This window comes from Papaver somniferum, chromosome 6 (genome assembly GCF_003573695.1).
Source record: "Papaver somniferum cultivar HN1 chromosome 6, ASM357369v1, whole genome shotgun sequence".
In the NCBI taxonomy this organism is placed as follows: Eukaryota; Viridiplantae; Streptophyta; class Magnoliopsida; order Ranunculales; family Papaveraceae; genus Papaver; species Papaver somniferum.
Window position 1 is genome coordinate 128,978,936 of NC_039363.1, and position 72,089 is coordinate 129,051,024.

A 72,089-nucleotide genomic window follows, 5' to 3' on the forward strand; every position below is an offset into this window, starting at 1 on the left:
ATCATTTGGAGAATACTAGGTTTTATCTCGAAATTAGCCGTAGTGGCTGGCAATTTAATGCACGAAGCTCGGTTTGTCCTAGTTGGGAACATGTAATCTTTCAAAGTTGCCATCGCTGGCACAACAGAAGTACTAGGGGTTATGAGATTTTCACGAAGAGACAGATTCTCAAAACTGAAGTTTCCAAAAACAGGGCTCTCAAAAGAACAATCTTCGAGCTCCCTGCTTAAATCAGAAGAACTACTAGGTTTTTCGCTAATCAATCGACCTAGAGTGTCTCTTTTCCAAGCCCTATTAACAAAATCGGGCATACACTAAAAAAAAAAAAATCAAAAAGAAATAAAAATCCTAACAGGAAGGTTCTAGCAATCACACAGCAGGCTGACTCGACTTTACCACAGCAAACCTAGAGAGTTCTAGCAAACAACAAGCATGATGGCTCACTTAGATTGTTTCTAGACCAGCTTCTATCTCTCGAAGGGGAATTCGTTACAATTTAAGCAAACCCCTCTGGAATCAATCCAAGTCAAAGTAAGTTGAATCGAGGCGAGGGAAGCTTAGTGGAGCTTTGATACCCAAGGCCTCACCGCAGTACAAGGCGGCGCAGTCACGCATTCAACTCACAGAAACCGTCATGAACTTCGAAGTATGCTAAAAGAATAACCAATATCCTTCGAAAATTTTTCCTAACAAGCTCGATACCCTATAGGTCCTTTCTAATCAGATTTTAAAGCTTGGGTTCGCGTTAGGTTTTGTTCTCCTAAAGCGGGCAAGAAGGGAGCGGTGATGAAATCCGAACCCTTATCTTGTTTAGGCCAGGCCTTGCCCTTTACTAGGAAAATAAAGACAGTCCAAATTCGTCCTCAATCAATGATCACCTTAAGGAATACAGTAACTCGCTTACAGGAGATTCGCGAGTGTTTCGATTGGACTTACCTCCCGTACCAGACGGGGGATGAACCGTTGTCGTCGACTCGGGCCACGACTCCTATGCCGTGTGCGAACCCGAGGGGCCGAGGTGATATTGTAATCACCGTCCTTCCCTGCACACAGTTGTATTTAACTACCCTTCCGTAGGGTTTAAAAAAAATAATAATAAAGTCCAAGAGTCCAGTCCAAGTCCAAATAAAGTAAAGTGCAAAAGAAAAAGAAAAATAACCTAAAAAAAATATTAAAAAAAATCTCTCTCTTTTTTTTTCTCTTCTATATATAAAACAAAAAAAAATTCCTCTTTCGCTCCTTCCGCTTTAAGCTTTCCTTCCAAGGTCCTTAGTACTCCACTTCGAACCTGCAAATTAAAGACACAAAGAACCAGTAAAAAGGAAAAAAAATAAACCTAAAAAAAAAAAAAAAAAAAAATCTACCTAAGCACAGGTCCGCGTCGGCAGCGCCAAAAACTTGATGTATTTTCAAATGTTGTTGTAGATAGTGGTAAAAACTGGGTTCTTTTCGAACTTGTGAAGGTAACCCTTTTTTTTTTTAGATTTAAACAAATAAATAAATGAAGGAAATTAATAGCAATGTCAAGATTTAGAAGGATTAAGGCTCAGGATTCACTACCACTCCAAGTTGATTGGTTATAAATAATATTTCATAAATTATTATTAAGCTCTTTTTCTTATTAAATCACTTTTTAATTTAAAAGGTGTCCAAATATTAAGTTGTAATCCTTAAGCATGATTTATCAAAGAATTATTCTAAGCATAAAACATCAAACTGATTCACAACTAATTAAGAAAACCATTTTATCCTCTTTTTTATATTTATCCAAGTGAATTAAATAAAGTAAATAATTAAAGAAATTATAAATAAAAATATTACCAATCAAACATGAGTGAATAGATCCTCCATTGCCTCAATCACCAAGAATTTAGCCGCTCATCATGTTGGAAAAACTCTCAAAATATTTCATTGATGCTCAAAAGTGTTTTACAATGAGAGAAAGACAAGAAAATGATGTAAAACAGGATTCTGCGACCCAAAGAAAGCGTCCAGAATCAACGACAGAGATAAAGTGTTGTTGTCGCTGAAGAACTACGACCCACAAGTGACAGTCGATATTACTGTTGATAAACGACTGTCCTTTAGAGTCTGTTCTTCACGTTCTTCCTCCTCGCAGCAGCAGCAGCAGCAGCAGAACCAGACTCTCTGTAACTTGGATTTTCTTGCTCTGTAGTGCTCTAAACCTCTCCCAATTCTTCCTAAACTTGACTAGCCCCTTCTTCTCGACACTAGGGACCTATTTATACACAACAGGTCACTCCAATCCTTGTAATAACTCCAAGAATATCCGGCCATAAAAGAATATTTTCCGATATTTTTTTTTCTTTATTTCTCTGATTCGTTACGGATTGTTTCCTGGTTTATCTCTTTCACGCATCATCTCTGAGTTGTAGGAGAAGTTTCCAGCCAATAGAGTTAACCCATGCACGTCTCTTCCATCCAACAATTCCAAAAATAGGATATCTTCCCTATTTGAAAATATCTTCCCTGTTTTGATTCCCACCGATTATCTAACCAAATTGGACCGAATCCAACACCCATACCATCTCTGTCTAGGCCCTAGTAACAAACCCATTTAATTTGGGCCATTGAATCTCACTGGAACACCTTCGAATCATCAACCCTAGTCACGGCAGTTCAAGACAATTTTTTCCCGCCAAAACGGTTCTTGATGTTTTCATCACCTGGTGATTATCCAGCCAAATCCGATCGAATTCGATGCCCAAAATGTGTTTCTTAAGCTATATCACATCTTCCTACCAATTTTGATCCATTGAATCGCACCACAATACCTTCATTTCTTCGATCGAAAATTCTCCTGTGTGTGAACATTTTTCCCGCCATCTTTGAGAATTTGAATTGTTGAAGAAGGTTCCCCTTATCCTGGACTGGGGTGCGAATAGCAGATGCCTTGGGGGTGACCTGGGGGTGCCAAAATCAACTTTTCGAGCCGAATTTTCCAAAAATGTTTATTTCCTAAAAATACATAAAAACACAATATTAGTACAAAAATAGAGTTCCAACAATACTGACATTGAGGACAAATTAGTCACAAAAATGTGTCTATCAGACAGCAGCCCAACTCTCTTTTTACCCCAATAAAAAATTTCATCCATTGTCGGGTAACCCGTAAACGAGCTCAGCAGGGCCGCGAGGAAACATCTACAGTGGGTCGGGCATGTGGTCCCCTTTGTTCTTCTTTGGACCATCATTCTTACCATCTTTCTTACCTTGTTCTTGAGCGTCTCCTCCTTTGGATGGTTCTTGAACTTCTCCTCCTTAGACTTGATCTTGAACTTATTCTATATCTTTATCAACTTCATTCTCACTTTCTTCTGCATCACTTTCATTCTCAATTTCTTCTTCTTTATTCTCACTTTCTTCTTTATCAACTTCCTTGCCACCACTTTCTTATTCATTAACTTCCTTTTCACTTTCTTCTTCAGCAACTTCTCAATCACCACCTCCTTCTTCATTGGTGTAGCAGAATCATATTCTTCTTGTGTTGGTTGCTCCGCTTGAGGTTGTGGGTCATTGATGCGGATCTCTTTGGATCTACTCCCCGATCCCCTTAGATGATAAGCATTCAAATTTTTACCACCCTCCAGACGAGGTCCCAAACTCTTTGGAAAATCAAAGTCATTTTTCCTCTTATATTTATTTTTGGCTTGCTTTTGTTGCTTGCCCTTGTTGTCCTTGGATAATACAGAGATAAGCGGCAAACAACAATGAAATTCAGTGCATATTTTTGAATTATAGGTAGCAATCGGTTTATTCGATACACATATAAAGTCTGATTCCTAACATAACACATCAACAATCAGTTTACTTAAGTGCTCATGTATTTTGATTCTAACAACAACAACAACAACAACAACAAAACACAGAAAAGGTAGGCATTTTTTGTTACAACAATCGGTTTACCCAATACACATATAAAGTCTGATTCCTAACATAACACATCAACAATCGGTTTTTATAAGTGCTCATGTAACCCGATTATGGGCTTAACAGTTAACATATAAAAGGCTACACAATTGGTTTTTGTGGACACACATGTAATCCGATTCTAACAATTTTTTTTTTTACAAACTGAATCGGGCTATGTGGAAATTAACATTGACCGATTCTGGATCAAATTTCTTAAACCAGAAAACACATGTAGGATAATCGGTCTTTGTGGGCATGAACATAAACTGTTTCCATATGCATCGGTTCACAAGTACATTGACATAATATGATTCTGGTAAACCCGGAAAAATTTGATTTCAAATTTTTCGATTTTTGAGCGATTCCATGTTATTAAAACCTAGTTTAGAGTATTGGGTTGATAGAAAAGTACCTGGTTCGAGTCATTTCCTCCTCTTGTTGTACGATCAAAGATGGTTCTTCCTCATCAACTGTTGTGTTCTTCGGTTTGTTTCGAATTGCATGAAAAATTCCAGGATTGCTTTCACTAAGAAATCTCCTGTTAGTAGCATGCTTCACTCTTGTTTGTTTCGATATTTTATAGGGAAAAAAACGATTATCGTTTTTGGATCGACGATGTTTTGGTTTCAAAAAAAAAAGGAAAAATGGAGAAGAAGATAAGAAGAATTGGTTTATGAGGGAGGGGATGGAAATGAATTTGATTTTAGTTTTAGGTTTTATTATTAAGAGTTAATGGGGGTAAATTGGTAGTATTAATATTTAATAAAGCATAAATTTATAGTTTTAGCAAATTTAAACATTCATTAATATTTTCTATTGGGTATATGAAGTAATCTATAGACCCAAAATAATTTTCCTAGGCCCCAAACTAGGAAGGCATATTAGAACATCAATTATATGCTTTTAAAATCTTATCAATTTGTTAAACAATAAATTTTGGTATTATATGGATTTTTTGATAGAAATAAGTCAATATTACAAAATAAGATAGTCAAAAGTTACAAGAGTAAAGGCTTTTTTGTGAACTATATATGCAATATGGCGTATTTGTATTGCGCCATGCTTTATGCATGTTATGTTATGACGTGCTCTCTTAGCATGTTGTAAAATGTCGTGCTTCGTGCTTATCAGTATCACATGATGTAATGTGCCGATGTACCATTTTTTATAAAAATAAGTCAACATAAAAAAATAAAATGTCAAAAATGGTTCAAATTATGATTTTTTTTTCTTTTTTTTGTGGACATATATAAATACATATGAAATATGATGCAGTATAACATGCTTAATGCATACTATGATGCAATGACGAATCCAAAATGAATATTTAATGGGGGAATATTTTATTCTCGAAGGTCACAACTAAGAATGTAACAAAAAAACCTTATATATCACTATGTAACTAAATTAAAATACTGCAAACTTCACTCAAATTTGAAAATAATTCTAATACTGCAAGGTTCATTCATATTGAAAATATATAAAACTTAATTAAAAAAGTGTCTAATCTAAACCAATGCAAGTTCATCCATATTAAGAAATAAATAAATCAGTAACAAATTAAACAAAGTCTGGAAAAGAAAAAAATCCCATATTTAAGAAAATGATTTCTTTTGATCGAAATATTTAGGGTCAAATGTATTAAAGTTCCTCAATGTTTGGATTAATGTAGTCAATCTCAGGTCTCAGTCTATCTCGGTTAGGACCGAAACACTAAGACAATCTTATACCGGGGGAGATTCTCAGTGAAATCTCGGAGTTTTTCTTTTCAAATTTTATACCCGCAATAATATATAGATCAAGCGTTTGCACACTTTACATATGTTAAACTTGTACACATAAAAAGAAATAATATTAATTTTCAAGAAAAGTATTTCTTTTGTTGAGTTTTTAAGGTTGTATTTGATTTTTATACATAAAACACTCTAAGCGAGATCTCTGCCGCATCTCGGTGGAATCTCGGCAGTCTCAGGCGAGTTTCTCGATCAGTTCTTGTCTCAGTGAGATTAAGAGACTCATCCCACCATGGATCGAAATAGAGATTCTCGATGACAACTCGGCAGTCTCGACTAAGACTGACCACATTGGTTACAATGCCCGCTTTCACGTGTTTTCCCAACATGCTATGTGTTATGTTGTGATATCTTCCGTTCTTATTTATATCGCAGATTATATTGTAGCTCTCTGTCGATTTATCTATTTTGGATGCTGTGATATGTCATAGACGTTGCTGTAACATTATACTTACATGAAAAGGGATATGCGGTGACTTTTTCCCACTGGGAAATAAAAAACCCTCTTTTCCTGTGTTTAGGAAAATGGGAGTTGATTGTTTAGAAAAAGAATAACATGCAATCCCAAACGCCTAGTGTATAGAGCCCAAGCCTTACTTTACATTCCTGGAACCGCATGCGAGCGTGACAACGATTCCTTAGAACCAGAGTGGCATTTCCAAAATCCAAATCAAGACTGGTGTTGATAAGGTTTCCAATTATTTTGCATTAGATGTGGCAGTACTGTCAATAGTTTATCTAGATGTGCCAATAGTTAATTGTTAAGATAAAAGTCAGCAGTTCTTTAGAAATCTATTATAGGGTGTAGATGGTGGATTTTCAACAAAGGTCAAAACCGTAAAATCATGATATTGCATGTTTCTGGCACGGCTTCAGGGATCCATGTGACCATTCGTGTTTTACGAAGTATGATGCATATGTCGCTCGAAAGGCCTCTCCGGAGCGTTCGACACCGGGCATTTCATCATAGCCTCTATGTAGAATAACGTAATTGGGCGGTTCTCCGTAAGATTGAGAGCTTAACGCCTTCAGGATGCCGGTGACACTCATTGTTCCATGACTACATAGAGGAATTCGCCTCTACATAGAAGAAAAATTGGGCGGTTCTCCGTAAGATTGAGAGCAATAACGTCTTCAGGACGGTGATACTCATTGTTCCTGACTATGTAGAGACACCCGTGTATAGACTCAGGCGGTCCTCCATACATGAAATGTTGAGAGGGCAAAACGTCTTCGGGACATTAACAACACTCGCTGATTTACTGACTATACGCAAGAGATTAAATTATAGGTCATATTCACCACTGAATTCCTAGAAGATAATCTATCTTATCTCATTATTCCTATTATATGATCGAAATGGTAATAGATAAATGTATTACTCCGATTTCATGATCGAATCCACGGCTGATCTCATGAAATGGTAATAGATGTTACTCCGATTTCATGGTCGAATCCACGACTGATCTCATGAAATGGTAATATCACCACTTATTTTATTACTCTGATTTCATGATTGAATCCACGACTGATCTCATGAAATGGTAATAGATATTACTTCGATTTCATGGTCGAATCACCACGGTCCCATGGAATGGTAATATCACCGCTCATTTCATTACTCCAATTTTATGGTCAAATATGCGATTCCATGAGATGGTGATGAAATTATCATTTTATTATTCTGAATCCATAGTCCAATCCGCTGCTGATTTTATGGATTGATAATAAAATAACTACTCATCTTATTACTCGGTTTCATGAATTATTCTCCACTGAATTTCATAGATCAGTAATAAATACCCAACAATCGGGCATCTGGACCATCACTGACTAAGCCCCACAAAAATGGCGCGAGTGTACTCGAAAATTATGCACGACTGAGCACCCGGATGCACGAACGAGTGTCCAAAAAATGAAATAATGAGGAATCCTTCGCAAAACAAAAGAAAACAATGAATATTAATAAAATAATAAGAGGCGCCCAAGGCCGGGCCTACCAGCCGATCGGCCGGCCGTGCCCCAGCCATGATCGGTCCGTGCCTCTCTCATTATTTTCCTTATTTTTTGTTATTTCGTGAACTCACGAAAACTCCTTGGGTTTAGCAACTTTCCTTGTTTTTGCAAAACTCGTGAATTCTCCATAACTTGGTGGATTCACGAAATAATATTATAAAATAAGGAGAGGTGTGCGGGACCGGGCAACCTAACCGGCTGGCCGTGCTAAGCCGGGGCCGGTCCCATACCTCACAATCCTTAGCCTTTTATAATTATTATTCCCTAATCTCACGAAATTCCTCCGTTTCAACAAAAACTCGTGGATTCTCCATAACTTCAAGGATTCATGAAAAATAATAAAATAGGGAAAGGTGTGCGGGACCGGGAAACCTAGCAGGCCGGCCATGTCCTAGCCATGGTCGGTCCCAAACCTTGCAATACCTAATCTTGCATAATTATTATTTTCCTCAATTCATGAAACTCCTGGGTTTGAGCAAAATTCATGATTTCTCCATATTTTCTCAAATATTGCTCAAAACACGAAAAACCAAAAGCCAACATAGTCGCACGACTAGCTAGCCTCTCAAGGAAATTTTAAATATTAAAACACTTTTATTTTAATATTTTCAAAATATTGATGAATTGAGCATACATGCTCATTCCAACAAAAATCGAGAATTCTCAGTCAAGATTAAACTCTTCTGAAAATTCACTATGTTGCTCGAACGCGCATTAGAAAATAGTGAAACTCTCGGTATGGAAACACGGACATCACGGCAACACGTGCATGCCTCCATGACCGACCAGAGTCATTCCTAGGGCTTGCACAAATCCGGTCCCACATGTTTTCATAATTCTGACCTAATTTGTTAAATTTCTCATACTGGGCCCGAACTCTCTCCAACCAACTGAAGAATCCTTCAAATGACAAACAACTGGTCCCGTGACCACCGAGAGCCAGTCCCATGCTCTCTTGGTCGGTCCTCATCTCTCATACCTAGGTTTGTCACCTAACGCTGAATCCAGCAATATTTCAATAAATGATGAAACCTGTATTTAATCATCGTTCTTTCACCAACTCTCAAACTGAGAACCCTGGTGCGTGCTCACTCGAGCACTGGGTATCACATGGATGCTCATCATCCCATGTGGTCGGTCCCTCTTCACTCATGACCAATTTTTAGCAATTCACCAATTGTTGAAGGATTGATCAAAAAATTAGGGTTTCGAATAAATGCTCCACGAATCACCATTCTGAGCAAGTTCAAACACAAAATTATGTTGATTCAGCAATCAATATCCAAATTAATAATATTCGGTAATTCACCAATATTTTTGATTAATATTTTATTGGGTCACAGCACCAGTAAATAATTCTTTGAATTGAGCAATACTTGCTCAGTTGCTCGAATATTGATCCAACCATCAATATTCGGCAATTCTTCAGTAGTTTGTCGAATTGAGCAACACTTGCTCAATTGCACGTCAAATTATCAATATTCAGTGTTTTGGTGAATTGAGCAACACTTGCTCAGTTGCACACCAAAATTATCACATTCGTCGAATTGAGCAATATTTTCTCAATTGCTCGACAAACTCTCAATATTCGACAAATGGTCGAGTTGAGCAATACTTGATCAGTCTCTAGTCAGTAATTATTTGACATCTCAGAGAACTACATGTTCAATCCATGAATCGCTGAGCATTCACCACTTATGCTCGATTCAACAAAATTAGACTCATAGTCTAAATCAGTCAATAACTGACCAACTAATACACGCCTCCTTGCAGACTCCACGATTCGTGAAATCTCAATCACGTCACAAATGGGGGATATCACTTAGGGTTTTGGTCTGGCGGTCTACGGCACGTGGATTCTTCCACAATGAGAAATGTATGTAAGTCGGGTAAACGGTTGAAGGAGTTAGCAACGTAGTGGGGTGCACGATCAGTCAAGTCTTCGCACGACATGGAACTGACTGTACCACGATCTCCCACTTTCCCACTCTTTCACTCAAGAAACCGTCACACTTACAGGGATCAGTGGTACATCATTCTTGCAATATAAATAATTCTAAATCGAGGACATCAGGATATCATCAATCGAATATCATCAATCATCGATTATCATCATTATCCGTCAACAACTCGATATAAACTTATTCACAGAACTCAACTTTAGAAGTTCAGCAATATTGATGAAACCTTCAAGACACCCACAATCCTTGATCATCACTGATCCCACACAACTCTCAGCTTCCCTCCTACAGATCAACCCATCTCCCTCTTTGCGACCGCATTGACTCTGGAACGGCCATTGTCTTGGTTTAGGCCGGAGTCATACAGATTGATTTTCCGAATCTAAGCACCCCCTTTGCAACGGTGTATCTGTGTGAGGATTAACATTTTTCCCGGGTGAGGAGTCTCGACAGCACGCTCGACTCTCCACTTTCCTAGAAAACCGGCAGCTCGTTTTTCCCCATCTACATAGGGGATCCAAGATTTTGGTTTGGAGGACTCACAAGATGACAAAAGATCGGGTCATAAAATAGTAATCTCCAAAACCCCTTATCATAATGATTAATTAATGTTAATGATTAATTAATGCTAATGATTAATTTAACTAAATTAAGTAAGATTAGCAATAAAATTAGACTAATCATTTGATTTATAGTTAAAAATTACAATCAAAAACTCAGGTAATTTTTTTTTTTTTTGAAAATTAAACGTACGGTGAGAAAACCTAACCGTATGTAAATATATGGTTGGTAGTTCATATTTTCCTAACCGTAGACAAAATCTGGGTAAAATTACAGTTAGGTTTTCCAACCGTAGAAAACATCAGGACAACTTACAGTTGGAAAAGTTATGAATTTTTTTTACGGTTGAGTTTCCTTACCGTAGAATATATTTATGGTTGGGAAAATATTGATTCCCTTACCATAATCACTACTGAAACCAATTTCTAAATCCCTAGTTTTAACCAAATCTGATATATTCTTGCAAAAAAAAGAGGTGGGTTTTTGGATTCTTACCTAATTAAATTCGTTATTGGCTTAGAATCGATGATTATTATCATTAAAGAAAAAAAGAAGAGGTGGTTGAGGAGGAGAAGAGAGGAAGAAGAGGCGGAGAGGAAGAGAGGAAGAGGAGGCGGTGTTTCTTTTTCTTTAGTTTAGGTTTAATTTTAATTAAAGGGATTGAAAAATTAGGGTTGGGGTCCCTATATTAATTAGATTTAGGTTTGGGATACCTATATTAATTAGATTTAAGTTTGGAGCCCATGTATTAGGTCTCCCCTCATCCACATTTAGGATAGTTGAATCCATAGGAGCCCTCAAAACCAAATCCTTGGAGACCCTATAGTAGGTTTCGTTCTTTAACCATAAGACAAATATTAAAACCCACAAAAATACCAACAAGATCATACAATAAAGATATAATCACGTCATGCAATTATATGGAACAACTTGCAAAGACATTTATCATTTACGGTGATGAAAACGAATTGTTGTTATAGGATACCAAATCTCATATAGGTGTGAACACGAAAATAACGATGGTATCCACGTATTCATATCACTCAGAAAATCATTGAGGAGAACGAAATACGTGTAAAACTGTATAAGTGCAATGCTTATTAGACTCAAAGCCTTCGGGCTTATCCTTGTCTAGCCATAAGAGAATAACTGGACAGACTATCGATGCACAATATATAACATAACACAGCATATAAGTAAAATAAAAGAGCGAGAGTGCAGAATGGAAACGAGACAATGATTTACGTGGTTCAGCACTAAGGCCTACGTCCACGGGGGTAGTTATTTCACTATGCATTTGGGGATTACAAAGATAGTCGAATGAATTTGGAGTGAATAACGAAGGTAGGAAGAAGATAAATCTACTACTTACTCTTACTATTTCTCTCTCTCCTGCTCTTTTCTCTCACTCTACCTAGAATTGGTCGACCCCCGTTTTCTTAGTGTTCAAGGGGTATTTATAGGCATCTTTGGTGGGGCATTTTTCTATAGACAACTGTGTCCTTATCGTCTTGATTTGTGTACCGAACCCGATGTTATCTTCGTTATGATCCATCCTCTCTGAACGACATTGTGTAGAAAAGAATATGGGCTTCCTTCTTCTCCATAGGATCTTCGACACGCGTCCTATACCTAGGGTGTTTAATGCGGGTGGTTGGAGAAATCTGCACGCGTCAGGCGGCTGTCTGATGCCCCTGTCACATCCCCGTCGGCGTGATTTCTCCCCACCCTTGATCTTGGTTCTTTCTTGGGATGGAGTAAAGTTGATATCTTGGTCTACTACGCTACTTCGTGGTAGCTCGGTCCTTTGGTGCTCCTTGATCATCCATCTTTGGATTGATCTGATGATGGGAACACGTGGATGTCAGATGCTCCTTGAGTGTTGGGACGTGGCATCATATATCGATGTTCAGGGGCTGCATGTCTTCCACGTATGGCCTCTTCGACACGTGGATGATGATGAATTATGTGTATACAATTTTCCCCTTTTCTTAAAGTTTGAAGTTGGTCAAAGTTTGGAGAATAACTGTCTTCAAAGTCTTCCCCACTCATCTCATTAACTCCTCCTTATTCTTAGGGAACGTTTCCCACTATTGACATTAACTTCCTCTCGATTCTCGAGGTGGTTTTCCCACTTATTATGGTAATAGATACAAGAGGTTGGTGCGGCCTCATAACTTTCATTCTCCTGTCAGTTCCAATATTTATATCTTCTTCTTCTAAATCTCTTTCTTCTAATTCTTTCTTTTGTTCTTTTGTTCTTTTTCTCTTACCTCCTGCTGTTGCTGTTGGATTGTTCTGACAAGATCTTCTTGGTTGTCGTCGTGCGCCGATTTATCTGCCGACCATCTTCTCTTGTTTCTTCTTCAGGTGTGATGTTCTTCTAACCGTTATTCATTTTTGATGGATTTTTCTTTTTCTGCTGCTGTATCTAGGTTTTGTGATGAAGAACAAAATATACGAAAGAATATATACTTGCCCCTGTTCTTTATCACGAAACCTATGGCTCCTTTATTGATAGTTGGAGTCTATTTTTAACAGTCATCACCGAATTAGGGTTTTTAGTTTTCGTGGAGTTTATCAAAACTACTTATTTCTGTGGTCTTTTCTCATGTCCTGATGATGTTGATTATGAACTGTGATAATTGTAAATTATGTTTTCTGATCTTCGTTTTTCTCTCCGCCCCTTGCAGACATGGGATATCGTCCTCGTATTCCTTATAGTACTCCGCCGTCGAGCCCTTACAGATCTCCTCCATCTAGAAGTCTTGATATATCTCCACCGAAGGGTGGTCCATCTAGGTCGTCTCAAACGGATCTTTGTACTAATAAGACTTCGTCTTCGTCAGGTCCCAGGGTTACATCTACGAAGAGGGGGGGATCCACCGAAGGGTTCTCGATACGCATTTAACCGTCCTTCCGTTAATCTTTCTTCTCATCGCGCTGAACCGTTGAATGTGCATCCCCTTTGTTCTGTTGTCCCAGTTACAATGCCTTCTCATAAGCCTAAGGTTCCTCAGCCTACCGTTCCCGTGAAATAATGTTCTGCTAAAGGCGCTGCACCAAAGGTGGACCTGTCGAGGAATCCGCCAACTAAGAGAAAAGCTTCGGATATGAGTCCTCTGAAGAAACCGTCATCTGTCAAAGCTGCTAGTTCTGACGTTACCCCGGTTATACGAAGCGTTTCGGTTTCCAAGAAGAATGTTACTTTTAAGCATGTTGATCTCGAAGCATTCAAGATAAAGCATGGCCTCGAGGCTTTTGAAGTTAAGTTTTATGCGCCAGATGATGATCTTACTTATGATATGATTGTGAACTATAAGTACGATGACTTCCATTTGCTGACAACCGTGGGGGCCTTCGAAGCTGGCTTGATGTTGCCTCTGTATAACTCGGGGGATTATTTTTATTATGACGTTATGGCCCATCGTGAGGGTTCCACTCCTCGTACTCACTGTCGTTTGGTGGTACAACTGAGTGGAAATTATCTTAGTACGTTGAAAGAGTGTTATCTTTGGAGTAAAGGAGAGACGACGATGCCGTGCTACGTTCCCAACCCTGCTGAGAAATATTGGTATACTCCTGAGAATTTCAACGCTTCTTTCGGGGATTACGTCAATGGTGGCAATCGTAAGCCATAGAGTGTAGGTCTGCTTACGATTGCGGCTTCCCAAGGTGAGGTTCGTCTTCTAAGCGAAGTGAATGACTCAAATATTCATTATGTCCCTGGTACCGAAGGGACTCCTTCTCAAAGGTTTTTCCCCAAGAATGAGCGGCTCAAGCGTGATCATGATTATGAGTGGCATGCCACAGTTATTGAAGTTATTGGTCCTTGGGCCTATGGTTGGGTACCTGGTCAACATGGGTGGCGCCATGTCTCTGGTAGTCATCCTCGTGCTAGTGCCCCATCCCGCTATGGTGACTTCTTCCCTTGGCAACTAAATTTCACAGGCATGAACTTTGAATATGTTGTTGGCGTTGCTGATGAAGAGGAAAGTTCCGACGCGGTTCTTCTTTCGAATAATACTACCACTGTCAAGGTATGATTCTATTACTTATAAAAGTATGTTGTTTTATGTATGTTTTTCCCTAGAATCAGAGGTTGATCAGGTGTTTTGTCACAGTCTTCAAAGAAGAAGAGGATCGGACCCGTTCAATCTTCCGCTGCTGGTGAAGAAGAGAAACTGATCCCCGAGGTGAACAACCCGGTGAATCAAGAAGAGGGATTTGATGAAGAGAATACCGATGGTGAGGAGCGCTCAGGTACTTCACCTCCTGGTCACGGAAGTGCTGAATATGTTGGTGATGGAACTGGTGGAGAGAAGATTATGTCTGATGCTCAGGTGAACGATCCTCCCGTTGAGTCTATGCAAGTTCAAGGGAACGAGGACGCTGATCGTCAGTCAAAAAATCCTAACCAAGAATTTTCTTTTGGTAAGATTTATTCCGCTGGGGATCCGGTCGATATTAGTGCTGCTATAGGAATGGATTCGTATTTTTCTATACTCTCACCAAACGATGAATGGGATGTTCTTGCGGGGGGAGGGGGATGGGTGGGGAGGGGAAGGGTGAAAAGGTAGCTGAGGAAGGTGAAAAGATAGCTGAGGAAGATTATAGCTCTGATGGTGAGGACGCCGAAGCTCTTGCTACTAGGGATGCTGAGGCCGAGAAGAACTTTGTTGGCCAAGGAGTCGCTGCTGGTGATGGAGCCCCCGCTGGTGCATCTTATGATAGTTTTGAGAAAGTTATGATGCACGATGGAGATGATGCGACCATTGATTGGTTGATGAAGAGAGGGTTGATGTGTGTACCCAATCCTGCCCCCGTAATGCCTGGTGAAAAAAATTCCGAAGCCTTCACCCGTCAGAGGATGCAGCTGGCGTCCCCTGACGAGGTTGCTGAAGCCTGGGAGAAAGATTTGGGAGCTACCTCGTCTAGTCTTCTGGTTGATCATCCTTCCTCCATTGCTCATATGATGACCTTAGCTGATGGGTATCAGTATGGTTATCCCCAACAACGTGTTCTCGAGGTAGGCGATCGTAGATATTAAGTTTAGGGATCTGATGTCTTTTTCTTAATGATTTTCATGTGGTCGTTTCTTATGCAGCTAGTGAGGAGCGAGCACTGCAATCATACCTTGTACCAGTTTTTCAAGGCGAAGTCTCTTAAGATGGAGGGAAAGTTGCGCCACAGGGAGGAGGAATTGAATTATGCTGAGGCACTCATCGCTTCTAAGGATAAGGAGATATTGGAGTTAAAGAATCGTCTGAAGGGGAAAGAGAAGCTTGGTGCTTCCGAAGAGAAACTTCGTCTTGAACTCTCTCTTGTTCGCAGTAAGTTGGAGAAGGCTCGTAGCGAAACTTCGTCTTCTAATGGTTCGTCTTTTTTCCTTACACTCCTCTTCGTATCTCCCTTTCGTCTTCTTAGTGTGTTGTCTGAGTCTTCCGGCCCTATCTTCAGCGGTCGATATCAGAGAGTTAACATGACTTCAGAATGAGAGGACTAGCCAAGCTTCTCGGATTAGGGAACTGGATGAGAAGATTAAAGATGAGGCTGATAAGTGGAATGCCCGGGCATATGATCATAATGATTTGATGGCTCAGTACCGACAAAGACGGGAGAAGATGGTTGATATGCAGAATCGTTATAACGCCGGTCGCCGCCAGTTTGACGGTGTTATACTGTAGACTCGTGAGAATATGCGTGAGGCTCGTGAGGGTATTTCCCGTTTAGAAACTAAAGTAGCAAACTTGGAAGAGGAGCTGCGTCAAGCTCGTTCATCCCATGACCCTGGAGTTTGGGATTATATACAGCGGCTCATTCGAGAGAGGGACGATGCCAGAGCTGAGGCCCATGCCCTTAGTAATGCTTTAGCTGCTTCTCGGGCCGATGTTGCTCGTTTAGTAGACTCTGAGAAAGATCTTGAAGTTAATATGTACAGGCTTACTAAAGGGATAGAAGAGATGAGTAACGAAGTCAATCGCCTTCGTCATTTAGACTCCATGAAGCAGGTAGAGTTGGATGAGTGTCAGTTTGCTCTCACAAATCTTCGATTGGACTATAACAAATTGTTGACGAGTATGATTTTCTTGACGATGCTCGGGACGCTATAGTTAATGAATATGAGATAGCTTCGTCTAGTGTCGAAGGTATACATTTGTTTGGTCGTGAGCAGTTTCGTAATTCTAATTTTGTAACCCATTTGTGCCTTCTTTTTCAGAGCTCGAGGGACAACTTAGCATTGCAAATAAAAAGATTAAAGAGGCTCAATCTTCCTTAGTGCACCAGCAGGGTCAGACAAATTACTATGAAGGGTTGGCTGGATCTCGGGACGAAGCGGCGAAGGAGGAAGCCAAGGAAGTATCCCGATTGAAATCTTCGTTGTCGCAGTTTGAACTCAAGGCCGCCGTTATCGCGCACAAGGCTCGTTACCAGCTTGCCGAAGACGTTAACAATACAATGAACAAGATCGAGCAGAGCCTTCTGAAGGATCATGGCATTGTTAAGAAGCACTCTCGTCGTCCTATGCCTGAGCCCGTAACCTACACCTCCAATCCTTCTTCGGGAGGAAGTGTCCCTTCGTCTCAGAAGAAGAATCCAGCTGATCACGTCGAGTCTTCCAAGGGGAAGTAGGTTTCTATGTTTGTTTTGAGAAAGTTTATCTCTGTTGATTACTTGGCTTTGGGCCATTTTTTGTGTATCTTCTGTGTTTTTTGTCTATCTCCCCAAGCTTGTAATCAACTTTCGTGGAATGGATCATCGTTTGTTTTGAGTATGTACATCTTTAATTCATCTGCATAGTTAGTTCACATAACCTTTTAGATAGTGAGCATATCTAAATGTTGAAAAATGGATAAGCGATAGAAAGTGTTTGACAGCAATAACGAACGGAGGTACATTCGTCATTGACTTTGGACCTGTCACCCCACCGACCAACCCTGGGCCAGAGGATTACCAGACGGTGGGGGATAATTCAGAATTCTCAGACATGCGGTGCATTATTGGATTATTTACATGCACCCATTCTGCCGAGCCGCTGCTTTATTAATTGGTTGGGTATCTCTTTCTACTGGAATCCTTCCCCATGGTCCTATACTTATAGACGCTGATAGGGGAGTCCTGAGAGATCGTGTATAGTTACTTTCCCCAATAGATTCTTTGCCAAAAATTTGTTTGACTGATACGATGAGGTCTGCTACTCCTCGTCCAGAGATAGAAACATATCAAGCAGGTGCGCCAGCTTCTTCTTCTTCTAGTACTCTTCATGCTGGTGCAGAACTGCATTGCTTTATGGGTAGTATGGATTGAGGTATTTTGCATTCCAAGGGTGCCTGAGAACTTCTCCTTTCAGATTACGCAGGTAGTAGGATCCGTTCCCTGCGATGTCATGTATGATAAATGGCCCTCCCCATATTGGTGCTAATTTGCCCCACTTTCTATCTCTTTGATATTGCGGTATAGTTCTTAGCACATACTGTCCTTCTACAAAATTCCTAAGATTAAATTTCTTGTTGTAATCTCTATCCAATCTTCGTTGGTAGTTCTCCATTCTTTGTAGCGCTGTCTCCCTTCGTTCTTCTAGGTCATCGAGCCTTTCCAACATCATATCCGCTGTTAGGTTCTTCTCCCAAGCTTCGATCTTCGTGGCTGACATGATGATTTCCGTTGGAATGACAGCTTCGGATCCATAAGTGAGGAGGAACGGATATTCACTGGTGGCGGATCTTCATGTGGTTCGGTACGCCCATATCACATTATGCAGCTTCTCACACCATCGCCCATATTCACCAGAGTCTTGTTCGTGGCTTTGGCCTGGCCATTACTTTGGGGGTAGATGGGAGTCGATTTGTTCTTTCTGATCTTGAAGGTATCAAGGAGCATATCTATATTCTTTCCTTGTAGCTGCTTACCATTGTCGGAGACAATTTCTGCGAGAATTCCAAACCTGCAAATGATGTTTGAAAAATGAATGTGAATACGTCTACGTCTCTGATTCTGGCCAGAGCTTTGGCCTCCACCCACTTTCTAAAGTAATCCATGGCTACGATAAAGAATCGTCTTTTCCTTGACCCTTCGATCAGGGGCCCGACGATATCTACTCCCCATTTTGAAAATGGCTATGGAATATCTATCGAATTTAGCTTCGTTGCTGGGGTATGGATTCTCTTAGCAAAACGCTGACATTCTTCACATCTTCTAGACATCCTGGATGCATTCTGCATCATCTGTGCCCAGTAATACCCTTGCATCTTAGCTTTGTCGTCTAGTGACCTCATTCCACTGTGGTTGCCTACGTCCCCATAGTGGATGTCCTTCAGGATATAATGGCCTTTTTTCCTGGATAAACAACTCAATAATGGACCGAGGAAAGACTTCTTATAAAAAATTCCGTCACGAAGATCATATCTTCCTGCCTTTGATTGTATCTTTGGAGCTTTCTTCAGGTCTGCAGGCAGCGTTCATTCTTCAAGGAACAGGTGGATTTTGGTTCTCCAGTCCTCTTCGTTGCTGAAGTCTTCGTCTTCATTTTCTCTTGATAAGATATCGTATTCGACGAAATCATCGTGGATATCTTCCCCTACATCATTATCGACGATATCCTCCCCTAAATCGTCTTCACGATGGGTAGCGAAGGATTGTTGTGGAGTAATCGAAGGCTCATATACTCTTGTTATCTTGATGGCCTCGACGCTTTCATACCTTAGCATAGATAATATGTATGCTAAGGCATCGGCATGCCTAAGGTCTCTTCTACATAGATGTCGGAACTTAATGCTGGGTATCTGTGATTCTAGGGTATGGACCAGAGCCATGTATGCTGAGAGGGTCTCATCATAAACATTTTATTCCAGCTCCACTTGTCGAATGACTATTTGAGAATCACTTGTCAGACGTACGTCCGCTATTCCCATTTCTATTATCAACCGAAGGGCATGTACCACGGCTTCGTATTCTACGGTGTTGTTGGTATGCCCCTTGAATTCCAATATTAGTGCATGCACGATCCTATCTCCAGTTGGGGTGGTAATCACGATGCCTATTCCCGCTCCTTCTATGTTCCTTGATCCATCAACGAAGACCTCCCATCGTCTTTGGCTTGATGGCTCGAGTACATCGATCGGATATTTATTATCCTCTGCTGCTTCTTGATGTCCTTCACCTCTTCGTCATTTTCCAGGGGTAAATCTGCTAAAAAATCCGCCAAGACTTGTGATTTTTGTGTAGTCTGGACCTCGTGGATGATATTGAATTGATCAAGGTGTGTATTCCATTTCGCTATTCTACCCACTTTCCCGGTGTTTTTGAGAATAGCTTCTAGCGGCGCCTTGCAAGGGACACGAACATAATGGGTTAGGAAATAGGTTCACAGCTTCTGGGTTTCCCATACTAATGCTAGTATGAGTTGCTCAATCTTCGTGTAGTTTCTTTCTGCCGGGTTGAGATTCTTGCTGACGTAATAGATTGGTTGTTCGACCTTTGTGTTGGTCTTGACCAGTATTGCACTAACTGCATCTTCGGTGGAAGATATGTAAAGGGACAGTACCTCATCGGGATCGGGCTTCTGGAGGATCGTGATTGTGGCCAGGTATTCCTTAATCTTCTGGACGGCTTCTTCACATTCAGCTGTCCATGTAAATTTGCTTCATTTTTTGAGGATGTTGAAGAAGTGCTTTCATTTGTCCGACGATCTGGCGATGAATCTCCCTAGTGCTTCCAGTGATCCGTTGAGCTTTTGGACTTCTTTCAGGTTCTTCGGGGATGGAATTTCCACAATGGCCAGGATCTTAGCAGGATCGACTTCGATCCCCCTCTTCGTCACTAGATATCCAAGGAACTTTCCGGATGTGACGCCGAACGTACATTTTTCTAGATTCACCTTTATGTTATACTTCCTCATGGCATCGAAGATATCTCTCAAATTCTCATGGTGGTCTTTGCGCAGCTTACTTTTGACAAGCATGTCATCAACATAAACTTTTAAAGTGTTCCCAATGCACGGCTTGAAGATAGCATCAACCATCCTCTGGTATGTTTCCCCCGCGTTCCTCATCCCGAAGGGCATTCGTGTGTAACAATAGAGTCCGTGCGGGGTGTAGAACGCCGTATGTTGTTGATCTTCTTCTGCCAGGGCTACCTGATTGTAACCGGAATATCCATCCATAAACGATAGTTCTTCGTATCCTTCGACGGCTTCTACCAATTGGTCAATGCTCGGGAGTGGTTAACTGTGTTTGGGCATGCTTTATTGAGGTTGGTGAAGTCGGTGCATATTCTTACTCCTCCATTCTTCTTCGGTACGATGACCATATTCGAAATCCAGGTTGGGTACTTCACTTCCTTAATGAATCCTGCCTCTAACATCTTGCGGAGCTCTTTCTCGATCGCCTGATGGTACTTCGGTGCGACTTTTCGTACCTTCTGTCTAAAAGGGGTCGTGCCTGGCTTTATGCGAAGCTCGTGTTGGATTATCTTCTAATTGATACATGTCATGTCTCCTAGTTTCCATATAAATATGTCCGCATACTCCGTAAGTAGCTTGATTAGGGCTGCGTCTCTTTCCTTGTCCATTAGAGTGCTTATCTTGATCATCTTCGGGTTTTCTTCGGTCCCTATATTGATCTCCTTCGTGGGTTCTACAGGTGTGAACGTGGGCTTTGGTTCCCCTATGAGAGGGACGTTCTTTAATTGCTATTTGGCAGTCTCTTCAGCCTCTTTAGCCATTGAAGTAGAAGCTTCGGTAGTTAAGGTGACATTCTCCTTTGTACAGATTTTTCCCGAAATTTCTTCAAGATATAGTTCGATTTCCTTGTCCTTGGCTGCTGCCTTGTTTTTGCTCCTGCGGGGCTTCCGCTGCTCATCTTGTTCATTGTTGAGTTGGTTTTGCAGAGATTGGCATTCTCGGGCGGTGATCTGATCCCCCTTAATTTCCATTACCTCTTCGAGCGTTGGGAATCTAAGGTACTGGTGATATGTTGCTGCTACTACTTTGAGTTTGTGTACCCATCTACGACCGATGATGGCGTTGTAGGGAGAAGGAGCATCGACCACACTGAACCATGTTTCTATATTCATTGGTCTTGTCCTTACTTCTAATACGATGTCTCTTAGGGGATTCGTTGGGGCGCCATTGAATCCATAGATGGTATAATAAGAAGACATCAGTTGCTCATCATTCAGTTCCATTCGTTTGAACGTATCATAGAACAAAACGTCGACTGAACTCCCACCGTCAATCAATATCTTCTTGACGTTACATACTGCTACCGGTAAGGTGAGAACTAGAGAATCGTTGTGGTCCTCCATGTCTTCTTCGATATCTTCAGCGTCGAATATCATTGGTGCGTTCATCCATTCTTCGTGCTCATCAACTTCGACCCCGTCGATCTTGTATAACTCATAGTAGTCCTAGAATTGTTTTCTCAATATTTTTCCTATCTGGGCGGTCAGATAAGGTCCGTTGGATTCAGAGCATGAAATGGTATTCGAGCATTCGGTTACCTCAGGTAGTTGGACTTGCTTCGTTTTTCCCTATCATCGGTTTCTGCCTTATGAACATACTGCTTGAGGTCACCCGCGTCAATCAGTTTTTGGATCATTATTTTGAGGTTCTTGCACTTTTCGGTCTGATGCCCGTTGAAGCTGTGGTACTCACAGTAGTCTCTATATTTCTCGGACCGAGGTGGCTGCTTTCCTTTGGACCAAGGCCACTCTAAGTTCTCTCGATCCTTAATCTCCATTAGGATGCGAGCGTGGTTGGTGTTGAGCTTCGTATACACTTGATCCTCGAATTTCCGATCATCATCATGTCGACGATCATCCCTTCGTCCTCTACTATCTTCGTTGGGACGTTCAGCTGAGTTATCCCTCTTGGATCCGCTAGCTTGCTCCATGGAATTAGTCTGATGAGATCCCTGCGTTTGGGCCCTCGGATTTTCTCGTTGGATTTCTTCCAATCTGGCGTGCTTTTCGATGATAACTCGAAGGTCTCCTTCGGTCGTGGGTACAATTTCATGGATCTCGACAAACAGCGGGCTCATCATATCAAATCCCCATTTGTAGCAATTGATAGTGACCACCGGATCTACGTTCCCTATTGCTTGACAGATTCTGTGCCACCTATTGGTATATTCTCTGATGGTTTCTTTGTACGACTGCCAGCGAGAAAAGCTTGTCCATCCCGGTGTTGACAGCTTTGTTGTACATGTAGGTTCTCAAGAATTTCTCCGTGAGATGGCTGTAGGAGTCGCTAGAGTTGGGTGGTAAGTTATCGAACCAATATAGGGTTGATCCTTTCAAGCTTGAAGGAAAATATCTGCATAGGACTGCATCGTCCTGGTCCCATCGAGCCAAAATACGATTGTAATATCGAAGGTGGGCCATGGGGTCGCTGGATCCATTGTAGCATTCAAACGCTGGTATGGGAAACTTCTGTGGAATGAGAGATTTCTCCAAGTGTGGGGTCAGTGGTGTGGTGCTGGCTTCCCTCATTACTTCTTCTAGCCTTCCTCCTCCTTGTCTTGATTTCAGTTGTTTGATTTCAGCCATCATTTCGGCACGAAGGTCCTCCATTTCACGCTGGTGATCATGTTATATTGAGGATCGTCCTGATCTTCGGTTCTCACTATCGAAATAATCTGAGTCTTCGGGAACGTAGTCTGGATCAGACGATCTGTTTCCTATGGCTTCTCTTCGGTTTAATGGCTCGAGATTGTTGGCATTTGTCACGACGATCCTTCGGTCATGATTCGGCTCTGGTGCTTTAGAATTTGCTTCATCATGCGGGTGTGCCGCTCCTATGCTTTGGGCGATCCTATCCTTGAGCTCTTGATTTTCTTGAGCCAGCAGTGCTACTGCATCTGCGTATACCCGCTGGTTCTTCTTTAATTCCCCGAGCTCTGCCATCAGTTGAGGGGAATGGTTCGATCCTTGGTTTGGGGTCCCGGTTCGCACCTGCCCTCCAATGGCCACAATACGGCCTTCGTCTGCTGTATGGATTAAAGGAGGGGGCGGATCGGTAGCAACTACTGGCAGTTCCACGTGTGGGGGCGCGGGTTGGTTCATTGTTAATAAGGGTTGAGTAGTTGGCAGAGCTTGGTTATGGTCATTCATTGGTGGCATTCCAAAGACCGGTTGTTGCATCGTCGATTCAACAAATCGTTCTCGTTGTTCATGGGCTCCGGTAGCTGCTATCGTCTTTGCTGCGTTGGCTTTGGCTGCTATAACTTTGAGGGCCGCTGCCGCTACGGTATTGGCATCCAGTGGTGAGGTGATCTCTGCGGCATCTTGCTTCTGATTTGCTGCCTTCGACTTCTCACCCTTCTGCTTGCTGCGTGTTACAACTGGGGTTGTCCTCGGTGTTTGTTTTGACGACGCCTTGGTTTTTCCCATGTCTTTCATTTTCTCCATCTTCGATTTTCTGCAAAAACGAAACGTTGTCGAAGAACAAGATCCACAGTGGCTTTGTTAGCAAAGTTAATCCAAAGAAAGAGGTAAATACCACAACGTATAATTAAAGATTTTTAAGGAAAACATCTCGGGAAACACGGCGAGGGATAACGTAGATCCAACAATCGTAAACATAGATCTACCCATAGGTTTAAAAATGCTTTGTGAAAATTGACAAGCCCGAGGGTTTTATGTATGAAAGTCTAGGTTCAGCGTATGTTTGCTAGAAACTACATGAGGATGACAAAAACTTAAATGAAAGGATTTCAAAAAGATCTAAAAGGTTTTGTCACAAAAAACATAGATTTAGAAGGTTCTTGCGAAAGTAAACGCCGATCTAAAGGAAAACAGGTTCTTGTGAAAGTAAACGCCGATCTAAAGGAAAACATAGATCCAAAAGGTTTTTTCAAAGAAAACATAGATCTTGAATTCCCTTGCAAAAGTAAACGCTGATCTAGAGGAAAACATAGATCTAACAGGTTTTTTCAAAGAAAATGATGATAGGCTGCTCTAACACTATTATCCGGGGAATAGCGCTAGGAGGCAAAAAGGGAAATCACATGGAAATATAAATCTTTTACCAGGACAAGAGTCCCTGTTTCTAGCGCCAGATTGTGAACACGGAAATAACGATGGTATCCACGTATTCACAAACAATATTCGCATCACTCACAAAATCATTGAGGAGAACGAAATACGTGTAAAACTATACAAATCTGATGCTTATTAGACTCAGAGCCTTCGGGCTCGTCCTTGTCTAGCCATAAGAGAATAACTGGACAGACTATCGATGCACAATATATAACATAACACAACATATAAGTAAAATAAAAGAGCGAGGGTTCAGAATGTAAACGAGACAATGATTTACGTGGTTCAGCACTAAGGCCTACGTCCACGGGTGTAGTTGTTTCACTATGCATTTGGGGATTACAAAGATAGTCGAATGACTTTGGAGTGAATAACGAATCTAGGAAGAAGATAAATCTATTACTTACTCTTACTATTTCTCTCTCTCCTGCTCTTTTCTCTCACTCTACCTAGAATTGGTCGACCCCCTTTTTCTTAGTGTTCAAGGGGTATTTATAGGCATCTTTGGTGAGGCCTTCTGCTATAGACAGTTGTGTCCTTATCGTCTTGATTTGTGTACTCGAACCCGATGCTATCTTCGTTCTGATCCATCGTCTCTCAACGGTATTGTGTAGAAACGAAGATGGGCTTCCTTCTTCTCCATAGGATCTTCGACACGCGTCCTATGCCTAGGGTGTTTAATGCGGGTGGTTGGGGAAATCTGCACGCGTCAGGCGGCTGTCTGATGCCCCTGTCACATCCCTGTCGGCGTGATTTCTCCCCACCCTTGATCTTGGATTTTTCTTGGGATGGAGTAAAGTTGATCTCTTGGTCTACTACGCTACTTCGCGGTAGCTCGGTCCTTTGGTACTCCTTGATCATCCATCGATGGATTGATCTGATGATGGGAACACGTGGATGTCAGATGCCCCTTGAGTGTTGGGACGTGGCATTATATCTCGATGTTCAGGGGCTGCATGTCTTCCACGTATGGCCCTTCGACACGTGGCAGATGATGAATTATGCGTATACAATAGGGTTGTCTATAACATAAAACAATTCTCAGTTCCAGATTGGTAACTCCATGAAATCTGGTAACTATGGCAGAAATGATAACGCGGTGTTCAGTTTTTGTCCGAACTCTGAAGTCTGATCCATGTACCCTCCCCGGCCGACTCTAGTACGAGCAGTCTATACTTGTTAATGCATTTAGTTAATTAGTCGATAATTTGATTCTATATAATTAACTTCAAACTAAGTACCAAGTCTACGATATTTAAAGCTCAACTACAAAAGCATTAATCTTTAAGGGCTAAGGGGAGGGGACCATTATGCAGCTTAATAGAGTTCAAACTTCATCGCTATTATATATTAATTAGCTACAACCCAGCAACAAAATTTGTTGTGAAAGATCCAACAACAAAATTAACCGACCAGGCTATACAGTTAACTTTTTCGGACACGCTGCGTACTTTGTTTTCCGAATGATCGCGCAATTATAACCTGCTTTCAAAGCTTAAGAGATAAATCAAGCTTTAATACTCCCTCACCCGGCGGTACCGTAGATGTACTTACGACGAAGCACTTGCTACCAGCTGCCACGCTAGAATCAGATGTATTGTTGTGTGAGCGGTTGTGTTTATCCTTCCCATACAAACCAGAAGAGCTCCGAGAAGCCCATGACGACAAAGAATAAGGTGCTGGTTTTTGTACCGGTCGACCTTGAATACCCAGTGATGATTTCTTGATAAAGTCACCATGAGTAAGAGGTGGCGATGCAGATGGTAATGAACTCATGGTTGACGATGAGAATGCTTGGTGGCGCTGTAGGTTCTTGCCGTGACTTGCTTTATAATAACTAAAAGCTGCGAGTGCGGCTAGTGTAGCTGTACGTTCTCGTTTGTGAGCATTTTGATGTCCTCCTAGTGCTTGTGCGCTATGATATTTCCGGTGACAATAGTTACAAGAGAACATATCCGTCGCTACTCTTTTTGGCTGCTGATAAGCAATCTCCATTGTTGTTCCTCGATGGTCAGTATGCCCATGATGATAAGGAAGAGGACTTGGATTAAGATTGAGATCATTGTTGAAGTAATCTTTGGAAGACATTTTTTTTTCCTCGGAAAACCAGTATACGGTAAATGCTAAATAGTAGCACTAATACAGCATTCTCACTATTGCGTGATCATTTCAATTGAATATGTTAGGGTATTGGGACTTCCATATATATAGGATGAGCTAGGAGATGATCTTGATGATCACTAAATGTAAACACTATTATTAGTAATTTGTATGTCATAAAAGTAAATATTTAACTCTTACAATAAGTACGTACGTATAGTATTCATCGGGGAGATTTATTAATAATTAAATCAATGGCCATTAAATGTGATGATCTGTATACGTCACTACAAAACAAGTAGCTTCCAGGGACGGTTGTTTTGAAAAAACCGTCCCTAAAGAAGGATATTTGGGACGGTGATGGCCTGACCGTCCCTAATAGTCATAAAATATTTAAATCAAGGCTAAAATATGTCCGTTCTAAAAAGAAAACATGGCCAAATAGTATTAGTGACGGTGGAACAGGGGACGGTACATAAATCTTCCCTAATACCTTTTGGGACGGTTTTTTGTCCTCTTGGAACGTTTTTTGACTGTCCCAAAAGGCCTTCTGTTTTGTAGTGCGTATATAAGGTTATATAGGTGGTTGATGATGACGATTTTTCGTATACCATTTTTTTCGAAGAACATGTTATATTAAAAACAACCAGGCGAGATTAGGGTATACCCGGATTAATTGAGGTATACCATTTTATTCCTATCCAAACTAGTGTGCTAAGGAATGTCTAAAAGGTGTTAAAAGACCAAATTGTCCATTCTAAAAAATCATGCCGACCAAAACATATCAAAAAAAAATCAAAATCTTTCCTCTAAACTCTAACTATGCGTGTGAAATCAGAAAAAAAAAAGAAAAAAAAAACGAAGAATCAAAACGAACCAAAGGTCGACAGGTTTTTTTTTGTCGACCTTGCCGACTAAAATATAGTCGGCAAGGTTTAAGGTTGAATACCGTGCCGACTTTTCATCTCTGAAATTAGCAGTTACAGAGTCGGCAAGATATCCATCTCTATACCTTGCCGACTATAGTTTAGTCGGCAGGTTATGAAATTAATACCTTGCCGACTATAGTTTAGTCGGCAGGTTATGAAATTAATACCTTGCCGACTAATCATGCATTTGTAACACCTTTCTCTGTATGTCGAAAATATTTTAGTCGTCAGGTATTTCTTGTCGACCTTGTCAACTTTTCATACTTTCAGAACTGAAAATGTTGATTTCTTCTATAATTTTGAGTATAAAATCACCCAACAGCTCTACAATCCCATATTTATAAACGTCTGGGTAGTACGATTTAATTTCGTTACAAGTAGAATTCTCAAAAAGAATCTCAAAAATTTACCCACATCCATGAGTTCAATATAAAAAAAAACCTAATTTCAAATTTTAATCAAATAATTAACTAACTAAATTAATGACCCTAATCACATTTATTAGTGTTTTAATTAATCAAAAATAAATTAGTCATTTTTGTAAATATGTAGTTAAGGGGCTTTGTGTTTTACTTCAAAATGATCTTATTTTATCCCATTTGGTATACTCCAATTAATTTGGGTGTACCCAATCAAGCCAGAAAAAGAAAAAGAGAAGTACGATTACAAATCTAATAACGAGTAGCTGCAGTGCTTTCTTGGATTGGAAATGAAATTTCCTACATGACCGTTTTTTAGTGTTTTGGCTGTTCTCATTTTAGTGGTCTTAAATTTATTTATTTTTAATCAGCAAATGCAAAAAATTTACAGATAAATGGCTAACAGGGGTAAGCAAAAAAAAACTCATAGAGCCAAACAGGACCAGAAGAACCTAAACCAACAAACTCTTACTACGAAGAAAGAAGAAGAAGAAAAAAAGACCCGAAAAAAACTAAAAAAATTTAAAAAGAGTCCCAATTTAAGAAGAAAGAAAGACCCGAAAAAAACTAAAAAAATTTAAAAAGAGTCCCAATTTAAGAGGGCATCGTCTAAAGATAAACCCCTAAGATCATCTGACTTCAAACAACAAAAGAAAGCCTGAATTTTCACCTGTTTAATGACATCGTCGTTAGTAGATGTATCATCTTCAATAACTATGACATTTCGCGTCTTCCAAATATAGCATCTTCAAAAACTATGGCATTTTATTGGTCTAAGTAACGGTTAAAGAACGCGCTTATGAAGTTATGATCTCTACGAATAATCTTTGTTATTCGAGTTCCTCATCATGTGAGAGTTCTATTCAAAATTCACATAGACATATGCGTCATTTTACAATTATTTTGAAATCATTGTAATGAGATGCATTAATGATACAGATAATTGAGAATTCAGGCAATGTCATTAAGATTTCAAACGACATAATAATTACATTATAACAGAAACTAGAATTAACATTCAAATATTTTCTTGAATCGGCATGTGTGTTTAATTCTTACCACTTCTCTTTTATATTTTCTTGATTATAATTGATACTAATCGGATGTTCTCGTTAGAGAGCTTGGTTGTAAGACAGAAAAGTTGTCGTTCGCTTATCTTGGAATGCTAATTGGAGCTCACTGGCGTTCCACTTCAGTTTGGGAGCATGTCTTGATTAGAATGGAACAAAAGCTGGCATCGTGGAAGAAAAGACAACTTAATAAAGCAGGTAGATCAATCCTAATTAAGAGTTGTCTTGCGAGCTTACCTATCGATTACCTTTATCTTTTTCATCTTCCGGTGAGTGTGGAAAAAAGAATGATAAGGATTATGCGTAATTTTCTGTGGGGTGCGGTGGAAGGTAGAAGAAAGTTGGTTTGGGTTTCATTGAAGAAGCTTTGTGTTCCGAAAGTGAATGAGGGTCTAGGAGTGAAAAACTTGAGGAAAATAAATCAATCATTGCTAGTTAAGTGGATTTGGAAATTTTCGAAGTCAAAAAACAGCCTTTGGAGAAAGATAGTAAATGAGAAATTCACTTACAGTAGCGAATTACTTGTTCCTGATGTGGATAATAAATCACAATGTAGAAGACCGTGGAATAATGTCACCAATATAGTTCCGACAGTTCAGAGTTTGGAGAGATTCACGGTTGTAAATGGTAAAGGCATACGCTTTTGGAAGGATCATTGGCTAGACAAGGGGAGATTGCAAGACTTGTTTTTGGTGGTTTTCAAGGTGGTCAAGATGAAGGATGCAACAATTTTCAATATGATGGCGAATAGACAGTGGGTTTGTGATTTCAAGAGGCCTTTAAATTTGAATGAGCAATTAGAATGGGATTTATTGCTACGTGATTTAAGTGAAGTTCCTAGTCTTGTAGGGGTGGATGACGATATGGTGATAATGGATATTTCAATGTTGCAAAATGTTATGAAATACTTACATGCGACTCGGAAGAATGTGGATTCGATAAGTTCCTTTGGAAAAGTATTATTCTCAACAAGTTGAGTTTTATTCTTTGGGCTACTTTCCATGATTCGCTCCCAACCAGAGATATGCTGCGCCATATGGGAGTAGACATTGATAGTAAGCAATGTGTCTTGCGTGACGAGGAAAGAGAGTCTGCAAACCAGATGTTCATTCACTGTAAGTACTCTACTGAAATTTGGAGTTATTTCAATAAAGCTTTTAAGATAGCTTGGTCAATGCAAGAATTTTGCTTCACTTGTTCGAAGCATGGTCTACCAATGTGTTACAAGGTAGAGGTAAGGATGTTTGGCATATCTTGCATTATGCGATATGCTGTATTCTTTGGAAGGAAAGGAACGGAAAGGTTTTTGAAGGTCATCACAAAGATGCGCAAGAAAGTATTGATTTGGTTAAGTAATTGGTGGTCTTATGGTCTTGTGACAACGATACTTTTAAGTACGTTGACCCTAACTTAATTTGGAGGAATTGGGACACTCTAATGTGTATGTAGTCTTCTCTGTACTGAACTTGGTTTAATCCTTAGTTTTTATCTTTTTTATTTTTAATATAACCTTCTCTTCGGAAAAAAAAAAGAAAAGAAGAACGCAACCTTTTTTTTTTCTCCTTTTATTTTCTGGACGTTAAAGCGAGAAAAAAAAAAGACACTACGTGCAAAGACACGAACAAGAACTAGCAATAGCGCTAGAACCATCCAGCAGGCAAAGAGGGCGAGTTGGGAAGATGTCCACCCACCATTCTGATAGACACATTTTTGTGTCTAAATTGTCCTCAATGTCTGTTTTGTTGGAACTCGATTTTTGTACTAATATTGTGTTTTTATGTATTTTTAGGAAATAAATATTGTTGGAAAATTCGGCTCAAAAAGTTGCTCGGAGCACCCCCGGAGGACATTTTCTATACGGACCCTCACTTTGGATAAGGTGTAACCTAATTACTAAGGGGCACCCAATTTCTAGGCAGCTGCTAACCGTACCCCAGAACCGGATAGGGGGCAACCCTTCTTCTTCATTTCAAATTCATTTTTTGGCGGGAAGAAGAGTTCACTCCTGGCAATTTTCTCGATCGGATTTTGGATGGGTTAGAGGTAGACTAAATCGCTGAAACTTCATGGGTGGACGTGATATAGCCTAAAAGGCTTGGTATGGGCCTTTGGTTCGATCCAATTTGGCTGGATATTCCGCGAGAAGCAAACAAAGCTACACGTTCGTGGGAGAGTTTTTCACGGGATTTGCTATGAATTGTGTGTGTTGTTGGGACTCTAATTCGTGTACTGAACGTGTATGGAGGACTCTTAGTTTCAATAGACGCGTGAAGGAAGTAAAGAAGGATATAAAACCATAATTTTGGAGACATTACTGCGAGAGAATTTGGTCTTGTGGAGTATATATAGGGTGATGGGGACTCAGAGAGGGGGAGGGGAGAGTTAGGGAGACTTTAGAAGACAACAGAGGCGAGAAATCAAAGTTGCAGAGAACTCCATTGTTGCTGCTGGTGAAGAACACACGAAGAACAACGACCCACAAAGAACCGTCGTTTATGCTACAGTGGAGCGGCAGACTTATTTGCACAGTAACAGTGACACTAGCAGACTTATTGCACAGTACACTACACAAACCTTATATCGTTCTTTGTAACAGTTTGGTTTGTAATGGTTTAGTTGTTTGTTGGTTTTTTTAAGCATTATTTCTCCCATTTTCTTCATTTGTAAACCCCTTGAGCAATAAAATGATTTTGAGCGTGTTTCCAACATGATGATGAGCTAATTCTCCCACAACCAAGGCAGTGAGGAAGCTATTTACGCATGAATAATTGGTAATCATTTATTTCCTCTAATTTATAATTATAATTCACTCAATCACTGCTTTTGCAGAGTTTTTAATTGTTTGCAAAAATTTCTTCATTAGTTGTGATTCAATTAGATAGGTTATGCTTTGTTTAGATAATCTATGCTTAGGGATACAATTAATTTTTGAGAATTTTCCAGATTATTTGTGAATTAAGAAATAAGAGTCTTAAAATATAATTAGAGTTTTGGATTGTTTACCATAATTTATTCATGTGTAATAGTGAAATCAGTGTCTTGGTTGTTTTCTAATATCTTGAAGTCAATTTTGTAATAAGTTTTCTTTGTTTTTAAATTTTTATTAAGTCTAAAATTCATTGCCTTCACAAGTCTTAAAACAACCCTTTTATCACTATCTACAACAACTTTGAAACACATCAAATTTTTGGCGCCGCCGACGCGGACTTGTCTTTAGGATAGAGTTTTTATATTTTTTTTTTTAGTTTTTTTGTTCTTCTTTACGTTTTTGGGTTTTTGTCTTTTCCTTTCAGATTTTGGGAATTTGGAGCGAAAGAAATTTTGCCAAAGCTTTTGGCGAATATTTAAAGACTTGAAGTAAAAGGCAAAGCGAAAGGAGCTAAAGAAGAAGAATTTTTTTTTTATAAAAAGAGAGAAAAAAAGAGAGTGTTATTTTATTAGATTGTATTAGGAATTCTTTTATTTTGTATTTTCTTTTCTTTTGCACTTTATTTTTTGGACCTTTCTTTTGGACTTTGGACATTAATTTTTTTTAAACCCTACGGAGTAGGGTAGATTAAATATTAAACTGTTTGCAGAGAAGGACGGTGATTACGATATCACCTCGGCCCCTCGGGTTCGTACACAACATAGGAGTTGTGGCCCGAGTCGACGAAACGGTTCATCCCCCGTCTGGAACGGGAGGTAAGTCTGTCGAAACACTCGCGAATCCCCTGTCAGCGAGTTACTGTATTCCTTCGTTTGCATATATGCTGAGGAACTGAAAACGGTTGTTTTAAATTCCTAGTAAAGGGCAAGGACTGGCCATACAAGATAAGGGTTCGGATTTCATCACCGTTCTCTTCTTGCCCGCCTTAGGAAAACGAAACCAAACGCGAACCTAAGCTTTAAAATTTGGAATAGAACGAGACCTATAGGGTAACGAGCTTAGTAGGAAAGTCGTTCGAAAAATATTGGTTACTCTTTTAGCATACTTCGAAGTTCATGATGGTTTCTGTGAGTTGAATGCGTGACTGCGCCGCCTTGTGATAGCGGTGAGGCCTTGGGTATCAAAGCTCCACTGAGCTTCCCTCGCCTCAATTCAACTTACTTTGACTGGATTGATTCCAGAGGGGTTTGCTAAATTGTAACGAATTCCCATTCGAAGGATTAGAAGTTGTTCTAGAAACAATCTAAGTGGAACCATCATGCTTTTTGTTTGCTAGAAATCAGTAGGTTTGCTGTGGTGGAGTCAGCCTTGTTTGTGTTTGCATAGAACTTCCCTTCCTTTTAGGACTTTTTCTTTTTTTTTTAGTGTATGCCCGAAAGGGCTTGGAAAAGAAATACTTTTGGCCGTTTGATTAGTGACGAGCCTAGAAGTTCTTCTTGTGAAAGCGGGGAGCTCGAAGACTCTTCTTTTGAGAGCCCGTTTTGGAAACTTCAGTTTTGAAATCTGTCTCTTCGTGAGGAAGGTACCCCTAGTACTTCAGCTGTGCCAGCGATGGCAACTTTGAAAGATTACATGTTCCCAACTAGGACCAACCGAGCTTCGTGCATTAAATTGCCAGCCAGTACGGCTAATTTCGAGATAAAACCTAGTATTCTTCAGATGATCCCTATGTTCTTAGGAAAAGATGATGAGAACCCTTATTTTCATATTAGGGACTTTGAGGAAATCTGTGGGACAGTTAGAATAAAAGACCTCACTGATGAAGTTTTGAAACTTAAGATGTTTCCCTTTTCCTTGAGAGATAAAGCCAAGACCTGGCTGAACAACCTACCACCTGAGTCCATTGAAACATGGCAGGAACTTGTTGCTGCTTTCTATATGAAATTCTACCCTAAGCATAAAACTGCAGCTGTTAGGCAGAAAATTAGTGCTAGTGTGCAACAAGAGGGAGAGTCTCTTTATAGGTTTTTAGAGAGATTCAATGATCTCCTATCCCAGTGTCCCACCATGGATTTGATAAAATGAAACTTGTTGAGATTATTTATAATGGTTTAGACTATTCGACCAAAGCCATGGTCGAGTCTATGTGCGCTGGTGAGTTCACCAGTAAAAATGCTGATGATGCTTTTACCTTCTTAGGAGCTATCGCTGAAAAATCCCAACAGTGGGAGTCTTGTGTTGAACCCCCTAAAAGACTCTTGGTCAATAGAAGTAGCACCAATGTGGTAGATACAAGCTTCGAGTCAGATGCTAAGTTTGCTGCTTTGTCTAGAAGGTTAGAAGCTTTGGAATTGAATCAGCCTAATTATAGGTCTCTTGTTGAACCTGATGATAGGATTAGAGCCGCTCAAGTCTCTAGTTGTGGAGTAGAGCCCAATAACTCGTTTTGGGAAGGTCATGTTAGTGAAGAACAAGCCCATGCTGTCTATAACAACGCTAGGTTTGAGAACCGTCAGAAGTTTGACCCATACTCAGAAACCTACAACCCTGGTTGGAGAAACCATCCTAATTTTTCTTGGTCTAAGGGCCAGAATCAAGGTCAGTCTAGTAATTCTCAGCCTCCCCCAGGTTTTGGTTATGCTAAGAACTCTTCAGGTCAACCCCAGTTTCAGAACCCTTCGGATAAAAAGATCACAAGTTTAGAAGACACTCTAGCCTCGTTTATTAAAAACTCTGATAAGATCAACCTAATGGTTGCTCAAGGGATAGAAGAAAGTAAAAATATAGGTTATGCTAACTCCCAAGCTATTTCTGAGTTAAAAAACCAGGTTAGTCAGATAAATGAATCTTTGAGGGAAAAAGGTAAGTTTCCTAGTCAAACTCAACCCAATCCTAAAGCAGAGAAATCGTACAATCATGTGAACTCTATTACAACCCTTAGGAGTGGAAAGAAAGTTGACAATAAGGTTGCCATGCCTGATAGTGAACATGTTGTAGTTCACCCTTCTGAGCCAGAAAATGAGGAGACTGATAGAGTCTCTAAAAAGACCAATGAGGGTCCTGCTGAGCCCGCTTTGTTCCCAGAGCCCCGTTTCCCCAGCTGCTAGTTCCAACTAAGAGCGAGTCGAACTTTAATGATATATTGGAGGTTTTTAAGCAGGTTACTATCAACCTACCATTGTTGGATGCGATTAAGCAGATTCCCGCTTATGCTAAGTTTCTTAAGGACTTGTGTACACGAAAGCGTAAGCTTAGTGTCCAAAAGAAAGCCTTCCTAGCTAGTCACGTGAGTTCCATTATTCAGAATACCACTACTCCTAAGTATAAAGACCCAGGGTCCCCTACCATTTCTTGCACAATAGGTAAATACCGTGTTGAGAAAGCTTTGCTTGACTTAGGAGCCAGTGTGAATTTACTTCCATACCATGTGTACCTCAAGCTAGGACTTGGTGATATGAAACCTACCCAGATGACACTTCAGTTAGCTGATAGGTCCGTTAAAATTCCTCGTGGTGTGATCGAGGATGTTCTTATTGAGGTCGACAAGTTTATTTATCCAGTGGATTTTGTTATCCTAGATACCCAACCTGTCCCTGACCCAGAGAACCAGATACCAGTGATTTTAGGTCGCCCATTTTTAGCAACATCCAATGCGATCATTAATTGTCGAACTGGTATTATGAATTTGTCTTTTGGTAATATGACTATTGAGCTGAACGTCTTTCATATTAGTAAGCTACCCTCTGAACTAGATGACTCGAGCATAGAAGAGGTAAACATGATAGGAACATTAGTCGAGGAGTCATTACCAAACACTTTGTTAGAAGATCCGTTAGAGAAATGCCTAGCTCACTTTGGGATTGATTTCGATGATGATAATGTGATTAATGAGGTGAATGCTTTGTTAGATTCAACCCCTTTGTTAGACATTAGTAACGGATGGAAACCTAAGTTCGAACCACTACCAGTTTCTAAGTCTACCCTCGTTCCTTCGTTAGAAGAGCCTCCTAAGTTGGACCTAAAACCATTGCCAGATACCCTGAAGTATGTGTTTTTAGGCCCGTCTGAAACTTTACCTGTGATTGTTGCTTCTGACTTGGATAGTGATCAGGAAAGTAGGCTAGTGACCGTCCTTCAAAACAACAAGGAAGCTTTAGGGTGGACCATAGCAGACATTAAGGGTATAAGTCCTACTGTTTGTATGCATCAGATCTATTTAGAGGAAGATACCAAACCTTCTAGGGAGATGCAACGAAGACTAAACCCTAATATGAAAGAAGTAGTTCGAACCGAGGTTCTTAAGCTGTTAGATGCAGGCATTATCTACCCCATTTCAGACAGTAAGTGGGTCAGCCCCGTTCAGGTTGTTCCCAAGAAATCCGGTATTACTGTAGTCCAGAATGATAACAATGAGTTAATCCCGACCCGAGTGACCACGGGTTGGCGTGTTTGTATTGACTATAGGAAATTGAACAAGGTCACTAGGAAGGACCACTTTCCCCTTCCCTTATCGACCAAATGCTAGAGAGATTAGCTGGACATAGTCATTACTGTTTTCTAGATGGCTACTCAGGCTACAATCAGATCGTTATTGCCCCAGAAGACCAAGAAAAAACTACTTTTACCTGTCCCTTTGGTACCTTTGCGTATAGACGCATGCCTTTCGGGCTATGTAACGCCCCTACGACTTTTCAGCGTTGCATGATGAGCATATTTTCCGATATGGTAGAAAAGTTTTTAGAGGTATTTATGGATGATTTTTCAGTGTTTGGTTCGTCTTTCGATGAGTGCTTGCATCATTTGTCATTAGTGTTGACTAGGTGTAAGGAAAAGAATCTAGTGCTTAATTGGGAGAAATGTCATTTCATGGTTCGTTCAGGAATTGTCTTAGGGTATATCGTGTCTTCTAAGGGTATAGAGGTAGATAAAGCCAAAGTTGACCTTATCAAGACTTTACAGGTCCCAAAAACCGTAAGAGATATTAGGTCATTATTAGGGCATGCAGGTTTTTATCGTCGATTCATTAAGGATTTTAGCTTGATTTCTAGACCTCTTTGCAACTTGCTTGCAAAAGATGTTAAGTTTGTCTTTGATGATGCTTTTTAGAGGCTTTTGAGAAGCTTAAGACTTTACTCACTACCGCCCCCATAGTCCAGGCACCCAACTGGAACTTACCCTTTGAGATCATGTGCGATGCTTCAGATTATGCTATTGGTGTTGTGCTAGGTCAGCGAGAAAACAAATTACTTCATGTGATTTACTATGCTAGCAAAACTCTGAATAATGCCCAGTTGAACTATACCACTACCGAGAAGGAACTGTTAGCCATTGTGTTTGCCTTAGACAAGTTTAGACCCTACCTCTTAGGTTCTAAGATCGTCATATATACTGATCATGCTGCTTTGAAATATCTTTTGTCTAAGAAGGATACGAAACCTAGATTGATTAGGTGGATACTTTTGTTGCAATAGTTTTCTCCAGACATTAGAGACAAAAAGGGTGCCGAAAATGTAGTAGCAGACCACTTGTCTAGGCTAGTTGTTGATTCCCATGATGAATCCATTCCTATAAGGGATAGCTTTCCTGATGAACAACTGTTCTTTGTCACCCAAACACCTTGGTATGCGCATATAGTGAATTATCTTGTTACTGGTCGAATGCCCCAACATTGGGGTAAACAAGATCATTTTAGGTTTTTAGCCGAGGTTAAGCACTTCTTTTGGGATGATCCTTATTTGTTTAAGTATTGTCCATACCAGAATATTAGGAGATGTATACCTGAGAGTGACCAGTCCAGTATTATTTCCTTTTGTCATGATCATGCTTGTGGGGGTCACTCTAGTGCTAAGAAGACTGCTGCTAAGATATTGCAGTGTGGATTCTATTGGACTTCGTTGTTTAAAGACTCCCATAGTTACTGTGTTACTTGTGAGCGTTGCCAGAAATTAGGAACCATTTCCCATAGGAACATGATGCCCTTGAACCCTATTTTAGTTGTTGAGGTCTTTGATGTGTGGGGTATTGACATTATGGGTCCGTTTCCTAATTCTTTTGGTAACCTATACATCCTTGTCGCCGTAGACTATGTCTCTAAGTGGATCGAGGCGGTTGCGTGTAAAACCAATGACCATAGGGTTGTGATTGAGTTCTTGAAAAATAATATACTTACACGTTTTGGTACACCGCGAGCTATAATTAGTGATGGAGGGTCGCACTTTTGTAATGGACCTTTTAGGCTTCTGATGAAGAAATATGGTATTACATAAGGTAGATACCCCGTATCATCCGCAGACTAGTGGTCAGGTAGAGGTTTCCAATAGGGAGATAAAACGTATATTAGAGAAAACAGTTAATCCTAATCGGAAAGACTGGTCGTCTAGGCTTACTGATGCCTTATGGGCTTACCAAACTGCGTTTAAGAACCCCATTGGAATGTCGCCTTATCGGCTTGTGTATGGCAAGGCATGCAATTTACCTGTTGAGTTAGAACATAGAGCTTATTGGGCTGTTAAGCAGCTAAATTTTTCACTTGACAAGGCAAGAGCCCATAGGAAACTCCAGCTCAATGAGTTGGACGAGATTCGTATAGATGCTTACGATAGTGCGAAGGAGTATAAGAACAAAATGAAACTTGTGCATGATAGAAATATTTTACAGAAGTCATTTTCTCCAGGTTAAAAAGTTCTTCTGTATGATGCCCGTTTACATCTTTTCCCTGGGAAGTTACGTTCTCGGTGGACGGGTCCTTTTATTGTTCGCATTGTCTTTCCTCATGGAGCTGTTGAAATTGAGACACCGGATGGTAGTAGTTCTTCGAAGGTTAACGGTCAGAGATTGAAACCCTTTTTAGAGCCCTTTCCTACAGGTGATGTTGAGGAGGTCCCTCTGGAGGACCTGTTTACCCTTGATTGACCATCGAGGAAGTTGTATGTTGTATATTAGTTTTTGATTTTCTTCACCCAGGTACTATCTTTCCAACTTCTCCTCGTGTTATTTTACTTTTGGTATTGCTCTTTCATTAGAAACATTGAGGACAATGTTAGATTTAAGTTTGGGGGTGGGGAAGAACTTTTTAGTTGCACTTTTGAAACTTCTAGCGTAACATGGTATCCGGTTAGCTAAGTTTACATACTGTTTCTCACCGGAAAGATAGAAATTGGAATGCTAGGGATAACAACCTTTTGAGACATTAGAGAAAAAGACATTGAGATCCTTGAAATTCAGGAGAGAACTTGTTCCTTTTAGAGGGTAACCGTGATGGACCTAACCATACATGATGGAAAGGCAAGTACGTCAGGAAATACCAGAAAGACAAAGCAACCTCACAATGTAGTCTTAGTTACTGGATTGCGAATCTCTCTCAGTAGAAACTTATCATCATCAACAAGCGGAGCGACATCAAAATCTATGAAGAAAGTTGAAGACGTTTTAGGTTTAGAAGCAACAATAAAAAAGAATAATTCAAAAATCAAGTTGAAGTTATAAGAGCAAATGATATAAGTTGTTAGAATCCATGACACCAAGACATCACAAGTTGCGAAGATCCAAGTTTTGAAAGTCCTTCTCTCATGGCCATGTAAATTGTTGTCTTGTAATTTTTTGTTACCAAAAAAAAAAAAAATGAAAAAAAAAATCATCGTTACGTTTTGTTCAATAAGGCCAAAGGGAAGTAGAAATTTATAAGTCGAGCAAGAAATCGAAGAGAAGAGTTAATTTTCAAGGTTATATGAGGTTCGATAGTTTATCATCAACAGTTGAAGACCGAAGAAGACGTTGTTTCTACTGAGCACTATGAGAGAGTCGAAGAAAGATACATTTAGTTGCTTTGGTAGTCCGTTTTCAATCTGGCACAAGATCTTTCTAGCACTGGTTTAACTCATCACACGTAATTAGTCCAGCTGTGTAGCAGATGTCCCACTAATATTTATCTCTCTCCTAATCTTATCCAGCTGTAAAGCAGCGGACGCATCCTACAACGTTTATCTAGCTGTGTAGCGGATATCTCTTTATCTAGCAGTGTTGCGGATGTGTCTCCCCTTTTCTTCAGTCAACTTTAGAGCAGATACCTTTAATTTCTCTGGCATTCTAGTTACTTGGAGATAGGTTGAGAATTTGTATGTCCTCATAGCTCTTTGGATACTTGTGACCAATTAGAAGTCATGGTTTTGTGGGTACACCTCTGGTAAACCCTCCCGAGATTAACTCGGTTTTGTTTTTTTATTAGTTTTGCTCGAGGACTAGCAAATAATAAGTTTGGGGGTATTTGATGGACACATTTTTGTGTCTAAATTGTCCTCAATGTCTGTTTTGTTGAAACTCGATTTTTGTACTAATATTGTGTTTTCATGTATTTTTAGGAAATAAATATTATTGGAAAATTCGGCTCGAAAAGTTGTTCGGAGCACCCCCCGGAGGACATTTGCTATACGAACCCTCACTTTGGATAAGGGGTAACCTAATTACTAAGGGGCACTCCATTTCTAGGCAGCTGCCAACCGCACCCCAGAACCGGATAGGGGGCAACCATTCTTCTTCATTTCAAATTCATTTTTTGGCGGGAAGAAGAGTTCACTCCTGGCAATTTTCTCGATCGGATTTTGGATGGGTTAGAGGTAGACTAAATCGCTGAAACTTCATGGGTGGACATGATATAGCCTAAAAGGATTGGTATGGGCCTTTGGTTCGATCCAATTTGGCTGGATATTCCGCGAGAAGCAACCAACGCTACACGTTCGTGGGAGAGTTTTTCACGGGATTTGCTATGAATTGTGTGTGCTGCTGGGACTCTAATTCGTGTACTGAACATGTATGGAGGACTCTTAGTTTCAATAGACGCGTGAAGGAAGTAAAGAAGGATATAAAACCATAATTTTGGAAATAATATATTCCCGAGTAATGGATTTGCTGTGAGAGAATTTGGAGACATTACTGCGAGATATTTTGGTCCTGTGGAGTATATATAGGGTGATGGGGACTCAGAGAGGGGGAGGGGAGAGTTAGGGAGACTTTAGAAGACAACAGAGGTGAGAAATCAAAGTTGCAGAGAACTCCATTGTTGCTGCTGGTGAAGAACACACGAAGAACAACGACCCACAAAGAACCGTCGTTTATGCTACAGTGGAGCGGTAGACTTATTTGCACAGTAACAACGACACTAGGGCAGACTTATTTGCACAGTAACAACTACACAAACCTTATATCGTTCTTTGTTACAAACCCGGTTTAAGCATTATTTCTCCCATTTTCTTCATTTGTAAACCCCTTGAGCAATAAAAATGATTTTTTAGCGTGTTTCCAACATGGTGATGAGCTAATTCTCCCCACAACCAAGGCAGTGAGGAAGCTATTTACGCATGAATTATTGGTAATCATTTATTTCCTCTAATTTATAATTTATAATTCACTCAATCACTGCTTTTGCAGAGTTTTTAATTGTTTGCAAAAATTTTCTTCATTAGTTGTGATTCAATTAGATAGGTTATGCTTTGTTTAGATAATCTATGCTTAGGGATACAATTAATTTTTGAGAATTTTCCAGATTATTTGTGAATTAAGAAATAAGAGTCTTAAAATATAATTAGAGTTTTGCATTGTTTACCATAATTTATTCATGTGTAATAGTGAAATCAGTGTCTTGGTTGTTTTCTAATATCTTGAAGTCAATTTTGTAATAAGTTTTCTTTGTTTTTAAATTTTTATTAAGTCTAAAATTCATTGCCTTTACAAGTCTTAAAACAACCCTTTTATCACTATCTATAACAACTTTGAGAACACATCACATTCATGGACAATTTTACATTGTTTTGCTTAGCAAATTTTACGAGATCACAAGCCATTGAGTTGGATCTTCTCGAAACAAATTGAAACTCTATTCTCTATATAAAAATAGATTTTTTTCGAGCGACGTGGTTAACCGGAGCTTCTGGTTGATTCTAGCCCCACCATTCTAAATTTCAGCCAATATAATTTCAAGAGAATCTTTTGGGTCCACGAAATATTTTTTAACCAATCACATTTTTTAAAAATAATTACCAAAAATTATTAAATCGTATTAATCTAGGAAACATAACAAAACAAATATAAACAACTTTAACATTACCAAAATAAAATAGAAAAACGATTCGTGATAAATAAAACGTGCATCATGATATCATCATAAAATTAGATCAATCATAAAAAAAAAAAAACAATCAATGTCCAATGTCCATTTACAGTTTTTGTAATAAAATCTGCTTAATTACAAGTCCAAACTACGGGTAAAAGAAAATACTTGCAATTACACTTTCAGCTGGTATTAAAAGAAAATACAAAATTTATATTGACGATTAAATAAAAATACCTGATTTGTGGATGTCACACATGGATCGAGAAATCTTCTTTCGAGGGTTTACAAAAGGGTTTGTTAATCCTATACAAATACAACATCATTATGAGTTTCTGGAGTACCCATATACCAAATCGTTAGTAGAAAGTAATGATGAACATTTGAAACTAAGCAAAATTTTGAGAAGAAAGATAAAATTTACAGAAAATGCAATAAACTAGGATTAGTTTCGTTTTTTTTTTTTTCTTAGCATTAATTTCGATACTGCTTTTATTATCATTCCATATTTTACTATATATATCTATTTTTACTTGTTCATTTTATTTTATTTTGGACAAAAATATCATAATTAAAGAACTAATATCGTGATCCTCCAAAAAATAATGTATTCAAAGTAAGTATAGGTGTTTGGTATAATTAAAAAGCCTTAAAATTGGAAAACAAATCTTTAAATGAGAGATTTCTCAAAAATAAGGAGATATTAACGAATTAGTATTAAGGGAACGTGATTTGTGGCACCCATTTATTGTGCACACGGTGCACCCATCCTTAGGTGGCATCCACATAAGCAGCCAAATTGGTTTATCTCTTTTCTCATCTAAGTTTATTTCTCTAAACAAGATGGATCAAATTTCATCTAAGTTTTAAAGAGAAGAATCAGTTAAAGCCCGAATAATGAAAACCATATCAAATTTATTTTTAACTGGATGAAAAAAATTTAACAAAAGAAAATTATCGATTTCGTTGTGTAATGTTCTTTAACGTTAATTGTTGTTTAATGGCTGAACATCTGAAAAGAAAAAAACTATTCCTCCTGTTTGAACCTAGCTTATTACCATCTCGAATAATCATTAGTGGATTAAAATTTTGATGAGATGAGCTCATTTTTCTCACTCGGACTGTTAAGAAATTCACCCATAAATCAAAACCCACCCTTTGACAAAAACCATAATTTTCTTTTTAGTTTAAGGCTTGATCAAGAAACCGAAGGACAAAAATAGATCATATTTTTCTTATCTTAATTTTGAATAATCTTATTCTTATTCTTATATAACTTAATCCCGCTGTTTGGGTTTGTTTTCATGGAAGAAAATGATAGTTTTCTACTGCGTGATGATTGATTTCCAAGTTTTATCGATCACATCTCCTCTGAGGATATAAGTGTATTGATGGAGAGGACGAAAAAGTGATGCGAGGAAAGAAACGTGTAAACATAAATAAATTGGATTGATTTGTGCCACCTAAGGGTGGGTCAGTGGGTGCAATGGGTGCACGAAATATGGGCGTCCGAAATCATTTTTAAAAAAGAAAACCCCGATAATAAATAATATCCAAAAATAATAAATTCTTGATATTCTTAGATTATTGAGTAATATTATTTTCAACAATATTTGCAACCACTAATTAGGATGATTTTTTTTCTTAAACCGAGACTTTTTTTTTTTTGGAATTCTGGGATTGGATGCTCTATATATACATATAAAGCACAGCAAAGCCAAAACGTCACCATTTTCGTGTTGTTTTTATTTTTTCTGTTTGTTTGTGTTTTGCTAGGGTTTTGCTTTTTTATTTCTCAGTTTTTCAGTTGATAATGGTGATTTTTGATTTGCAGAATTCTCACTATGTTGACGATGGATCAACGCATGCGATGATTCTGTTTAATATTCTCTTTTATGGTATTTGTGGCTGGAAAAACTCAAGATAGCCTTTTCCTTCAAAAACAGCTCATAGGTTTTTTGTTCCAATAACTGATGATGCAGACACGCAACATATGGATCTGATAAAAAAAATTTTTTGTTTGTTTTCTATTTTTATTTTTATTTTCTTTTATGGTCTCTGCAATGTTCCATTATCAGTACTAGACTCAAGAGAAAAAAACTAAAAGTCCCCTGATCAACTCCTAGATCCCCGGAAACCAGCATTTTACCTGTACCAAATGTGCAAGTTTCTTCTCTTACCGTGCTCCGGTGAGAACATTATAATCCAAACATCAAATGGTCCAGTTTCTTCTTCTTACCTCATACGATGAGAAATGAGGACAATATAATCAAAGATCAGCAGAAGAAGTATTTATAAGAGAATAAGACATGGAATAATTCTATATTTTGTCGTTGGTATGCTTCTTTCTCTACCCATTTTAACTTTCTTATTAAAAGGAAAATTTTTTTAATTTCTTTTCAAGTTGAGATTTGTTTGTTTTATGGTCGTAGATGTTGAAGATTGTTTACGCGGTGCGATGTTTTACGGTAGTGCGATGTTTTGTGGTTATACATGATGAAGAAATATTCACGATCTTGGTTAGGGTTTTCTTCCTCTCCCACTCTTCAAATAGTTAAACAATTGATTTTGTGATTTTGTCAAGTGATTTTTTTTTCTCAGATTCCACAAGCGTGTATTGGTGTTGATGGCTGCGTCAACGGGAGGTCATGAGGATCGATAATATTTTTTGGAGCTTCGTGGTGATGAGAATTGATTTATGCATGCAAGGTATAAAATAGTGAAATTATCTTTTTTAGCGTTCTTAGGATTTTTTTTGTTGATTTTCTATGTTGTAGTTGTTGGTGATGCTGTTATGCGAGTACAACTGAACTAGGTGCTCTAACTTCTTAATTTAGGTTCTTAGTTATCGGGTTAGATATCAAGGAGTTCGATTATATTTATGTTTCAGGTTGTAAACTCTATATGGCACCATGAACTAATACTTGATCCGTGTTGGGTGCAAAATTACCAAAAAAAAGAAGAGGGAGGATACCGCAATCTTTAGAGCCACTAATTATTGTTGTAGAACATTGCTGATAACTGCATTCCTCGAGTGTTTGATTTACCATCCATTAAATTAAACTTATAGGTTAGCGACGCTTTTTTGTTGATAACATCTGCGCGTTTGAATGGTTTTGTGATGTGGGTTAAATTTTACTTTTCGTAAATGCGTAAGACATCAGATTCCCATCAAATAAAACTGAACGGGGAATTTTGAAAAGAATTTTGTGTCCATTTTGTTTGTTAATCTTAGTCGCGTGTTCTTTTGAAAAGATTCTTGATCCATGCATGATTAGTACGGTGATAATTGCGTGTATTTAACCTGGAAGTCATTTTTTCATTTTTACTTTGGCCTCTAAAATCCAAGCTTAGAAGGATAAGAACTGGAACGGTGTAACCTTCAATCCATTTTTGGAGCTTCAATGAATACTATACACTCTAAATACGTTGTATTTCTAATTTATTTGCATAGAACATAAAAGTTGCATCATTTATCAAGGCCTGCAGAGCATGATACCAAGTGTAAATACCATCATTTAATCATAGACGATACCAGATGACGATACCTAGTGCATATGCTCCTAATACGGTAGTTTCAAGGAAAAAGTGCCATTTATCCACCACAGATGAGAACATGGGGAACTTAAATTTAGCTATGGGTCAATTTAAATGGGTCAATTCTATCGGATTGTCTGTATCTGTACAGAAAGATTTTTGAATTTTAGAAAGTGCTCATAAGGTCTGAACTTTATCGAGAAATTAGTTAGTGCACTTGCACGGGATGTACATGTGCGCATATTGGTGCTTGACAGCGTGTTGCTGGGATTTTTTCAAGTGCGCTTGCTTGGGTTATGGATTTTTCTACAAAAATGTAACAAATATCTCTTCTCTTTCCTTCAGTTTTTAAGTTTTGCTTTGGCTGTAGACGACTCAAATTGAAGTGTGATCTTGATTGAAGGTAAGCAATTTGGGGTGAGATTTTTGTATCTGGTCAAGCCAAATGGTCTACCATTCTCTCCGCAAACAATAAATATGGTTTAACATAAAGCTTCAGTTAAAGAATAAATAAGCTAACTACTGTCGACACAGTTTTGATTGCCATTAGTGATATTTTTTATTTTCTCAGTTTATTTTTCTTTGAGATAATTGATTGGAAAATGATATGAAGAAATTATGTTTGAGTTTCCTGCAATTTATCTTTTGGGCTTGAAAGATGTTCTTGAACCAACTGCAGCTGCATGTTATGTGGTTTTGTGTAATCCTGCCGATGCACCAGTGACGTTTTTTAACACACTGGCCAATATAAAGCCAATAAGGCCAAATTAGTGGTAGTGGTGTCGTCACTACCGGTTGTGATGAGGTTGCAATAAAGATGCGATAGTCGAACTTAAGAAAAACTACAAAAGAACAGAACAAATTCCAAAAGTCCTATCTGCTGTGGAGTGTGGACAACATATATGGCGGCATGGCTCTACAATCAAACTTTTAAGAATTTCTTTCTTTTAAAAAAATAAAAAAAATAAAAAGAGTATTATTGTTAAGACTTAAGAGGTCATCTTAATTTTCAGGTCTTGAAGGAAATCTAAGATCGAAATCGTATTCTAATTAATAAAAGTACAACAGAAATTCCTAACTGCACATACTTATGCCGAGCTTTGTTGGAGATCATTCGTTGCTTGGTGCCAAAGAAAAGTTGCGTTTTCATATTATTATCCGTGCAAACGACCAATATTTGGACAAGCTCCAATAACAAAATTAAACAAAATTCAATTAGCTACACTTATGAGAGTGACTGAGATGTTACAACAAGTTTGGAGTTGCTTACCTTAAATAAGATGCATTAGCATCTTGTGAATTGGGGATTCGTGGTATGCATGCATGTATAATCAAGCTAAAAATATTGTGGAACCTTCTTTTTGTTTCCGATAAGCGGCAAGTATTTTTGGTGTATATGGAGAAAAGAATGATAGGATTTGTCAAGAGTATAGAAGCAAACACCAACAGAAAATTATTATGAAGGTTGATTTTGAACCTGGCAGCTATCTCAAAAGGTGCTGAAAAGGTAGATTTCGAAACTATTATTAGCCAAGATGAAACTAACATATTTTTGCCCTCAAAAGTTGTTTTCTGTACACATTCGGTTGATTTTGTCCGTTTAAACTTTTTAAACCTACAGTAAAACTACGATAAATTAATAGTATTGAGATTGCGAAATTCTACCAATTTAGCAAAGTATTAATTTAAATTAATAAGTCATTATTATTTCAAACATACCAAATCTAACTTTAAATATTAGGTGTGTAATATCAAATATTTAGAGATTTTATTTTCAATTCAAAAAAATATTCTAATTATTTTAAGGCATATTATCTGTGTAAAATGTATATACTTTAATATTAAAATTAAAATAAGAAAAAGAAAAACACAATAAAATTCTTTCAGAATTTTTCAAGGGAGTACAAAAATCAATGATGAAATCCGATGTATTATAAATGTGAACAAAAACAAATAACCGTATATGCTATTTTAATTTAGCACACTGACCAAGTCGAGACTGAAAAAAATATTATCTTAGCAAAATTATTAATTCATCGCGATTTAGTTTAGTGAAGTTCTACTGTATATTAAAGTGGCAAGAGTACACATATATAAAAGAATGAGCTCTGATATTTAAAGAACACTTTACGGCATAATGTATTGTTGATATACATAGCTGGAATGTTTAATATTATATGCTTCAAAAATGATGGTTGCAAGTCCAAGACTTTTTAATTACTATTATTTTTTCCGATTAAGTGATTTTATTAGTTTATTTAATGTCTTATTAGTTTTTCGGGTCATTATTTTGTTCTATTGATATCAAATTTTTTATAAGAAAAATTATAATGAAATTATTTTTAAAACATGAATCCAATAATACATCAGCGAGAAATAGACCCGTGCGCAGCACGGATGAAAAACAAACGACCATATGTGTCGTTTTATCCATCTACCCCTATGTATTTTTCTCAATACGATATGGTTATGTTGGATCACTTTGGAGGCGCAATGCCATACTACGCTAAATGCAATGCAACTATCCACGTTACGTGAATGATGCAAGAGTTGGTGTAAATCAGGCTACTGACAGGACTAATGGATTAGTGGTGAATGACAAACAAAATAAAAATTATATTCACAACATAACAAATTTTTGATCAAGAATTAATACTTCACCGTGGTCTATGCATGACCTAAGCAAATTTTCCCAGTGAGAGCAAAATAAACAAAGTAGTTTGCACATACGAAAAATTATATTTATGTACACTTTTCTTGGAATAATACTACAAGAATGTCGGTGGCCATGAAGCGGATATATTATTTAAAGTAATTCAGGGAAAAAGTCTGGTTATATTACAGACATGAATTGCACCCAATTCCCCACTCACCCCCTTCTGATAATTTAGAATTAATTTGAACATTCTCCTAGAATCGCATTTTTTGTGTGGACCATTACTTTGGCTAAGCTTCCAACTGACATACTCAATGGAGGAGGTTTGGTCATCCAAAATATAGTGACAATCATGGAAATATTGATCAGCTTTTCACAAACATCAAAAATGATATATCTATTATAGTGGTGTGTTCAAAAAAGAATTATACCGATACACTGCATAATAATATGATGTATGTTTACGATGTATTTTTTTGGGGTTTAATGTGGAAACTGGATCAAATAGGTTCATGGTCTTGGAAGTCAATAATTATGATACTCTTTACCAAGACAAAGAGAAAACAAAGGAAGTCAATACTTATGATACTCTATCAAGACAAAGAGAAAACAAAAAAAAAATGCTTTGTATCCAAGACAACAACCGTTCCTTGCATAGACCGAGATAGCATTTTTAAGGCCATGATACAAAGGATGTGGAAAAACGCTAAGAAAATATTCATTTTCATTGCATTCGGTCCTTAGAGTTTATATTTGTTTTAGCCCTTTTTATATATTTTTTATTTTTCTCGATATTAGCTTATTGATTTTTTATTTGTAAGAAGAATATTATGCTGACGTATTTGTCACCCCTTATCATAATATTATTTATAATAAGCATCCAATAATGCATAAGCAAGAAATAAACCCGTGCATCACACGGGACAAATTAGTCGTCTATAGAGATCGGATTAGTGGCCTCCTGCCAATATCATCTATTTGGTATCGAATTCTCTAGGGGTAATTATGCTTCTTCCTTGCTTAATCTTTATAATTTTTTTTTGTCAATGCCTTCAACAATTATGTCCTGGATTTCAAGTTTTATGGCAGGATCAAAGGCTAGAATAAACCCATGTAGGCCTAAAGAAAAGGTATTTCATAATCCATGTCAAATGGTTTTGGGTCATCCAGAGCCTACCTCTATAAAATATTTAGAGCATCTCCAATGGTTTATAGATATTTATCGTATGTGGAGACCTAAAGAAAGGGTATTTAATAATATAGAATACAATTAAAATTTGTATTTTGATAAGCATCTTCGGTGGTAGTTGTATCCATATCGGAAAATTGGTCATTTGTCCAAATATTTTTAAAACATGGTTCTAATGGACGAGTAAAAATTAGTATGGGTGAAATGGACACCAAAAAAAATAGCAAGGATGAAACTGGATTCATCCTGGCTTAAACTTAAAAAATAGCGAGGATGAAACTGGATGCATCCTGTGTAAATTATAAATAAGAAAAAGTATTTGAAAATGGGTAGGATGAAACTGTTTACATCCTGGCTATTTTTACATTTTTGTCCATTTAAACAGTATCAAATTCTAGATGTCTTTTTCACCCAGGAATTGTTGATTTTGGTCTTTTTAACCAATTTTGTGTATCCATATCTACTTTAATATACTTATCACTTATTTGTAGAAAATTAACTCGTAAAATCTAAAAAAAATTGAAAACAATAACAAATTGATGATGATGTGGATACGGACGAGAGTTTCCAAAAATCCATACTTTTATCCAACCTTTAACTTTTGACTAGGATTAAATTTTAGTTTTCCAACGACCACCAGAGAGATTTCTTTTGTTAAAAGTTTCTAAAACCCTAACATTTTTTTTGTTAAATGGCGTCAATATTTTTAGAGACTCAAACTTCATCGGACGTTGGAGTGGCTCAAATACTCCATTGTTCATATACCGGTTTAGGATGTCTATTTAGCACCACTCACATTAAAATCGCACATAAACAGACAAAATGTCCCCTATTACTAAACGCAGGTACCAATCCGTATGGATAATCAAAATGGTACCCACGCACCCAAACCATGTTAGGCATCACCGCATCAGCCCTTTAGCAGTCGTCCAAAATGTCAGCTATGAGCTGTGGCGAACTATATCATCAGGAGCCATCGTGGCTCGACTATCACGTCGCAATAACTAGTTTCTTTTATTTTTATCTTTTTGGAAGGTGACAAATCACGTAATATAGTTATTTCAAATATTCAACGGTATGCACGTGAAACGTGCGGAATTTATAAATTCGATACCAGTAAGATATATATATTGATAAATCACTATTAGGGGCATTCACTATTCATCAGTACATAGTAACAGGGAGAAAGATCTCACCAGTAATTAAAGGACTGAGTAAAAGGCTAGCAACACGCCAAAATGTACATTACTACAACTTCTTCGTTTTTCATGCAAGAAGTACGTATTCCAATGTGGCCGTACGTTGAAAGTGAATCACAGGTTCGAGAAATAAATCCTCGTGTTTTTAGGGGCCACCCGAAAGGATTGAGGAGCCATCAATTTATACCCAGTCAAAGATTCTAGTTAAGGGGTACCCTATATGATATTGAAGTTATAATAAATGCCCTTCTGGTAAAACTGTATAAAAATAAAATCAAAAAAAAATCTACTCATTTTAACTCTTCTTCTTCCAGTTTCATATTATCTTCCGATTGTGGAAGAAAAAAAAAACTTTCCCTCGTTCTTGTGTTCAACCGAAACATCGCCGCGAATCGTAAAATCAAAACATCGTCGAATCATTTATAAAACAATGGATAAGGGAAATGAAACCCACAGACCTCGAACCAAAAACGTTGCTCGGGGTATCGATCCAAAGATTGAGATTTTAGCAAGAAATAAAGAAATTGTTGCTGTAAATGAAGAACAACGCGAAGAAAAGTACCTGTCGATGTAGTCGGTGGGGGCGATTCCGATAGTCAAACACTTCGTCAACTTCAAATGGCCCCAATTGGGTAAGAATCTATCATTTCTGGGGTTTATTTCGCTTTAATTCGACGAATCGAGAAAAAAAATTTCTAGGATTTTCGGTTATTTATCCAGATTCAGGCGATATTCATGCTTATTTACTTCTGAATGTAGTCGTGTTCTTCATTTCTCAAGAACATCAACAGTATTCGGGAGAAATATTTGATGGTTATCGGCCGAATATTGTTGGCCATATCTTCCTGGATACAAACTGGTAATAATCGGTAGTTTAATGAATTTTTTGGCTCCCGAATATATTTAAGTAGACACACAGTATTCGGAAGTACACTCACTACCGAATATATATATATATATATTGAAAAAATCTCAAAATTTCTGATATAGGAAAAATCCCATTTTGGGGCCAGTATTTATTCGGAAGACAATATAATGTTTTATACCTCCGATTGTGTAGGATAAAATTTTAGAGTTTCTGAACTCCAGTTGATGAATATTCGGTTGTAAACATGTTTAAATATATTCCGATTGTTTTTCATTCGGGAAAAATATGTGTCTTCTTACTTCCGAATTTGTTCATTCGGGTTATAGTTGTGTACTTTGTCTTCCGATTGTGTAGGATGAAAAATTTAGAGCTTCTGAACTCCAATTGATGCATATTCGGTTGTAAATATGTTTAGTTAGCTTTCGATTGTTTTGTATTCGGGAACAGTATGTGTCTTCTTACGTCCGAATGTGTACATTCGGGTTATATTTCCATACTTTGTCTTCCGATTGTATAGTTTGTAAATATTGTTCCTTTCTTTGTTGTTTAGACAAAGTCGAGAAAGGAGGAAGAAAGTGACAGCTAGTGCTAGGAGGGAAAGGAGTGCCAAAGATAATTCAAGTGCTCAACAAAGCTTACAAGAACAAAGCAGTCAACAAGGAGTGCAACCAAGTGCTGAACAAAGTGTAGAACAACAAGGCAGTGAACAAGGGGTGCAACCAAGTGTTGAACAAGCCGCTCAACAAAGTGCAGAACCAACTGCTCCACAAGTTACACCCCACCATGAAATTGAACCAGTTGATCCAGTGCCAAGAGTAGAAGAAGAAGGACAACCAAGTGGTACCCAAAAAGCCAAAAAAGGAAAAGATGGTGTAAAGAAGGATATTGCTAAGAAAGCATCACATCTTGTCCCTCAGCACTTGAAGAAGAAGGGTATTCCAGCAGGCACAATCCTTGGGCTACCGGCGGATGGAGGAAAATTGCTATTTGGATACAAAGACTCATGGGCCAGAGAAATATACGAAACCGAGGTAATAAAATTACTATTTTTTATTAATGTATTGTCTATGTGTTATATCGTAATATTTGTATTAAGGATTTTTTTATGTACTTTAATAGGATCATCAAGATGCGGTCCGTCTACTCAAACCTACCGCCGCACCAACAAAAATGCTTGCGTGGCCTTTCCGGTGAATGTGAAAGGTTCAAGTCAATTGTTGCCAACTCGGGGTTAGCTAATGCCGCCGAGAATTCATTGTTGGAACATGATCGTGTGGCCATATCGGCGTTCGTGGAGAGAATGTATCCTGAGACCGATACTTTCCATATGCCGTTTGGGGAGATGACGATTACCCCGGATGATGTTGTGCAGATTCTTAACCTTCCCGACCAAGCTGTGAAGTTTAACTACACAAAGCAGTTAAGTTGGGCACAACTTTATGCTCTCACTAAAAAGTGCTTAGGTTGGGATGAAGAGACAACAACACGAGTTTAGGAGGCATGCAAGTTACAGAACAAGACAGATCAACATTACAGCTTTGATGAATATGTTCCGAGGCACCTTGGAGAAGGAAAAGAATGGAACGTTAACTGATGAGCAAGTGAACCACGCTGCCACCGCATATCTCCTTTGTGTATTGGGATGTGTCATATTCCCCAATACTTCTGGCAACCGGATCGACGCCAACCTTATACAACTTTTGGATCCTCTCCATGAAGTCGGTGACTATTCTTGGGGCACGGCATGCCTAGCATTCTTGATGGAAGAGTTGAGAAAGGCTTCGAGGCTAGGAACCTGCCAAGTTGCCGGGAACGTGGCTCTATTGCAGGTTTTTTCTTTAACTCTATAACTCACTCTATAGTTATTCGGTAGACAATACATATGATGCATATTCATAACTCCAAACTATGCATATTCGGGAACATGTTACTTAGTTTTACTTCCGATTGTTTAGAATCGGAGTTTAGTCTTGGGGAGTTACTGCCGAATATATAGGCCAAAGTATTATAGGTTACTGAACTCCAAATGACGCATATTCGGTACGAAATGATCCTCTTGTTCCGAATGTTGGTTATTCGGTGGCTAGGTACTTATTTTGTTTTCCGATATATAATCGGAAATATACTTTTGATATTAGAACCGAATATACAGGCCAGAAAAACTATAGGTTACTGAACTCCAAATGACGCATATTCGTTAGGAAATGATCCATATCTATTTCCGAATGTTGGTTATTCGGTGGATAGGTACTTAGTTTTATTTCCGATTATATATAATCGGAAATAATGTTTGGAAATTACTACCGAATATACACAATCTATTTACTAAAACTTGGTTTCTTATGTATATAGGCATGGATCTATGACCACTTCCCTATCCTGAAGTTGGCCGGAGAGAACCCGGGGTGGTGCAAAGGTACTCCTAGAGGAACAAAGTATATATTTGAAGACAACCGTTCTAGGAAAAGAGCAGCAGTTGATTCGCATGAGGGAGATTTTGGACCAATTGAAGGCCTCGACGTATGCTTTGATCCATACAAGGAAGATCGAGCCAGTGGGCATATAAATGTTCGGTCGGACTTGTCCCTTTATTTTGGACCATTGTGGCACCCCACAGGATATGTGATGTATAACCCCTCTAGGGTGATGCGACAACACGGGTATATACAACATCAACCTGTGGAGGAAATGGGGGATTACTACAAATTGGAGTTGGAGTTGTGCTCTTCTAGTGGTGACAATCTCACGATTGTTCACACAGGCCCACCTACTGTTCTTGATAACTGGGATAAGAGGAATGACTTCATTATCGACACTGGTAGACGAACCACCCGAGGTGATGAAAATTCTCCAGACTATATGAGTTGGTATAACAACGTATCACATCCTTTGGTTATCCGTGAAATCAAATCCAACACTACTGCGGCGGGTTCAAGTTATAATTGTATCATCAAAGACAAACCAGCTGGTTATGATAGACTGGTGCGTGTTCTTATATTTTTGTTCATTTTATATTATTCCTATAAATCTTAGGTAATTACCGTTTGATGTTATGTCATTACGTATAAAAAACAGGTGAATAGGTTCAAGCGTGTTTCCAAAATGTTAACTGCATGCCTGAAGAGCGGAGATCCCATGCCAGCTGAGAAGATCAAAGAGGCTAGAGACCTAGTTGATAATATGGATAACGAAGATTATGCTGCCCAGTTTGGGGAGAAAGTCACGAAGAGGCATCCGCCCAAGGTGGCAGTATCAAAGACGGGTAAAAGAACTCGAGCTTCATCGAGCGCTGAAGGTGCTCCAACTGAAGCTGCTCCAACTGAAGGTGCTCAAACCCGTGGTCGTGCAGGACTGGGAGGTAGTCACGGTCGTAAAGTAAAGAAGAGCAGATAAATGACAATGATTTGTGTTGTACATTCGGGACTTTACAAGGGCCAATATAGAAGGTTAGACAACCCATATTCGGAAGTTTGGGTAACTGAGTTGACTTCCGATTATTGCAAGTTCAAAATTTGAAAAGTATCAGTTTTTCCCAAATTCTGATTTTTGGGCCATCGTACATTCGGGACTTTACAAAAAAAATTATCCCCGAATATTACAAGTTCAAAACAAACCATGCCATGGCTCTAGGTGGTTCCAAGGGCCAATATAGAAGGTTAGACAACCCATATTCGGAAGTTTGGGTAACTGAGTTGACTTCCGATTATTGCAAGTTCAAAATTTGAAAAGTATCAGTTTTTCCCAAATTCTGATTTTTGGGCCATCGTACATTCGGGACTTTACAAAAAAAATTATCCTCCGAATATTACAAGTTCAAAACAAACCATGCCATGGCTCTAGGTGGTTCCAAGGGCCAATATAGAAGGTTAGACAACCCATATTCGGAAGTTTGGGTAACTAACTGAGTTGACTTCCGATTATTGCAAGTTCAAAATTTGAAAAGTATCAGTTTTTCCCAAATTCTGATTTTTGGGCCATCGTACATTCGGGACTTTACAAAAAAAAATTAGCCTCCGAATAATATAGTCGTGTTTAGAAATACCAACCTAATCGGTAGATAAAAATTTAAGTTCGCTACCGAATGTCCTTTTCGGAGGAAATACGTGTATCGTTAGCAACCGATTGTAGTGCATCATTGATACGAAACCTCAACGGCCATATTTTCAGAAACCTCAACGGCCATATTTTCAAAAATTAGAGCCGTTGGAACTCTAATCTATATAAGGAGGGTAACCCCTCTCAGTTATTATTGAGTAAAAAATCAGAATGAAAAACCTTTTCAATGGCAAGTCCATCATCAATCGACAACATACTTCGAAGATGCAAGCGAACAACTACATCAATTGCAGCAATGGAAGAAGAAATAAAAAAGGAACAAACAACCCAAAAAAATTAAACCATCGTTAGTGGCAACGAAGGAGGAGGAAGAGGAAATCAAGGCTAAGAAGCGAGGTCAAGAACAATTCCATCAAAGAGAAAGATTAAAACAAGTTGAGGAAGAGACCGAATGGATAAAAAATTATTACATTGTGAAAGATCTACCCAAAGAACAGCAGGACGATCGTATATTTTGGATTAACGTTTCATTGGGTCCTTTTGTTGGTAAGTACAAGAAGCCACGCCACAATTATGAACCATCCCATGTTTCTTCAAGGGTGCACCATGTTATAAAATTGTGCACCGAGTACAACCGTATTCTTGCTGGCACAGAGACGACAGGTTTGCGGCACAAGATGCTTATTCCAAGTGGAGAGGAGAGTCGTTTCTACATTTCGAAGCCGCGTTGATTGTTGCATCTCGGACTGGGAAAAAAGAATAACATGTGATGTTTGAGTGCTGTAAATTCAAATTTTTAATATTAATCGGCGGTTTGATAAAATATGGAATTCCCGAATATGATTAATCGGATTGAAGTGTTATAATACTGTTGTTCCGATTACATAGTTTCAAAAAAATTATAGCCGTGCCTCGAAATACCCACCAAATCGGTAGATAGATATTTAAGAGTTCTACCGATTATAATATTCAGAATCAAAACGTGTATCATTACCAACCGATTATAATATTCGGAATCAAAACGTGTATCAAAGAAACCGATTCATGCATTCGGGAGACAACATTGTATTTTTTGCGACCGATTAAATCATATATCTTCACAAAAAAGTTTCCAAAAAACTTGTACAAATTACATGTTCGAAAAAAAAACGATCAAACATCGTCATCATCCGAGGGGATCAATTCGAGTAACTCAGCGGGAAAGTTGTTGTTCATAACGCGATCCCAATTAACCATGTTGGACTCATATTGTTTCACCTAATCCTTGCAATGGTTCAACGGAGGTAACGGACAATCTTTATATACTCTTAAACCGATAAAATGCATTTCATTCACAAATGCCATTACGATTCTTCTATCTTTAACCGACTCGTCGCAAGCCGTTCTTGTGGGTGCAAACGTCATGCTAAGTCCATACATAGGAGGAACAAAGAAATGTACCACGCAATTCAAAACGTCCGCTAGGAGATGTCCAAATTTAGGCATTGTCATCCAATACTTGGATCCGATTGTCTTCAATCCCTTTCGGCACTTCACACGCGCAACTAAGTCTTTGAACTCTTGTTCTTTGTCGTACTTATCTCCTCGCCTCATCATCTCCATATAAAAACCCTTGTCCTTCACTAGTTGTACCGCCATCTTATTTCTTAAATATTGGCATTGGGTGACATCTTCGATATCCGCCTCTCTAAAGTAACCCATTTGTTCCGTAGCAACGTGAAACCCACAATTTCCATCCCCATCAACCTCGTCGGTCGACAAAACAAATGGAATGATAAGTGGAGGGAGTTGTTCCAAATAATCTTTGTATATTGTATATGTGGATCGATTTGGTCTTCCATTAAGATCTCTAGGGCAACGAAGAGTACCTTTGTCCTCTTTTATAGTAAGAATTTCCATTGGTTGGGTTTGTTGCGAGGCGTTCATTTGCTCAACAACTTCTTCGACAACATTGGGTTGACTTACTTGAGAAGGCTCTGTAGAGATATTTGTCCTTACTTGTCGGGTGGTTGGTCCACTTTGATCATTTCTTGGACGACCTCTTTTCTTAGGTTCCGGCTCATCTTCAAATTCGGCTTCCGAACGCTCGTGCCTAGACAATATTCTTTTATTAAACAAATACTCCTTCAACTCTTTTCTTTGGATGGTCCTCGACACTTCGGTGTTCGGCCTACCGGTGTTCTTTTGCTTAATAGGCTCATCAACCTCCCTTAAACAAGGGTGAAGGGGTTCCTCCAAATTATGCATCAATATTTGCTTTTTGGTGCCGTTTGATGTAGCGTAACGCTCGATTATTCGTGCACACAATTCCGACTCCAAGAAAGACGGGCCATCAACTACCGGGGTGTTCGGAGTGAAATTTAATTGCTTCTAAAATGGATGAATATCATTGATGTCAATCACTTCAACATACCTACCCAACTTATGACGACACGGGAGTCCAATACCTATCATATCCATGCAAACACAAACCGTATTCTCGTCATCATAATTTTTATATAACTTCAATTGTTTCATCATGCGATTTATTGCCCATCTTGAAACTTTATGAACAACTCCCCTTAGAAGCAATTTTTCCTTAATATGTTCCATCGGGAATTGGTGTACACTAAATTGCATACATTTCCTAATCTTTACGAGATCACGATTGGTGAATTCATGGATTGCTTCTTGGATCGACACAACTCCATTTTGATTACCAATTAGTATTTTCTTTAGTCGGCCATGAGACCCCTCCGCAATGCTTGTCGCCTCGTTCTTGAAATTACGATATTCATATGTCCATGCAAACACAAACCTCTCCTTAATCGTTAACCATTGTTTTTTACAATACTCAACCAGTTTTGGGTAGTCCGTGTCGTATTCATCCTCAAATTTCTTCAAGTTACATTCATAAATTTCCTCGGTCATCGACCAAACGATTTTGTCCCATGCTTTCATGAACATTTTCCAAATAATTCCATCCTCCTTCCACTTTTCTTCAAATAACCTATCCTCTTCCTTACGTTCTTCCACGGTTAATTTACTAATGCGCTCATCCTCTTCCTTTGACCTCTTGGTACCATTCCTTTGTCTTTTAGCTTGGAAATGATGATGGCAATTGGTTTTGAGATTGCATTGAATGTGCCACGTACATTGCAAGTTTTGGGCTTCCGGAAACACTACCGCTATTGCATGCATTAAGGCTTGATCGTTATCCGTTACAATAACCCTTGGAAGATTATCACCGTTATAAATGGACCTCAACGTCTCCAACATCCAAATGAAACTCACATTGTTCTCATGATCCATTAAACCCCATGCAATCGTAAACGTGTTTTTGTCCGAAGTATGGCAAGCAATGTTCAACAACGGCATTTTATACTTGTTTGTCTTATAAGTAGCATCTATCAACAAAATTTGATGAAAGCATTGAGCCAATTGGATCATTTTGGGATGTGCCAAGAAAATACGAACCACTATACCATCCTTTTCTTCCCTTCTCAAGGTGTAGTCGTGTAACTCCGCTAACCACTCCGATTGTTGCATGACCGTTCTACCATCCCATTCAGTACTTTTGATCGTAGCTAGGGCCGACTTAATTGTAGACAAAGAAGACAAGTTGTCGGGGTCGTCCGCCTTTATTTTACTTAAGATCGCACTCGCTTTTTGGATCCGCATAGACCTCACCGTCTTCATTTGATGTTGTTTTAACTTGGCAACCATTACATGTCCAATTAAATCCAACGGATCATCATGGTTGTGACAACCGTTATCAACTTTATACATTTTATACTCTTTACCTTTAATACCATCAGGCTTATAGAAGACAATCTTAAATGGGCATCCTATCTTCTTGGTATTGCTTCGGTATTTCCTATTCGTCTTCCTACGTACTTACTATTCTTTCCGTCGTGACTCTTTCGCGTCCCACCTCGCTCACAAATCATTTCAAATCGAGTGTCACTAACATGATTATTTTGAACTACCATGCACATGTTATCTTTTGCCTTGTTCATAAGCCATTCGTTTGCCTCCTTCTTACTTCCAAATGTCTAAACGTGCATAAAACAAAACAAATCTAATAAGCATAACCATTTAACATATAAATTTTGAAAAAAAAAAGAAGTAGTAATGAGTATACCAAATCGTTTGCATTGTATAGGGAAGTGTCGGGCCTAAAATAGAAATCATCAACAAACTCTTCAACGGCCTGCATATGAAAGCAACAAATTATTATACAATAATCGGAGGTTATTAAATAAGTCAAACTGCCGAATATACTATATTCGGAATCCTATCGATTACCCAAAACACCCGATTTATGCAAATGAATGTACACAGTTTACTGAGTGCAAAAAATTATATAATCGGAAGCTAAAATATATAGTAAAACAGCCGAATATAAATAACCGGGAGATAACTTTAATCGATAAACATCCGATTTTCAAGTTTTCGGAAATTTTATTTTGAGGCCACTGTTATATTCGGCAGTCAAATAATGTTAAACTATTACCGATTGTAAAGGATAAGAATACTGAGTTTTGAAATTTTTTGAGGAATTCGTTTTTGGGACATTCGGGGGTAAATAACTCTACATAACTACCGAATTGGAAAACCAGTTTGGGGTTTTTTCTCATATTCGGCAGTAAACTACTATCTTGGAACTACCGAATATACATATTTGGTACTCTTTGTGTTATTCGTAAGTTTATTCGAGAAATTATCTACCGAATCTGGGTAGTTCATGGCATTCAATGCATGCAATAATCGGTTTTTCTTGTTTACAAAAGCACACAAACGCATGCAAATCGAGTGTTTGAGTTTCTTAACACAATACCTGTGTTTTACATGCATCGTTAGCTTCAATATCAGGCGATTCTCCATTTTCTTCCATGAAATGGTCGTCTAGGTTTTCCTCTCCACAAAAGTTTGGATCATTCAACATATACCCCAAATCGTCTTCGCCATGATTCTCACCTTCTTCTTCATATCCATCCATTTTTGTAGTGATAAAATGGGTTTTCCCTTTTTTCCTTCACCTTCTTCTCTATAACTCTAACAACTCAAAAATGAAAAAGAAATGGAAAAAATGAAACAGAAATCATTCTAATACTGCACCGACTACAACCGGAAGTCTGGGTAATATTTTGGCTTCCGATTGAAATCGGAGGATAAAAATGTTATTATATCCTCCGAATATATAAGGGTAATTTTGCCATTACGAATTACGCGAGATAAGGGCTGGCTACATTTTCCCTTTGGGTGACCTTTTTTGTTTTATTGTTGGCCCCTAAATCCTTTTGAGTGGCCCCTAAATCCGTATATAAATAAATGAAGGAAAATTTGCTATATATACTGATGAATTTATACATCAGAAACGTCGGTATACCACGTTTGACATGAGCTCATGAAGATGAGGATTAACTACACCCCTAAGCAAGGATGTCATCACTGTATTAGCCTGTAAAAATTCTCTTAAACAGTATGATCTCGCTAGGTTTTTCTGGGTTTCTTTTATCAGCTATCGGCCAGGCTCAGAAACAAAATAAGAAAGAGGATTTCTAGATGTTATCTTGCTTAAGATGTCCAGCCTAGGCTCTTCCTGTTGTATCATTATCATTTGGTCAAAACAGTGCCCAAAATATAGAAAAGAGGATTTCCCTCCTTTTTCCCACAAGATTGGGATTGGCAAGTGCTGCGTACGTCTTTCATTCAAAGAAAACATTCTAAAGTTGGGAGTTATATCTTTCCCGAACAAGATTTAGCTAGAGTACATGTATAGCAGTACCCCTTGACGAACTTTAACCCCCTCCCATACTGGGCAAAATTGAACATATATATGAGACATCTCAATCGTCTTCTAGTTTAATGCTTGCAACGGTACTCAATGAGGTTGTGTTATGACTTATGATAATTTGTAAAGTAGTTGCTAATTAATTAGTTGACCGTATGTACACACGACAGTCTACTTGTATACATACAAACAGATGAGTGGTCCAAAGTTAATGTATTAACGCAGTGCATACATACAATTACAGTCTCATCTGGGGGCCTGGGGCTCTGCAGTCTGCTCTATGTTAGAATCCAATACGTATCTGGTATGCAACGTGTTAGAACAGACAGTAAACAATTGTGATCCCCAAAACAATTAGGAGTAAATAATTGGGATTACTACTCATCACCGTCCTTTTGTTTTTATTCCAATTATCGTAAGTCAGTAATTACTAATTTGTATAGCAAAAATGCACTCATGGGCTAGGTCACAAGTGGGTCAAACTAAATACAAGATAACGAGATTAAACTTGGCTAATCCCACTGTAAACATTTGCCCGTTAAATAGTGATTGCACGACCGAAATTGCCAGGCCAGGGAAGTACTCAGGTTATGGTTGCAGCTTGCCAGGTCTACATGTACGTATTACCCTAGTGTTTTACCTTTTTACACCGTTGATGAAGTAAATACCTGATGCAATAAGTAAATGAGACAGAAAACGTACACATCTGAAATCTGAATTGTCATTATAGTTTCTTAAGACTAGTGTTTAGAATTTAGATCCGCTTAATTAACCGTTAGTATTCAGGCTAGATCGGGGTATATTCAGATTAATTAGGGTATACCAAATAAGACGAAATAAGGTCATTTTGAAGTAAAAAAAGAAAATCCCTTAACCAAATATTTTCTAAATGGCTAATATGACCTTGTTTAATTAACACTAAATAAGAGCAAATTCTGATTAGATTAACTAATTGAGTTTAGATCAAAATTTTGAAATTATGAATTCAGTAGATTAAACCTTTAACCCGTCTTATGAGTTCGATTTCGATCAAAAAATTTAGTTTTGAAAATGTGAAAGGTCGGCAAGGTCGACGTTTGAATAAGGTGCCGGCTATGTTTCGCCGGCATGGTAGGCGTTTTAATAAGATGCCGACCAAATACAGCCGGCATGGTCCGTTGATGAAGAAAATGTCGACCCTTTTTAGGCCGGAATGGTCTTTGAATGAAGATTACGCCGACTATCTTGGGACAGCAATTTTACGGTCGGCATGTAAATATTTCCTACAATGCCGGCTATCATATGGTCGGCATGCACATAATTTTTAACACTGCCGGCTGACCTGTAGTCCGCATGCTAAGGAATTCTAACCTTGCCGGCATGTACTTATACCAAACAGAAAACAGAATATGGGAAGATGTAATTCACTTTATTCATGCAATTTTGGTTACTACATTGATTGAAACATAAAACCTAACTCCTTGTCCACCCACAAAACCTACACCAAAACCATCAAGCTTCGTAGGAGGAATCCCATTCATCTCCGGCCTCCATGAAGTCCGGTGCATACTCCGGGATTTTGTCAATCATGAAGTGATAGCTTGCATCGAAGGCGAATGCTTCCCCCTTTTCTTCCAAGTAGCGAACTTTCACGGATTCATGCTACAAAAACAAAACACAAACTTACATTTGTTAGTGGTGTTTCATCGGAAGATCAAACAACAAGGATCACGTAAAACAAAACACAAACATACTTGCAAATTGTGCAATGGACATGTTGAAGTGGGAAGCGTTGAAAATACGGGGTTGGAGAGCTAAAAAAGATAATATCGCATTTTCGATGACTAGGTGCCTATCATGGATGGCTTGAACACTTCTTCCATTGGGATTCCCAAACTCTTGCCCAAATTTGTTGTGAACCCACGACATTCACCCTTGATGAGGAAGCATGTCTTACTCTAGTTTCCGCGTACCAAGCTTTGGTGATTGCCAAATCTTCATTTGAATCAAATGAAGTCATTGTTGTGTGTAGAGAGCTATTGGGTGAGATAGATGGAGTGTATGATGATATGAGCCTTGGAGAGTATATGCAAATAATTGTGTGTTGTTTTGTAGAGATAAGCAGTGTATTTATAGGATAGTGCCCAAATTTGGCCGTTATAGTGTCCAAGTACAAGTCAATCAATGCATTTGTACTTGCAAAAATTTGAATTTTGAATCGGCCGACGAGGATTTTGTTTCCACAATAAGCCGACTAACATTGGCCGGAAAGGTCGAAATTTGTTACCATGCCGACCTTATGACTTTTAGGCATCATGAGTTGGTTTTCTTCTGAATAACCGCCGGACAGGTATTTGGTTATTAGGGTGCCGGCTATGGTATGGCCGGCAGGGTATGAAATTTATTACCATGCCGACCTTATGAGTTTTAGGCATCAAGAGTTCATGCAATTTTCTATTTAGCCGTCGGAATGGTATTTGATCACTATGGGGTCGGATTTTATGTGGTCGGCGAGGAACATAATTTTAACCATACCGACTTTCTGATGATTTTAAGCATCAGGAGAAGGTATTCTCTGCAACACATAGCCGGCAGGGTCGATAATATAATACCCTGTCGGCTTCTTAACAGCCGGCTAGGTTTTGATCTTATTACCCCGCCGACCCTGGTATGCAAATAATTTCTGGTGTCAGAGCCGGCGGTCTGACAGTTTAAAACCTTGTCGGCTCTGATGTGGTCGGCACTGTAACTTAAAAAAAGCATGCCGGCATAAGTATTGAAACTTTACATAGCTAAACAAACCATTCATTCAACAACTAGAAATCCAACACTTGTTGTCCAAAATACGAAAACATGTCCCATAAACCTTAAAAAGAAAACATTTGTCCAACCGTCAACCTTAACATTTGTCCAACACAACATAAAGAATTAAACTAGAGACTGCATTCATTCACCACCACGACCACGACCGCGACCCCTTTTAGGAACACCGCCACTACTACTACCTTCACCACCACGACCACTACGAGCCCTCTTTTTGTCAGTATTCATCTTGGCTTCTGCTTCCTTCCTGGCTTTTTATTCCCTCTTTACTTCAGCATCAACTTGCTTGAACAGTTCATGGGCCTCCTCATTTTCAATATTGCAAGCATAGTCAATGTGCTTGGTTTTCTCTTCAATCAACAAAGGCTTTCCTCTGTCTTTCGCGCAACACAACACCTTCACAAAGGTCTTCAAATGCTCATTCTATTTTCAGTTAAACAAAAAACAATTAATAAAATGATTTGATAATGTAATCTTAAAACAGCAAGAGCAACTACAAAATACTTACAAATATCCACTATCCGCAATCATTAAGAGTCCATAGTATAATGCAACTTCATCTCTCCTTTAGATTAAACCTTGATTACTAGCATCTCGATACGGATCAAATATCACATCATCCGCAGTCAAATTGTCAATGGTGATTCGGAGTTTGATAAGAAGTTGCGGCATTTCCTTATCTTGACCACCCTTAAAACTATATCTTTGCGCTCTTGGCTTATCAATCGCAACACTCTCATCCACTTTGATATAGGAGATGCCTTTGAACAAGTTAGGGAAGTGTTCATATATACAAACCTATGCAAACGCAAAGTTTGGTAAGAATCTTATCTTACGAGCAAATATACATGATTTAGACAATAAAATTACCTGGAAGAGACATATAATTCCGTTAACTTGCTTAGTGAATGCCCTAGAACCCTTTGTCAACTCATTTTTCAAGAAGGCGACCACTGCAGTACCCCAAGAATACTCACACATCTTATCTAAGGGATCCAATTGTTGCATATAACTGGCGTCGACCAAGCTTCCGTAACTGTCGGGGAAGATACATTTTCCCAGGACATATAGCAAATAAGCTGACGCTATAGCATTGATTCGAACCGGGTTCACCCTTCCTTCCTTATCAAAGATTTTCTTGGACCCAGATAATGTGTCCCTCAACTGCTTCAGATTAAACTTCTTGACTAGACGACCTTCTTTCTTCTCAAGCATAGACTCCGTCTCAATCTGATTCCAACCGAAAAATTTCTGGCTCAATTTGTAAATATCCTTGAAAGAAAAATCATCATCGAAGACCTCACTGACTGTTTTTCCCTTAACCTCGAGGCCTAGAATTTGGTGAGCATCATCGGGAGTTATCACCATCTCACTGAATGGGAATAACATTGTATCAGTCTCTCCGTAAAACCTCTCATAGAATGCAGATACTGTAACTATATCATTCTCAATATTCGAACTCTCCACCGCAAGCCACAACCCGGAGTTCTTGAGAATCACTTTCACCTCCTCACATTAATCCTCAAGATCCCAAGTCTTAGTCACTGAATATGAAGCTTGGCGCCTCATGAGACGGACGGCATGCATGTGATCCTAAATACCAAAAAAACAAAATAAAAAGAAATACAAACACTTGACGCAAATTTAAGATAGATACACACTTGAATAAAAAACAAAGACGGATTGAGATTACTTGTGATAGTATTATGGATGGTACATTCCCACGAGTCTTTGTAATCAAAAAGAACATCTCCACCATCTCTTGGGGTCCCCTTGGAGCCTTATCATTTTCAGTGTAATCATCAAGTTAGGGGGAGGCATGTGGGAATCAGCTGGTTTAGTGATGTTCCTCTCCGGTCTTCCGGTTTCGGTAGAAGTTGAAGTTTGGGTTTGTTGAACAATAGATTGAGTTTGTTCTCCATCGCCTTCTTCTTATTCTTATTCTTCTTCTTCTTGTTGTTCCACTGCCTCTTCAACAATTCTTCTTCGATATACTTATCTTTATCTCTATTACCATCATCATCATCATTATCTCCTCCAACATTAGGCATGTCCTGATCACCATCATCATCATCATTGTTATATCCTCCATCAGCTGGAGTTCTTTCATCAACATCATCATCATCACCTCTTCTACCAGATGGAATTGATTAGTCTTCATATGGAGTCTCGTCGGAATCACTGGGTTCTGATGGTGGTTCAGAATCATTCGGTACACGGATCTTGAGCGTTCCCGGCACAACATATGCCCCTCGATGTGTTGAAGTCAAGAGTTTGTCACCAACACGAGGAGGTTTTGAAGGAGGACTAAGAGATTTCAGAGCTTTCTTCTTCTTTGCCTTTTTCAACCTGAACAAGAATAATTAAGAAAAAAATTCATAAGTCGGCAGGGTCGACAAATATAACATTGTCGGCTACACAACAATCGGAAGGGTCGTCTAAAAAAATGCATGTCGGCTTATAAAAAATATGAACACATTAGATACAAGGATTTTTCACCAAACCAGTCGGCAAGGTCCATTACCAACACACTACCGTCCAATAAACAGCTGACTTGGCTTTATCCAAATACCATTCCGACTTTAAAATTCAAGGTCTCAGGAGGCTATTTTCAAAACAGTCGGTAGTGTAAAAAACTATAACACACCGACGGGAAAAAACAACTAACGCTGGCACGCTCCTAGGTTGAATAACTTGCCGACCCTGCTAGTACCAGTTACAGGTATTCAACAGTCGGCAAGATCTTCAACCTAGGAGCCTGTCGGCCAAACCCTAAATATGAACAGTCGGCAAGGTCGATAACATAATACCCTGTCGGCGTCGCAACTGCCAATTTACAATTTCAGTTTTTCTAACCTAATTTGACATGCAAACATGAAATTGAAGTACTAGAGTGAGTTTAAGTATGTCCTTATTTTCTTAATCGCACCATTTTTCGTGTTTCAGCGGCTACGAATTCTTCTTTTTCAACCGTAGTCACTTGTCAGGCAAGGTTACTACGGGTTTGCACGACTCAAAATGACAAAAAAGAGAAGAAATTACTGGATTTTTAATTCCGTTTCTGCTTTTGTTTTTGCCGTTTCATGAGCACTACACAACAGTGTCTTGGCGTTACGCGGCGCCGTTATTAGTCATCCTTTAAAATATTGGCATAGACTAAAAAATAGATGCGATGTCCACCAACCTCCATTAATGGTGTTGCTAATTGGTTGGATGATTGATTATTTTCGTTGACAGCAGGTAATACTGGATGAACAGATATGAACTGATTATTTTCATATAGTATTAGCATGTGCACGTCTTATTAACGTCTTGCCTACCAACACTAACGAAGATTTACTAGCAAGTCTTTGCTACAAATAGTATTAGCGTGCACGTCCAATGTCTTGGCCACCTGAATGATTGTTCTTAACAATTGTTTTCGCATGCAACTTGAGCATATAAAACCAGAGAGGATTCAATAGCTAGTGCTACTCATGCAAGACTATTTGAGTAATTTAATTATTTGTTTATTTCTTTTCTACGGAAAAAAGAAAAAAAGAAGTCCAATCACCGATAACGTTTGGCTAGAAATTGATAGGATTTTTTTTTTCCTTTTTTCACACACAAGTGTTTAACTGCGTCTTTTTTTTTTAATTTTTTTTCGATAGAAAAATTAATCACATTAACTAAGCAATATAATACAAAAGGTGTACAATTTTTTTTTTTTTTGTGATTTTGCTGTTTGAATACCAAGACTTGATCCTAAACAACGTGGATGGTTGTTGGCAACGACAACCACCAAGGTGATGGGGAATTGGTTTGATTAACTCCGTTAGTAGAAGCTAATTCTTTCAATTTCAGGTTATTACCGGCATTCTAGAAATGACAATTCTACTTTTTTTTTTATTTTTTTTTGAAACTAGAGATTAAATTTATTAATTATGAAGTGGTGTTTACATAGCTTTTATCCTCCCGCATTTGATTGACAATGCAACTGGGAGGTGTTAATAACCAAACACCACTGATTTTATCTATTCTTGTATTTTTTGACAGAATGTCTGTAATCTTATTCTTCTTCTTAGGCACGTACGAACATTGCCAAGAGCTAAAACTACGAAATAAAATTTTAATATCTAAAACCATATTCCTAATTCTCCAATCTATGTTGAGAGAGTCTTTAGTCACGGCATCAACCACTAAACTTGAGTCTAATTCGAATTCCGCCTTCTCCAAATTTAGTTCTTTAGCCCACTTAGTTTCCTCCTATAATCTCCTACACTCCGCATGCTCTGGACCCAAAGCAGCTGCTAAGTAGATACATTTTGAGCCTCGGTGGGTACCTGCAAAATCATGTATTGTTAGTCGTATACCTCCAGATTTATTAGCCAAAGGGAAAGAACCATCTGAATTAATTTTATAAGATCCTCTCAGAGGAGGACACCAATGAAATTGACTCTAGACTGTAAAGAAGGAGGAACATGAGTAGAAGAAGGTGAAAGTGCGGGGGTATAACAACCACACCCAATTTTTCAATTAACAATCTGTATGGAATAACTCCAATATACTTGCTATGGAATCAACTGGACAGTCAGACTCAATCTAGAGAAAAATATATCGAGGAGTTAATATCTCTCTCACTTGATTGATCTTTACTCAAGAAAATAGACATCTGCGAGTCTTTATCAAATACAAGGATAAGTTATAATGGTACCAAAGACCAATATCCAAGTGTCAATCAATTTAAATCAACAACCAAAGGTTGGATATTTTAATTGATTGATCTAAACGCACAACCTGTGATATTTCAATTATATAACAAAATATAATGCGGAATAGAAATAACACAGACACCAGAAATTTTGTTAACGAGGAAACCGCACATGCAGAAAAACCCCGGGACCTAGTCCAGATTGAACACCACACTGTATTAAACCGCTACAGACACTAGCCTACTACAAACTAACTTCGGTCTGGACTGTAGTTGAACCGTAATCAATCTCACACTGATTCAAGGTACAGTTGCGCCCCTTATGTCTCTGATCAGGATACTACGCACTTGATTCCATTAGCTGATCTCACCCACAACCAAGAGTTGCTACGACCCAAAGTCGAAGACTTGATATACAAATCTATCTCACACAGAAAAGTCTATAGGATTGAATAAATCTATCTCCCACAGAAATACCCAAGAGTTTTTGTTCCGTATTTTGATAAATCAAGGTGAACAGGAACCAATTGATAATCCAGACTTATATTCCCTAAGAACGGGCTAGTATTATCAATCACCTCACAACAATCTTAATCGTATGGTAGCGAAACAAGACGCTGCGGAATCACAAACGATGAGACAAAGATGTTTGTGATTTCTTTTTATCATGCCCTGTCGGAGATATAATCTCAAGTCAATTATTCAATTGAACTCGTACGATATAAAATGGCAAGATCAAATCGCTCAACTACAAGAGAAGTAATTTCGTCTGGCTTCACAATCCCAACGAAGTCTTTCAGTCGTTAACCTACAGGGTCTCGGGAAGAAACCTAAGGCTAAAGGAAAATCAACTCTAGCAAACTAACTAGTATCACACAGGAGGTATGGGGATTAGTTTTTCCAGTTGCTAGATGTCTCCTTTATATAGTTTTCAAATCAGGGTTTGCAATATAAGTTACCTTGGTAACTGATAGACACATTTTTATGTCTAAGTTGTCCTTAATTTATGTATTGTTGGTACTCGATTTTGTACTTATTATGGTGTTTTGTTTGTTTGTAGGTGTTTTTTTTGGAAATAAATATTATTGGAAAATTCGGCTCGAAAAATCACTCGGAGCACCCCCGGAGGACATTTGCTATACGGACCCCGGATTTGGCTAAGGAGCACCCACGGCTATATGTAGCCAAATTTTGTCCACGACACCCATCTTCATCTTTTGAATTATGAAAAAAGGCTGGAAAACATGGTTCTCACCTGAAGAATTTTCGTTCGAAATCGGAAGGCATTGTAGAGAGACTCAATGTCTCAGATTGATGGGGGGGGGGGGGGGGGGGGGGGGGGGGGGGGGGGACTCTATTAAGGTTAACAGGCAGGATATGGTTGATTTCGTCGAAATTGACTAGATAACTCGCAAGAAGAAGTCAGAGCAACACGTACACCGTAAGAGATATTCACATGATTACAACAAGTTTTACATGTGCTTCTCGTGTTTGGATACCACTTGGTCTCTGAAGAAGCGTGGAAAAGTCAAATAAGGAAATTTCAGAGGCAGCAGACGTGTAGGAGAAGGATTTTTGGAAAGAAAATATTCCGAGAATATTACCCTTCACTGCCGAATAAAGAGAGATTACTGTGAGTTATTACGGAGGATTTTTTTCGCCTGTTGAGTATAAATATCATCCTGGGGTAGCAGAGAAGGGGCACGGAGAGTTTGGGAGAGTTTAGAACACCACAGTGCAAAGAAAAATCGAGTTGCAGAGCTACCATTTCTGCTGCTGCATAGCTGAAGAACACGAAAAATAGACCAACCAAGACAGTCGTTCATTAACAATGTTAACGACACAGAGGCGTGGGTCTTAGAAGCTACAGCAACAATGACAGTTTCCTTTTATCGTTCTCCGTAACAGTGTTTTGCAACAATTAAAAACGTTGCAAACACCCGATTTTCATCATTTTCTCTCCATTTCATCTTTGTAAACAATTTTTGAAGCAATGAACAAATATTTTGAGCGTGTGTACACAATGATGAGCTAAACCCATCATCTGGGGCGAAGGAGGAAGCTATTTCACCAATGAAAAGTGGTAATCTCTAATTTATGCAATTATTATATGATTATTTGCCTTTGATAAATAAATTGATAAAATGATTTTTTTTAAACAATTGTCATTTCAATTGATGGAGCATGCTAGCCTAGGGTTTTGATGTCCCATACTTTCGATCTACAATTGTTATTTCTAAAAAATCAACTATTGCAATATTAAGAATCAATTTGAATGCATGATTTGCATGATTATAATTAGAGAATATAAATCAATTTGATATTGGTAAGTAGTGGAATCCATAGCCCCAGTCTTCTCCATACTTTTCATATCACTTTTAATTAAGGTTGCTATATTTTTAGTCTTAAAATTAAATCTAGAATCTTTTGCTTTCACTAGTCTCAACGAACCTATTACTACAACATCATTGAAAAATAGCATCAATTTGACGCCGCCGTCGCAGACTTGTCTTTAGGCTAGAGTTTTTAGATTTTTTTTTTTTTTAGGTTTTTATTTGTTCTTCTTTACATTTTTGGTTTTTTATCTTTTCTTTAAAGATTTTGGAATTCTGAGCGAAAGAAAAATTTGCCAAAGCTTTTGGTGAATACTTAAAGATTTGGAGTAAAAGCAAAGCGAAAGAAAAGAAGAAGAAAAGTTAATTAAAAAAAAAAAGAGAGACATTTTATTTTGTTTTTATTCCTTAGAGTTATTTATTTTTTTTAGACTTTCCTTTTCTTTTGCACTATATTTTTGGACTTTGGACTGTGGACATTTGGGATTTTTTTTAACTCTACGGAAGGGTAGTATAAATATAAATTGTATGCAGAGAAGCACGGCGATTACGATATCGCCTCGGCCCCTCGGGTTCGTACATGACATAGAAGTCGTGGCCCGAGTCGACTTTAGCGGTTCATCCCCCGTCTGGAACGGGAGGTAAGTTTATCTAAACACTCGCGAATCCCCTGTCAGTGGGTTTACTGTATTCCTTCGTTTTCATATATGCTTAGGAATTGAAAACGGCTGCTTTAATTTCCTAGTAAAGGGAAAGTCATGGCCGTACAAGATAAGGGTTCGGATTTCATCACCGTTCTCGTCTTGCCCGCTTTAAGAAAACGAAACCAAACGCGAACCTAAGCTTAAAATACTGACTAGAATGAGACCGATAGGGTAACGAGCTTAATAGGAAAGTCATTCGAAAGATATTGGTTACTCTTTTAATCATACTTCGAAGTTCATGATGGGTTCTGTGAGTTGAATGCGCCATCTTGTAATGCCGGTGAGGCCTTGGGTATCAAAGCTCCACTGAGCTTCCCTCATCTCTATTCAACTTACTTTAACTCAGACTGATTCCAGAGGTGTTTTCTTAAATTGTAACGAATTCCCTTTCGAAATTCCCTTCCTTTTAGGACTTTTCTTGTTTTTGTTTTTCTAGTGTATGCCCGAGGTCATTAGAGAGGGGGCTTGGAAAAGAAACACTCTAGGTCG

General features: G+C 38.6%; 2 protein-coding genes and 1 long non-coding RNA gene across 5 annotated transcripts; 1 reads left to right on the forward strand and 2 right to left on the reverse strand.

The window, feature by feature from the left end:
* Window positions 1-20,953: 20,953 nt before the first annotated feature.
* Window positions 20,954-21,601, reverse strand: LOC113291481. The gene has a single exon (XM_026541008.1). It carries the CDS (start codon window positions 21,599-21,601, stop codon window positions 20,954-20,956), a length of 648 nt encoding a protein of 215 aa, XP_026396793.1.
* Window positions 21,602-25,789: 4,188 nt separating this feature from the next.
* Window positions 25,790-26,389, reverse strand: LOC113291482 (zinc finger protein 1-like). The gene has a single exon (XM_026541009.1). The coding sequence runs from the start codon at window positions 26,387-26,389 to the stop codon at window positions 25,790-25,792; it is 600 nt and encodes a 199-aa protein (XP_026396794.1).
* A 17,141-nt stretch (window positions 26,390-43,530) lies between these two features.
* Window positions 43,531-45,849, forward strand: LOC113286168. 3 transcript variants are annotated; one of them, XR_003329146.1, is made up of 4 exons: window positions 43,531-44,126; window positions 44,223-44,309; window positions 44,392-44,499; window positions 45,673-45,849. It is a non-coding gene; the product is annotated as an uncharacterized LOC113286168 (long non-coding RNA). The 3 variants fall into 3 exon arrangements; XR_003329147.1 differs by lacking the exon at window positions 45,673-45,849 and adding an exon at window positions 44,681-45,655; XR_003329145.1 differs by lacking the exon at window positions 45,673-45,849 and having other exon boundaries at window positions 44,392-45,655.
* The last annotated feature ends 26,240 nt before the right edge of the window (window positions 45,850-72,089 follow it).

What these genes read in the sequence shown, in the direction of transcription:
- LOC113291481 (XM_026541008.1), bottom strand. Translation starts at nt 21,601, where the DNA reads ATGATATTCGACGCTGAAGATATCGAAGAAGACATGGAGGACCACAAC.
- LOC113291482 (XM_026541009.1), bottom strand. Translation starts at nt 26,389, where the DNA reads ATGTCTTCCAAAGATTACTTCAACAATGATCTCAATCTTAATCCAAGT.